This window comes from Eschrichtius robustus, chromosome 15 (assembly GCF_028021215.1).
Source record: "Eschrichtius robustus isolate mEscRob2 chromosome 15, mEscRob2.pri, whole genome shotgun sequence".
Taxonomy (NCBI): domain Eukaryota; kingdom Metazoa; phylum Chordata; class Mammalia; order Artiodactyla; family Eschrichtiidae; genus Eschrichtius; species Eschrichtius robustus.
This window is the reverse complement of record NC_090838.1, coordinates 77006458-77078546: the sequence shown is the minus strand read 5'-3', so window position 1 is coordinate 77078546 and position 72089 is coordinate 77006458.

The following is a 72089-nucleotide window of genomic DNA, read 5'->3' as shown; positions in this document are numbered from 1 at the left end:
TGAAAAAGTACGATTAAATAAAATGACTTTAAGGCCTTTTATACAGACTAGATTCCAATTTACTTACTAAGAGAATGTTTTAGCTTTCTTTCCACAAGGATATTTCCAAAGTGCTACCCTCCCCAACTGCTTTCTTTGTCAGTGAAGGAAAGGCCATGGTGGAATTTATCCTGAAGGGGACATTTCAAATTAGATTAGATGCCTTTTCAGAGCTTAATTCTTTTAATTTGTCTGCTTAGGCACTTCGCCTCATTTTTGAATAGGAGAAATATTTATTTTGGTATTATTGTTTTAATCAAGTGTTAGATTTAAGTTTCTACTGTTCTTATAGAATATATTAGAAGGCTTTTCATTTTTTTCAATGATACAAAATATTAAATTACTTTCCACTTCTTTCTCTCTTTAAAAGTTAAATAGAATTCAGGTGTGATTTCATGTGATTTTGATATTTTTTATTTGGTATATTTTAACCTCCTTTTCAATGTATTCTACAGTGAGAGAATACTAAGTAAACTAAAGACAACATATGCAATTGTTGAGAACATTCTATATGAGAACATAGAGGAAGTTTATCTTCTGATGATAAGTTTTCAATTTTCATGGTTTCATTTTTTCGGGATATATACCCAGGAGTGGAGTTGGTAGATCATATGGTAGTTCTCTTTTTAGTTTTTTGAGGAACCTCCATATTGTTTTTCATAGTGGCTGCACCAATTTACATTCCCATTATTAGTGTTCTAGGATTCCCTTTTTTCCACATCCTCACCAACACTTGTTATTTGTAGACTTTTGATGGTAGTCATAGTGGCAGGTTTGAGGTGACATCTCATTGTTGTTTTGATTTGCTTTTCTGTAATAATTAGTGATGTTGAGAATTTTTCATGTGCGTGTTCGCCATCTGTATATCTTCTTTGGAAAAATGTCTATTTAGTTTTTCTGCCCATTTTTGGTCTAGGTCTTTTTTTTCTTTTTTTTCTTGATATGGAGTTGTATGAGCTGTTTATATATTTTAGATATTAATCATTTGTCATTCATATCATTTGCAAATATTTTCTCCAATTCCATAGGCTGTCTTTTTGTTTTGTCAATGGTTTCCTTTGCTGTGCAAAAGTTTTTAAGCTTAATTAAGTTCCACTAGTTTATTTTTCTTTCTTTTGCCTTAGAAGACAGATCCAGAAAAAAATATTGCTATGATTTATGTTAGAGAGTGTTCTGCTTATGTTCTCTTCCAGGAGTTTTAAAATTTTTGGTCTTACATTTAGGTCTATAATCTATTTTCAGTTTATTTTTGTATATGGTGTGATGAAATGTTCTAAACTCATCCTTTTACATGTAGCTGTCTACTTTTCCTAGCACCACCTATTGAATAGACTGTCTTTTCTTCATTGTATAGTCTTTCCTCCTTTGTCATAGATTAATTGACCATAAGTATATGGGTTTATTTCTGGGCTTTCTATCCTGTTCCATTGATCTATTTCTCTGTTTTTGTGCCAGTAAGATACTGTTTTGATGACTGTAGCTTTGTAGTATAATCTGAAGTCAGGGAGGCTGCTCCTCCAGCTCTGTTTTTCTCTCTCAAGTTTGCTTTGGCTATTTGGGGTCTTTTATGTCTCCATGCAAATTTAAAAATTTTTGTTCTTGTTCTGTGAACAATGCCATTGGTAATTTAATAGGAATTGTTTACAAACAGCTCATGCAGCTCAATATCAAAAAAAAAACTAAACAAGTCAATCAAAAAATGGTCAGAAGACCTAAATAGACATCTCTCCAAAGGAGATACATAAGTGGCCAACAGGAACAGGAAAATATTCCCAACATTGCTAATTATTAGAGAAATGTAAATCAAAACTACAATGAGATATCACCTCACACCAGTCAGAGTGGCCATCATCAAAATGTCTACAAACAATAAATGCCAGAGAGGTTGTGGAGAAAAGGGAACCCTCTTGCACTGTTAGTCAGAATGTACATTGGTGCAGCCACTATGGAAAACAGTATGGAGGTTCCTCAGAATACTAAATATAGAATTACTATATGATCCAGCAATCCCACTCCTTGGCAATATATGGAGAAGGACATGGTTCAAAAGGATGCATGCACCCCAATGTTCAGTGCAGTGCTGTTTACAATAGCCAAGACATGGAAGCAACCTAAATGTCCATCTATAGATGAATGGATAAAGAAGATGTGGAAAATTGGAAAATATATACAATGGAATATTACTCAGCCATTAAAAAAAGAATGAAATAATGCATCCATTTGCAGCAACGTGGATGAACCTGGAGGTTATCATACTCAGTGAAGTAAGTCACACAGAGAGACAGGTATTATGTGATATCACTTATATGCAGAATCTACAAAAAATGATAGAAATGAACTTATTTACAAAACAAAAGCAGCCTCACAAGCTTAGAGAATGAACTTATGGTTACTGGGGAGAATGGTGGAGGGACGGATTGATTGGTAGTTTGAGACTGACACGTATACACTGATATACTTAAAGTAGATAACCTCCAAGGACCTACTATATAGCACAGGGAACTCTGCTCAATATTCTGTAATAACCTAAATAAGAAAAGAATTTGAAAAATAATGGATATATGTATATGTATAACTGAATCACTTTGCTCTACACCTGAAACTAACACAACATTTTTAATCAATGATACTACAGTGTAAAATATTTCTTTTTAAATCTGATGATAACTTAGAGAGAACAGTATCATATTAACTTGAAGTTAATAAAAGAAGAAGAAAGGATGATCTGATATACACATATTTGTAATATAGACTTAAGCCAGCTATAAAAATATAAGAATGATTACACAGTAGAATAAATTTAATCTTAAATATATAAAAGTAGAGGGATGACATATTGGTTTAACTGGAAAATATAATGACAGGTGCTTTCTATGCACTTATACACTCCAGTTTATTTGTTAGACTAATTTTAGTTTGTAAATTATGAAACATAAAAATGCTAGCCTCCCCAAGTCAACATACAGTATAAATTGCAGAATTTATTATATCCAAATTCAGATTTGTTAACTGCAATTCGAATTCTTATGCTTTTCTACTCCACCTTAAAGAAAATTATTTTTAAAAGTTATTGACCAGAGAAAAGAAATTGAGAACAAACCCACCATTCAGAGGAAATTTGTAAATGTGTAAAGGACGCAAATAACAGTGACAGAGAGAAAAATCCCTCCGTTATCCCACAGAGATATTACAAGAAGAAGACTGTGGCATCAAACAGTGATTTTGAATGGCCCCAAGTCTCTAAGCCAAAGAGATTTGAACACTAACTTTAGAATTTTGATCTCTGATCCATTATTGGAAACTAATGGGTAGAAGATGAACAAGACTGAAAGAAAATAGCAGATGTGCCAATGACAGTCATATCTGAAAAAGGGAAATCATTCACATTTAAGCCTGATAATGATGTGTGAGGCTGAAAATAAATGATGAGGTCACAACATGAAAATCTCAAATATTATTGTAAAGAATGTGAGCTCATCCTATATACAAAGGAGAAAATGTAGATCTTTGGCCAGCAGAATTAATAGATTAAAAATGCATTTTAGGACAAACATTTCAGTGCAGGTAAGGAAGTAGGATTATATAAAATTTAAAGGTCTACTTTGTCCCAAAAATGTTGAGAGATTTGGACAAGGAATAAAAATAATATATATTCAGTGCTCATAATGTATCAAACATACTATGTGCATTACCCTTTTTTTAAATTGAAGTATAGTTGATTTACAATGGTGTGTTAGTTTCAGGTGAACAGCAAAGTGATTCAGATATATACATCTTTTTCATATTATTTTCCATTATAGGTTATTACAAGTTATGGAATATATTTATATGGTAAATCCTTATTTCTTATGTATTTTATGTATAGTAGTTTGAATCTGTTAATCCCATACTCTTTATTTGTCTCTCCCCACCTCCCTTTCCCCTTTGGTAACAATTAAGTTTGTTTTTGATGTGAGCCTGTTTCTATTTTTTATATAGATTTTTTTGTATTATTTTTAGATTTCACGTATAAGTGATATCATGTAATATTTGTCTTTTCTGCCTGACTTTTTCCACTTAATATAATATTATCTAGGTCCATCCATGTTGCTGCAAATGGCAATATTTCTTTCCTTTTTATGGCTGAGTAATATTCCATTATATTACCACATCTTCTTAAGCCAGTCATCTGTTGATGGGAACTTAAGTTGTTTCCATGTCTTGGCTATTGTAAATAGTGCTGCTTTTAACATTGGGGTGCATGAATCTTTTTGAATTAGAATTTGCATATTTCCTGAATATATGCCCAGAAATAGGATTGCTGGATCATATAGTAGCTCTGTGTTTAGTTTTTTAACACAGCAAAGGAAACCATCAACAAAACAAAAACGTAACCTATGGAATGGGAGAAAATATTTGCAAGCGATGCAACCAACAAGAGGTTAATATCCAAAATGTACAAATAGCTCATATGACTCACTATCAGAAAAACAAACAACTCAATCAAAACATGGGCAGAAGACCTAAATAGACATTCCTCCAAAGAAGACATACAGATGGCCAACAGGCAAGTGAAAAGATGCTCAACATTGCTAATTATTAGAGAAATGCAAATCAAAACCACAATGAAGTATTACCTCACATTGGTCAGAGTGGCCATCATCAAAAAATCTACAAACAATAAATGCTGGAGAGGGTGTGAAGAAAAGGGAAGCCTCCTACACTGTTGGTGGGAATGTAAATTGGTGCAGCCACTGTGGAGAACAGTATGGAGGTTCCTTAAAAACTAAAAATAGAGCTACCATATGATCCAGCAATCCCACTCCTGGGCATATATATGGAAAAGATGAAAAATATATGCATTATCTTGAATTTCATTACAACCATGTCATATGGAAATTCTTTATTCCATTTCATATATGAGAAAACCAACCTTCCCAGAGTCTAGATAAACTGGACAATCTCTTAAAGCCAGTAAGTGGCAGAATCAGGATTTGAAACTAATTTGACTCTTTACTATCCAACTTGCACCTCATTTCTATCAACAGGTTACTTGACATTTCCAATAATTAGAATAATTAAATGGCAGTAGGATTTTTAGAGTAGTTAATGAAACTTGTTTTTATGTTGATCAAATACATTTTGCCCAGTGTCATCGGAAAGATGCTTATAAGCTGAGGCATAAAATCAACTATTTATTGCTAACAAGGAAAGACTGGTCTCCTGTACTCAATTTGAATTACAATGAAGGTAGCAAGATTTCTGTACCTGGAACTTATCCATTTCTGGTTATTTATCAACACAGTAATGAGATTATTAGCAAATTGCTTTTCTTTCTTTCTGTCTTTTTTTGTTTTCTTACCAACTTGATCCATTTGACTTCTTCCATTTGCTTGAATTGTAAGGAAAATAATGTAATACATGCTGATGAATTCTAAATTTACATAAATCATTTCCCTAAGTGATTTATAATCCTGAGTTAAATATATCTGAAAATACCCACATGCAAAAATGTCTATTGTATGTGTTGGCATAATTCTAATAATCATGCAATTTATAAGCAAAAAAAGGAAAAGATTAGATGACCTCAAGCCACTCAGAAATGAGCCTTTTCCCTAATTTTTCACCTTTTTATCAGTCTGTCAATTAGAGAAATTAAGTTTGTTCCCATCTGGTATTACTTTTAGCAAGCATTAATGTTGGATGAGTAATTAAATTCTTGCAAAAAATTGGTTTGATATTTTACACTAAGAAAAGCATACATAAATATGAATTCACTATTATTTATTTATATTCTACAGTATATTTTATGACAGCTTAATAAATTCCAAGCTCTATTTTAAGGGGTGGAAGTAAGACAGTGAATAAGAAAGAAAGTGTATACACTTGCTCTTACAGAACTTATATCTATGAAAGGAGAAGAGATGGGATAAACAACCAAATAATTTAACAAACAGGGTAATTTTGGCTGTATTAAGGGAAAAAAATCTCTTGATAGAAAGACTTGAGGATGTATGTTTTGTTTTTGTTTTTGTTTTTAATGGTGTGATTAGAAAAGTGATCTTTGAAGCAGTGATATTTAAGCTGTAAAAGCAGGAGGAGCCAGCCCTTCAAAGATGTGAGCAAGGAGTTCTGGCATAGGAAAGTTAAGTGTAAAAGAAAGGAGGAAGGCTCAGCTCATCTCAGGAAGATCAAGGGCGGTGCCACTGATTTGGGTGAATAAACAGTAGATGCAGGCAAGGGTCATATCACCTCAGACCTTACAGACCATGGTAAGGAGTTTGGACTTCACCTGGGTAGGATGGGAAACCAAGGCAGGCATTAACCAAATGGAAGACTTAAACTTCTTAGTTTAAGCTCCATGAGAACAAGGATCTGCTTTGTTTACTGATATTTCCCAAGCCTCTCAAACATTGTCTGATATGGAATATGTTCTCAATTAATGTGTATGGACTGAAAAAACACATAAAGTTCTGTCTGCCAGTTCTTGGGTAGGGCGAAAGTTGAGACAATGCTTTCTAGGTGAATGAATAAATGAATCATCTGATTCTTCCTGCCAGTGATTCTTATTATTAATAGTAATGGTAATCATGATAAGCATCATATAATTTCATTTGCTATTGAGGTCTTGTAGATTCTTGGTTTTGTTTGTACTCTCTAAGATCTCAATTCTAAAAATCTACCAAAGAAAACAAACTCTCATCATAGGAGGGTAGATATAATACACTAGATTTATTTATATCCATCTAACGATAAAAATATTAATAATTATTTGATCACTGCAGTAAATACTTTGTCAATTCAGAAAAGAAATGCATTATGTAACAGTCAGTTCATTCAAGGTCATTGAATTGATGAAATATACATATAAGAGCATCCAGTTGAGAAGCCTGAGGTAGGTACTTCTTTGTGTGAAGTAGGAATCACTGCATTTTCTATGAAATTGGGTCCAGTGAGGTCAACGATTCTTTGTCCATATCTTGTCTTGGAAAACAAATGGGCTACAGCTGATAGACTCTGTATTTCTTGCCAGTTGTTACAACCCACTGCTCTATTCATTGTGAAGACGAATGAAATGAGTGAATTCAGTGAGGTACATCCACATAACCATACATTGGCTGTAACAGAGAGTTATTGTTCATTGACTAGGGACATATTCATTCTTAGTCATTGTGTTATTAATAGTGCTTTCTAAGTGTTCAATATTCTATCTCTTGCTTTCTTCACATATCTGTTATGAAAAATGCATTCCTTAGGCAGCTTCTGATGATTGCATAGATGAGTAGTTAGTTTATACAATATTGATTAGGAACTGGACTCTTAATATCTTTACCAGTGATAGAATAAGAATGGAACAGCGACTTGTCTTTAACTGTTAAATAACAAAAACAAAGAGTCAGTAGATAAAATATCTGGGGAACTAGGGGTCCTGGAACTCAGTTAAGGGTAAGTCATTGTGTTACCCTGGAAGATTTCCTTTACCCTCTTAGGTCTCAGTTTCTCCATTTATAAAATAAGAGGCCTGAGCTTAATTAACATCAAGGTCTTATTACAATTGGGTTCATTTAGCTTCAGGGGTTAGAAACCCATTCAAACTTGATTTAATTAGTAAAGGGGAATTTGTTTGAAGGATGCAAGTTTCTCATGAGGGACTAAAAGTAGGAAGTGAAAACTCACCTATAGCTCCTTTCATCTTCTTTTTCCTCACATATGCTTTCTCTCCTTGTGTATTCCTCCACATTTCTGCTGGGCTTCTATCAAGTATCTCTGGTTCTAGTTCTGTGTAATCTTCCAGTTGAAATATCTATAGAAACCACCTAGAATCTTTGTATTCTAAGTACAAATTCTCAGGAAAGAAATAAGCTTTGACTCAGTTCCGACCCAGATGTCTAGCCTTGGTCCAATCAAGTGTGACCTGGTCAATCAATCTAAGGTCCAGGGGCTATGTGGACTGATACACACAGAGCAGCATAAACCAAGGGAATAACAGGTTCACCACAGTTCTCTTATAACTCTATGACTATGAATAAACTGCTATTTTTCTTCTTGAATTGTACAAATTTGTACTTTGTGTCAGGGAAAAGTCCTGAAATAACCAAGGTTTCTTAGGCAACAAAGCAGCAAGGATTTGGACTGAAAACACACATGATGGCAGTCTGGTGAGTAGAAATTCTCAGCAGAAATTATATTTTCCTTCCACTGCCTGCAAGAGTCAAGAGAAACATGCTTTCTTGGAAAAGGGGTGCATTCTTTAGGTTCCTAGGGATTTTTTCTGGAGTCTTCCTTTGTGTTTCCGCTTTGACAAACTGTGGGAGGCATCTCTTGTTCCTCACGCCTCATGCAGTTGAGAAAACATAAACTCAGGATATACAGAGAAATTCACAGGCTTAGAGGTGACTGTCCTTCACTTACCTCTGAAAATTACTAGTTTCACTAAGTTTGGGAGCTCTGCAGTTTCCTTACTTGTCTAATTGTTTCCACTTAGAAGTTTGTTCAGGGTCTTCAATCTGTCAAACTAGTAGAAAAAGAAATTTCAGGCCATGGATTTAACTCTAAACTAGAAACCATTTAATGTAATTTTTAAAAGAGCATCTCATATTACCATAGTAGCTTCATAGGAAGTACATGGCATCATCATTTACTGTAGATACTATGAGCTGGGCATTACTTTGGACATGTCAGACAAAAAGAAGATTTAGTCTTGTAAAGGTTTTCAAAAAATGAGGTCAATTTCCTAATACATGGTGTACTTTCTTGGTTCTCTCCAGGGAGAAGCATAATTATACAGCAGTGTTGGTTGTTTATTTACTTATCATGAGAAAATAAAAAAGGAAGCATCTAGATGTGGTAAACATACTGTTTCTATATAATTTATGTCATCAGGCTTGGCACCCCTGTTTGCTTTCATGGCTCCTTCTGCTTGTCTGTTTTAAGCATGACATTGGCTTCTGAAAACATGACTAATGATAGCTGTACATGCAATTTTCAGGCTCTAAACTGACTAATGTGGACATACTTCATCAGACCTCTTTTTAATATTTGGATTAAAGTCATGAAAATGAAAGAGAAGGCAATGGTGAGAGAAATTTACAGGCTGTAAAATCAGAACTACCAAATGCTAATCAGTTGTATAAGTTAATTGGATTTTGAAAAGAACCAAAATGAGAATGACGAAAGTAGATTAAGTTCAGACTTAATCAGGCTAATATTAATTCTGATCAATTTGCCTAATAATTTAGCCCCTCTCTTCCTCTAGAATTGGCATTCCTGCTTATATCTGGAAGATCTTCAGAATGGTAGCATGTGGTGCAGGCATTTGTAGGTTGCTGCTGTAAATTAGAGCTGCCACTTTGTGGTTTGGGCAAGACCACAGTTTAAATAACTATTTCTGGAGCCCTTACATAATGGTAAACAGTACAGTGGCTAAACTTGAATGTAGAAAGCCCTAAGCACAGGACCAACTCTCCACATAACTGAAAACTCAGAATGTTTAAATATGATGTCTTCCTACAGCTTTTGTCAGATTTCCCAACCCCTTATGCTCACAGTGACCTCTAGGAGCCCTTTGGCTCTACTGGCCCGTCTCTCCATCCCAGTCCATGCACATCCAACCTTAGACACGGTCATTCTTTATAAATTCTTCGTCCACTCTAACATCAGATCTTTCTCTCCTATGTTCCATGATCTTGGAATTTCACCTCTTGAGCTAAACAACTGGATGACTGAAAAGCTTCAAAGTGTTTTTCTCTTAAATAATGAGGCTACTGTCCATTAAAACTCTTGCATTATCATTATTATTTTTTACTCTGAACATCAAACGAAAGAATATCATAAAGGGGTTTCATGACACAAAGAAGCCACTAGATTTGCTCACCATAAATTCTATTTTGAATAATCATCAATTCATACTCATCAAATGAAATTTGTACATAAAGTCATAGCTTTTCCCTTGAAACGGAAAGGACCTGCTTAATTATGTGCATTTCATTTTATACACAAATATGATATATTTCATAAAAATTATTAAAATGGTAGAAATTTTGGCTCTTGAGAGAACACTCCAATAAAATAGGAAAATCACTGTGCAAGATTCAGACCTCAATGATGCTACATACTTAGAAATCACCATGTATCCATAGGAGAGGATGTGAGTAGAAGATAGAGACTGAGGCCCTAGAGTTATAGTTAAAAAGAAAAGTTGTATTTTCCTATTCTCATGGTTGGGGACAAGTCTTCATGCATGAGTCTGTCAATGGAATAATAAATTTGGGGTTAATATTCAGTTTCATTCTTAATTAATTAAACCAGATTTTCTTCCTGTTAAAGATTATTCAGTCTATCTGTTTAATTTTGAAAGATTAAAATTACAGTGAATGATTTCATCTGAAAAACTAAATTTAAAATAATGTTGAAAAATATTGAGATTTCTGGTGTCGTATAATTTCTGGGTATGGGATAATGTAAACCCGAGTTAGAAAAAGACCCACAATATAATCTCATACATGTTGCATGTGATTGCTTCCTGCCATGGAATATTAAGACCAAGCCTTCCACCATTATAATCTTTTCTGATTAAAATTATGAGAAGGCTTAACTTTGGACAAGTGGTAGGTAAAGGGGAATTTTGAATTAAGAAAATTCTCTAGTTATTTAACATTTTAAATACTCATTTTTCTCAACTTTAGCTTACTCCAGAGTTATTCAATCAATAGTCAATTTGTTAAGCTCTGAATTAGTGCCAATGTGTGAAAGAAATAATCTAAAACTAGTAACATACTAGAACAGTCAGTAACGTACAGCTAAATGGTTTACTTCACATGGTAAGTATTAGAGGAGGTCAGAGAGGAAAAATACAAAAGCTAGAAAGGACAGACAGGCTTTATTCATGGAGTGAGTATTGTAATTGGCCATAATTTAGGTTGTTTTAAGAGAGAGAAAAGATATTTCAGCTAAGAGAGCTGTTTCTCAACAGAAGTGAATTGGGTATGATTACAACCAGATAGCTTACCAAAATCGGAAGTTGCAAAGCTGGCATTATATTTTGGAGGTCTCCAGTCAAATGTCTTATTTCCTGGTGGCCAAGAGCACAGATTCAAATTTACATACAAATTATAGCTCTATCAATTTGTAGTTGTGTGAGCTAGTGATTTTATTAATTTCCCTATCACACAGCTTCCCAGTCTGGAAATTGAAGAAAATCAGTATTTTCCACATAGGAGGCTAAAAAGAGATAATCTAAAAACAAATCTAAAAAACAACAAAAATAAAAACAAATCCAAAGCAACAAAAATAAAAACAAACAGAATATATTTGCACTGTTCTTGTTATGTAGTAAAACTTTTCTTCCACTACTCTTGTTTCAGAAGTTTGCTGATGATCTTATAGGCAGAGGATATATGTTCCTATAGCATATCTATTCTGACATCATAAATTCTACAGTTAAAAATGTATCACCATGGATTATACCTAGACCACTCTTTAAAATGTGTATATGGCAAAACACATAATGGAAAATACTATTCCCTCCCTTATATGTTTTATCAATTCCTTTCTTGATCAAACATGTTCCACTCCTACCATTCTCCATGACACCTTTTGCATGGTTAGTGAGTATAAAATGGTTGAACCATAAAATAGCTTTGCTGCTGTTGTTGGGGGACATGCTTGGTAGCATTACCCGAGGGTGCGATTGCATCTGTGTTTTAGCCACATATACCGCATTTGTGTGTTTTTTGAAAACCACACAGCCATTTCCCACTGTAGATGTCATTTAGCAATATGGTTTTCAATGAGCTCCTGAACTTACTCCTGCCTGGCACCCACAGTCCTCTCCAATTTTATTGGGATTGCCATCCATCCAGTTGCTCAGATGATTAAAACCTGGGATAATTTTTAACTATCCTCCTTTAAATGCATCCAAATCTGAACTGTCAAAAAAATCTAGCTGATTGTGTCTCCTACAGCTACAGTATCTGTTCATTTTTCCCCCATCTCCACTGTAGTCACCATGGTCTTGGCCATCATTGTCTCTCATCTGGATTAATACAATAGCCTCAAAATACATTGCCCTGTTCTTATCGTTGACTTCTGATGGTCTATTCCAATAGCTAGTAAATAGATCCATTTAAACACAAGGTTACATAGATATTCTTTTTAAACTCCACAAATGGCACCTTTTTTCACTCAGTAAAAACAGAAGTACTTTAAGACCTTATTTGATCTCGTCCAGCATTACAACTTTGATTGCTATTGTAAATCAAAGTTATATATCCTGTGTATGGCTTACTCCATTCCAGCCCTGAAGGCTTCCTTACTGTCCTTTAAACATAGTAATCATGTCCACACCTTATAGCAAGTTTTCAAATTTTCTTCTTTACCTGATGGCTCTTTTTATAGATATGTATGGGATATTTTCACCTCCTTTAAGCTAAATTCTCATTTTTTAAGTGAGGCCTAACTTTAAAACCCCTTGCCACTTTATTTAACTCTACAACCTGTGGTCCAAGTCACTTTATCCAACTCAGCATTACTGATATAAAACACGCTGTACTTTTTTAATCTCAATGCATTTATTATATACATATAATATATATAGTTATATATATATATATATGTATAATTTATAATTTTGCTGTTTCCTTCTAGAACAGTTCCCAGTACATAATAAGCACTCAAAAATATTTTGTGAGTGAATGAAAGAATGAATTGCAATTATAATTATGTGATGATTGTTGCTGAGTGAAAGTGTAAAATGCTCTGTGAGAATCTAATAGGAAAATCTCACTAACTATATTAAGTCAGGAAAGGCTTACTAAGAAAAATAGTATTTAATCAGAAGTCTGAAGGGAGAGTAAGAATTAGCTACATGTGGGGGTGGAGGGTACAAAACAATGAAAACAGAGAACTTGTTTCTTGGTCCTAAGGCAGGAAGAAGCATGACCTGTTTGAGGAATTTAAGGAAGGGCATAATGGTTGATGCTAATAGAGAGTAACTGGTGATGTCCCTGAAAATTTAGCTCAGTACTTCCCCAGGGATTCTCCTATTATGAGCAGATGCACCTTTTACTTAGCATTATCAGTTAAAAGACACTAGGAATCAGCCAACTGTGATGTTCTGGAGGCTTCCAATTAGTTTCATGTTACTGAATAATTAGGTGCAAATATCAGGGTCTCTGAATCTGTATTGCCTACAGGGGTTGTGGAACATGAAAAACTTCTTCATGAGACCGTTCAGTGAATCATGTGAAACAAGAGAATGACCTGGACAAAGGTAGGGATTATAGAGATAGAGATAAAGGAGTAGATGACAGATATTTGGAAATAGAAACTACAGGATTTAGAAACTGATTGGATTGTGCCAGTTGGTCTCATTTATGGAATGTTGAGTGTTAGAGATTCCATTCCCACAATGATTTTCTCAGCTTCACTCATGGATTAGTTTGTTGCTCTGTCCTCCTAGGAAAGACACAACCTAAATTGTATAACAGGGAGTTTAAAAGTACAGGTTTTGGTAAAGCTGGGCCCTAGTACTGAATTTGCCACTCACAGATGACTTTGATAACGTTTTTTCTCCTCTATTAGTTTCTGTTTCATTATCAGTGAAATGAAGAAGATAACACCCTCATGGGATTGATATGACTATTAATTTAGATGATGTTTATTAATTACACAACTTCATGTAAGCCACTTAATAAATGCAGAAGACATACAAACTATTGCTGTTATTAAGAATTTGCACAGTTTCCTTAACATTGTCATAAATTTCCAGGATACATGAAGGCCATCTTATTTATTTAAACCTAGCATGATATCAAAACACTGCCTTGCCTATAAGAGGATTAAATTTGTGTGGAGTAGAACGAAATATAAATGAATGAACACTGGTGATCATGAGCAGAATTATGCAGGAAATCTCAGCTTACTACCATCCACTCTTAGTTCACTACTCTTTCTGACCTCAGGGAGCTTTCCATCAGTGACCAGTAATTTTATGTCTGGCTGTTTCCTACATATAAATCCTCAGTTATATTTAACAAAACTCTGTCTTCAGAATACCCATGCCAAATCTTTAATAACTAACAGTGTTCATTTGAAATTTATTGGGCAGATAATTTAAGTAAATATGCTTTAAGTAAGGTGCCTACCTTATGTTGGATATTTTGGAGAATGAGCTTTCTGTAACTGGTCTCAAATGAAATGTGGAGGTAGCAATCTCTCTCCTACTCCTAAGGATCTCTTATATTAGCTGACTCCTCATTTAATATAAACTCAGATATGAGTCTTGGAATGGATTTCAAAAGGTTGAGTTCCCTGCTTTCAGGAATATAGGATAAATTATGCTCCTTTTTAAAAATTTTAAATAACTTGAGTCCCAACAATATTGAGTAACCTGCCCATAGTCACACAGGTGGTAAGGGACTGGATGATTTGTACCATGTCTTTTGCCTTCTGTTTACTGTACAACATAGAGCTCTGTACCTGATGCTGAGGCCAAATAAACCCAAGGATGGACCCCTCTGTAATATTAGGAAAATGTGTCAATGGTATTCAGAGCCAATCTAATAATGAAAGTTACTAAGCAGAGAGACTTGCCCATATCAATATGGATCTCTCTGAATAAAAAGCCTGACATGGATTTCTCACAGGTGCCAATGCAGTCTCAAAAGCCATTTGGCTTTTCTTTCTTTTTAATGCCTGACTATAAAACTTTTAAATATAAAGCTTCAGCATGAAGACCCTGACATAACCTTAACTACTGTAAAACTAGCAGGCAAACCTATAAAAAATTCAGCTTTATAATATAATCTGAAATTGAATTACTCTCATTTCACGGCAAAGTCAATATTGCTAATGGATTAGAAACATGGATGATAAAAGTGTTTTGAGTTCATATTTGAAGAATCATGTGGAAAATAATGTCTCTTGTGGTATATGGCACTTGAAACTTGGCTTTGATCTGAAAAGAAGCTTCATGGTGTGGACCACTTTAGTGAGTAAATGCTTCAAGGTCAAGATGAATGAGGCTCAAAGTGTGTCTGATAAAGCAGTTGCAAATCTTTTCCAGCATTCCCCATTCTGTCACTAAACTACCATTGGAACACCGGTGACCAACTGTGAAAGGCCTAATCTACCAAAGTGACAGACATGGCAAGAGGTTATCCATGAAATAGAAATTCTGTGATTTCTGCAAGCATATTCGAAGAATCTGTCAGTTAGACAATGAATTGAGAATCCTAGATAAGAGATTAATATAAATCACTTTCTAGCTCTGTAAACTTGGGCAAATCATCCTCTCTCTGTGTTTACTTTATCTACTAAATAAGAGGGTGGTCTACAAGAAAGTAACTACTATATGTCTCGCTGATTCTACAATATCCAATAGAGATACCTTGTTCATCTCATTTTAAATGGCAGATGTTGATTATTAGCTTATTGAGTATTAGCTATATTCAATATATTAAAGCTATATTAAAGCTTATTGCTTTAATACTGAATATAGCCTCTGTTCCAAAGATAAAAGTTCTACAGTTTCACCTGTCAAAACCATGAATACATTAAAGATTAAAACTGAATTTCTGAGACGTTACAGTTTCCCTATATCTGCAATTAACTAGAGATTAGTGTTAAATATTTTGTATAGGAAACCAGTTCTAGCTATATCATACTTAAATCTATCTTTTAAAAGCATAGTTCAAACCTTCTATCTGACACATCTAATTTGTAATAATTTCACATTGATCAAAAAAATCTCAGACTATAAATAAGCCATCCATAGAATCTATAGTTAGTGGTAAGAGCCTTGCATTAGGATTAAGAACAATCTTCATTTCGATTCCAAGTTCTAAATATCTTCTGTGCTACACTTCATCTCTCGATATTAATGTTTTCCATCTTTCAAAACTTGTAAAAATGTCCCCTGACAGAATGTGATAATCTTGCCCAAAATGTATAACTTGAATATAATCATGATGAAATAGTCCTAGTCACACACATAAACACACAGGGATGTGCACATACACACAAGTCTGTACTCTTAAAAAATGACAATCTATTAAAGACCAAAAACATTTTGAGAATTGTTCCAAATTAAAAGAGACTATAAAGACATAAAAACTGAATGAAATGCATGGTCCTTGATTGGGTCCTTGATTTAATCCTGTTCTATTAAAGGCAGAGTGGGAACAATTTGTGAAGGTTGAAAACTAGCTATATATTAGATAATAGTATTAAATTAAAGCTAAATTTTATGAATTTAATATCTGTACTGTGTTCATGTAAGAGTATGTCCTGTTTTTAGTAGATATGGGCTCAAGTACTTAAGTTGAAGGGTTGTGATGGCTACAACTTACTCTCAAAAGTTCAGCAAAATGAAAAGAACTGTAAGAAGAAAAAGAATATGTCAATTAACAAATGGTGAACCTAGGTGAAATATATTCAGGAGATCATTATACTGTTTTGAAAAATATTTGCAGATAGGATACTTTTTTCTAAATAAAATATTTTAAAACACCCAGTTTACAACTGTTCTTTGTTTAAATCTCTCTCATTAGAATAAGAATGTTTCTTTCTTTAAAAACCATGGCCTTTTTAATGTATAGCAGCTTCACATTTGAACTTACATAAAATATATTTGTGTTTAGGTTATGTGCTCATTAATAGAATGTAGGGGCCTTAAGGACAAAGCCAGTACTTTAATCATTGTTGTGAGCTTTTCGGTATCAGATGGAGTACTTGCATATAACATGTACTCAAATCAATAATAAATTGGTCAAATACTTCCTGCATTTCAAATATATTGGAGTGTATTATATACTAGACACAGGCCTAAATTGGGGGATTACATCAACGTCCTGCATGCACTTTCCAAAGATTTCCATGACACTCTAAAATTGTTTCAAATATCTTCCACCCATATTTTTATTTTTATCGTCTCCAAGTTTGTTATACCTCTCTCCCCATCACTCACTATACCTCAGCTACATGTGTCATGTATCTATTTATGAACAAATACATTCTTGAACACATTATTCTCCTTGACCTTTAAGTAGTTTGAGGAAGAGCCCAGACAGCACATCCAGATATACCTGAGTGTCAGAAAGAGGGTGGGTATTGATCAGAGAATTCATTCTTGAGAAGCCAGTACCAAAAGTTGTCCTTCAAGAACAGTGGGAAAGGGTATGCACAAAATCAAGGGCATCTTGTTTTCAGGGACTTAAACTGGTCAAATGTGGCATAAACATACACAGCAAGCATGGAAACTACAGAGTGGACATAGATGAGATAAACACATATCAGTTCAGGAAGAATGTTAAATATCATGCTAAACGATTTTTATTTTGTCTTGAATGTTATGAGGATAGTTTGAAAGAACTTAAGCAGCGGAATGATGCAATGAGAATTGAACTTTAAGACAAACATTCTGAATGACAGGGTAAAAATAAAATAAAGGAAGTAACAAAAATCAAGACAAGGTTATCATTTACAAGGTTGTATTTTTAATACAGTTGAGAAATTAAGGGTAGCTAGCCAGTGGCCATGAGGGTAACAAGGGGTGGGGATCAGTGGATGGAATTCAAAGATATCAAAGTAATGAATTTAAAAGAATTTATTGATTTATTGGAAAGATAAAGTGCAAGGCAAAGCAAATATAAACATAATTCTTAATTATTCTGGTTTGGGGAAATAAGGTCAGTGCTGTGCCATTTATTGAGAGAAATAATAAAGAGGAAGGACGCTCTGCTTCTGTTGGTTTAAAATGAATAGTTATTTTGAACCAATCCACCTGCTGAGAACAAATGGAAAATCTAATATTTAAAGGTATCACAAAGTGATCAAGGAAACTAGGATTTGCAGTGTTAAGATCAGAAACAGTAGAAAATTCTGAGGAATGAGACTAATTGCTTGGTGTTGATTTGCTCTTGTTTTACTGGAAAGGAGTGGCTGAACTATGAAGAAGATGAGGGAAGAAAAGCTAGAGCTGAGAATCACAGAAATGAAGCTGAACTCTCAGTGGACTTATGGATATTGATAAATAAGAAATGAATTCAGGACCTACCAGAGAAGTTCTCTGATGAAAACCTCAGGCATTCAACAAATACTCCAAAGAGCTGCAGCCTAGGAATAAATATGAACTGAAAACAGACCACACAAGGCCTAAATCCCAATTTTGAATTATTTCAACCTTAATTATAAAGGAGATTCATCTTTAATCAAGGAGAAAAAAAACAAATTATACCATCCTCTCCATCATCCAGAGCCTTCACTAATCTCTACATTTTTCTGTAATATTAACCAATCGTTTAATAATAACCAAGATTAAGAATGGATAAGAACAGACCAAAAAAGAATGAAAGGATAGAAGACTCACATGTAACTGATATCAACTTTTTAAAATGCTGAGTGAAATATTAAAGGAAGGAAAGAATGCAAAATTATTGGAAGGAGTTGGATATGACACAAATCACTGAAAAATTCTAGTACTACAAGAAAACTAAGTGACAGAAATGAACTCAATAGATGTTTCACATCAGATTAAAAATAAAGAGAATTAGCGGATTGAATGACATGGAAAAATTGCTGACTGAAGTACTACAATACAAAAATAATGGAAAATACAGAAGAGTATAAAAGTATAGATATATATGTATATTCCATATATATATGATATATATATCTGGAATCCCAGAAGAATAAGAGAGTGAGCACAAGTTACATACTACAATAAATAATGAAAGAAAATATCACCAAAGAGAAAAATACATCAAGTCACAGATTCAAGCAGTGTAACATATTTAAACATAATAAATATAAAGAAAACCACAAAATCTTAAAGGTAGCTGAAATAAGGAAAAGTATAATCTTCAAAAGAACACAAATATTCACTGCTAAATTTTCAACACAAATACGGAAACTAGACAATTTTTTATTCTGAAAAGAAAACATTTTAATATGAGGGTTACATAAAAAGCTTTTCAGATAAACAATCCTATGAAATTTTAAAGATGAGGTGTACACATACATGCACACACACACACACACATGCACACACATACCTACCTAAAATGTATTTCAAGCAGAAGGAATATGACTCCTGAGAGTAAAATTAAAATTACAGGGTGGAAACAAGAGTTGAGAAATGTATATGGATGTGGGTACACCTAATATAATATTCACAGTATAAAACAAAATAATTATTTATTATAGGGTACTAAACATATAGAGAATCAAGATGCATGGTGATAATGGAGCATAGAGCAAAAGGGGAATAAACAATTTAAAATTCTCTCAGAATTTATATTTTTGAAAAGTGGATAAAAGACTGATTTATGTTAACCTTGAATAAAGAATATATTGTGTATAGCTAGGGCAAAGGCTTCAAGAAAATAAATGAGGGAAGACTTTCAAGATGGCAGAGGAGTAAGATGTAAAGATCACATTCCTCCCCACAGAAACATCAAAAATACATCTACATGTGGAACAACTCCTACAGACCTACTGAACGTTGGCAGAAGACCTCAGATGTCCCAAAAGGCAAGAACATCCCCACATACCTGGGTAGGGCAAAAGAAAAAAGAAAAAACAGAGACAAAAGAATAGGGACAGGACCTGCACCTCTGGGAGGGAGCTGTGAAGGAGGAAATCTTTCCACACACTAGGAAGCCCCTTCACTGGTGGAAACGGGGGGGTTGGTGGGGGGAAGCTTAATAGCCATGGAGGAGAGCTCAGCAACAAGGGTGCAAAGGGAAAAGTGGAGAGAATCCTGCACAGAGGATCGGTGCCCACCAGCACTCACCAGCATGAGAGGCTTGTCTGCTCACCTGCCAGGGCTGGTGGGGGCTGGGAGCTGAGACTTGGGTTTTAAAGGTCAGATCCCAGGGAGAGGACTGGGGTTGGCTACGTGAACACAGCCTGAAGAGGGCAAGTGTGCCACAGCTAACATGGAGGGAGCCCAGGAAAAAGTCTGGAACTGCCTAAGAGTCAAGAGACCATTGTTTCATAATATTCGAGGAGAGGAGATTTCAAACACCCCCTAAATGAGCTTCAGAGATGGAGTCAAGCCACGGCTATCAGCGTGGGCACCAGAGATGGGCATGAAACACTAAGGCTGCTGCTGCAGCCAGCAAGAATCCTGTGTGCAAGCACAGGTCACTATCCACACCTCCCTCCTGGGAGCCCATGCAGCACCCCACTGCCAGGGTCCCATGATCCACGGACAACTTCCCCAGGAGAACACACAGCATGCCTCAGTCTTTTGCAATGTCACTCTGGCCTCTGCCACCAAAGGCTCATGCCACTTTCGGTACCACTCCCTCCCCCTGGCCAGAGTGAGCCAGAGCCACCTAATCAGCTGCTTCTTTAACCCCCTCCATTCTGGGTGAAAAAAAGATGCCAGAGGGCAACATACATGCAGAGGTGGGGCCAAATCCAAAGTTGAACCCCAGGAGCTGTGCAAACAAAGAAGAGAAAGGGAAATATCTCTGAGCAACCTCAGAAGCAGCAGATTAAATCTCCACAATCAACTTGATGGACCCTGCATCTGTGGAATACATGAATAGACAACGATTCATCCCAAAATTGAGGCAGTGGACTATGGGAGCAACTGTAAACTTGGGGTTTGTGGTATGCGACAGACTAGTTACTGATTTTTATGTTTACCTTAATAGAGTTTTTGTGTTTGTTATCATTGGTGGATTTGTTTATTGGATGGTTGCTCTCTTCATTTTTGTATTATTTTTATTTTAATAATATTTTTTTAAATTTTTATATTACTAACTTTATTTTATTTTATTTTTCTTTCTTTTTTTTCTCCTTTCTCTTCTGAGCCATGTGGCTCACAGGGTCTCAGTGCTGTGGTCAGGTGTCAGGTCTGAGACTCTGAAGTGGGAGAGCCGAGTACAAGACATTGGACCACCAGAGACCTCCTGGACTCACATAATATCAATCAGCAAGAGATCTCCCAGAGACCACTGTCACAACACTAAGACTCAGCTCCACTCAATGACCAGAAGTTCCAGTGCTGGACTCCCCATGCTAAACAACTACCAAGACAGGAACACAACGCCACCCATTAGCAGAGAGGCTGCCTAAAATCATACTAAGTTAACAGACACCCCAAAACACACCACTGGATGTGGTATTGCCCACCAGAAAGAGAGGATCCAGCCTCATCTACCAGAACACAGACACCATTCTCCTCCACCAGGAAGGCTACACAACCCACTGAACCAACCTAACCCACCGTGAGCAGACACCAAAAACAACAGGAACTGCGAATGTGCAGGGTGCGAAAAGGAGACCCCAAACACAGTAAGTTAAGCAAAATGAGAAGACAGAGAAATAAACAGCAGATGAAGGAGCAAAGTAAAAACCCACCAGACCAAACAAATGAACAGGAAATAGGCAATCTACTTGAAAAAAATGCAGAGAGTAATGACAGTAAAGATGACCCAAATCTTAGAAACAGAATGGAGAAAATACAAGAAACGTTTAACAAGGACATAGAAGAATTAAACAGCACACAAGCAATGATGAACAACACAATAAATGAAATTGAACATTCTCTGGAATGAATCAATAGCAGAATAGATGAGGCAGAAGAACGAATAAGTGACCTGGAAGATAAAATAGTGGAAATAACTATCACAGAGCAGAATAAAGAAAAGAGAATGAAAACAACTGAGGACAGTCTCAGAGACTCTTGGGACAACATTAAACGCACCATAATTTGAATTATAGGGGTCCCAGAAGAAGAAGAGAAAAAGAAAGGGACTGAGAAAATATTTGAAGAGATTATAGTTGAAAACTTCCCTAATGTGGGAAAGGAAATAGTCAATCAAGTCCAGGAAGCACAGAGAGTCCCATACAGGATAAATCCAAGGAGAAACACACCAAGGCACATATTAATTAAACTATCAAAAATTAAGTACAAAGAAAAAATATGAAAAGCAGCAGGGGAAAAGCAACTAATAACATACAAGGGAATCTCCATAAGGTTAAGGACTGATATTTCAGCAAAACCAGTAACACAGTCATAGTAGGGGACTTTAACACCCCACTTTCACCAATGGACAGATCATCCAAAATGAAAATAAATAAGGAAACACAAGCTTTAAATGATACATTAAACAAGATGGACTTACTTGATATTTATAGGACATTCCACCTAAAAACAACAGAATACATATTCTTCTCAAGTGCTCATGAACATTCTGCAGGACAGATCATATCTTGGGTCACAAATCAAGCCTTGGTAAATTTAAGAAATTGAAATCATTTCAAGCATCTTTTCCGACCACAACATTATGAGCCTAGATATCAGTTACAGGAAAAAATCTGTAAGAAATGCAAACACATGGAGGCTAAGCAACACACTACTTAATAACCAAGAGATCACTGAAGAAATCAAAGAGGAAATCAACAAATATCTAGAAACAAATGACAGTGAAAACATGACGACCCAAAACCTATGGGATGCAGCAAAAGCAGTTCTAAGAGGGAAGTTTATAGCAATACAATCCTATTTCAAGAAACAAGAAACATCTCAAATAAACAACCTAACCTTACACCTAAAGCAATTAGAGAAAGGAGAACAAAAAAGCATCAAAGTTAGCGGAAGGAAAGAAATCATAAAAATCAGATCAGAAATAAATGAAAAAGAAATGAAGGAAACAATAGCAGAGACCAATAAAACTAAAAGCTGGTTCTTTGAGAAGATAAACGAAATTGATAAACAACTAGCCAGACTCATCAAGGAAAAAAGGGAGAAGACTCAAATCAATATAATTAGAAATGAAAAAGGAGAAGTAACATCTGACACTGCAGAAATACAAAGGATCATGAGAGATTAGTGCAAGCAACTATATGCCAATAAAATGGACAACCTGGAAGACCTGGACAAACACTTAGAAAGGCACAACCATCCGAGACTGAACCAGGAAGAAATAGAAAATATAAACACCAATCACAAGCACTGAAATTGAAATTGTGATTTAAAATATTCCAAAAAACAAAAGCCCAGGACTAGATGGATTCACAGGTGAATTCTATCAAATATTTAGAGAAGAGCTAACAGCTATCATTCTCAAAATTTTCCAAAATATAGCGGAAGGAGGAACACTACCAAACTTATTCTACGAGGTCACCATCACCTTGATAACAAAACCACACAAAGATGTCACACACACACGAAAAAAACAGGCCAATATCACTGATGAACATAGATGGAAAAATCCTCAACAAAATACTAGCAAACAGAATCCACAGCACATTAAAAGTATCATACACCATGATCAAGTGGGGTTTATCTCAGGAATGCAAGGATTCTTCAATATACACAACTCAATCAATGTGACACACCATATTAACCAACTGAAGGAGAAAAACCATATGATCATCTCAATAGATGCAGAAAAAGCTTTCGACTAAATTCAGCAGACATTTCTGTTAAAAACTCTCCAGAGTGTAGGCATAGAGGGAACTTACTTCAACATAATAAAGGCCATATATGACAAACCCACGGCCAACGTCATTCTCAATGGTGAAAAACTGAAACCATTTCCACTAAGATCAGGAACAAGATCAGGTTGCCCATTCTGACCACTATTATTAAACACAGATTTGGAAGTTTTAGGCACAGCAATCAGAGAAGAAAAAGAAATACAAGGAATCCAAATCGGAAAAGAAGAAGTAAAGCTGTAATTGTTTGCATATGACATGATACTATACATAGAGAATCCTAAAGATGCTACCAGAAAACTACTAGAGCTAATCAACGAATTTGGTAAAGTAGCAGGATACAAAATTAATGTACAGAAATCTCTTGTTTTCCTATACACTAATGATGAAAAATCTGAAAGAGAAATTCAGGTAACACTCCCATTTACCACTGAAACAAAAAGACTAAGATACCTTGGAATAAACCTACCTTAGGAGACAAAAGACCTGTATGCAGAAAACTATAAGACACTGATGAAAGAAATTAAAGATGATACAAACAGATGGAGAAATATACCATGTTCTTTGATTGGAAGAATAAACACTGTGAAAATGACTACACTACGCAAAGCAATCTACAGATTCAATGCAATCCCTATCAAACTACCAATGACATTTTTCTCAGAACTAGAACAAAAAATTTCACAATTTGTTTGGAAATACAAAAAGCCCCAAATAACCAAAGCAATCTTGAGAAAGAAAAATGAAACTGGAGGAATCAGGCACCCTGACTTCAGACTATACTACAAAGCTACAGTAATCAACAGAGTATGTTACTGGCACAAAAACATAAATATAGATCAATGGAACAGGATAGAAAGTCCAGAGATAAATCCATGCACATATGGTCACCTTATCTTTGATAAAGATAGGCAAGAATATACAATGGAGAAAGGACAGCCTTTTCAATAAGTGGTGATGGGAAAACTGGGTATCTACATGTAAAAGAATGAAATTAGAACACTCCATAACTCCATACACAAAAATAAACTCAAAATGGGTTAAAGACCTAAATGTAAGGCCCGATGCTATAAATCTCTTAGAGGAACACATAGGCAGAACACTCTATGACATAAATCACAGCAAGATCTTTTTTGACCCACCTCCTAGAGAAATGGAAATAAAAACAAAAATAAACAAATGGGACCCAATGAAACTTAAAAGCTTTTGCACAACAAAGGAAACCATAAACAATATGAAAAGACAACCCTCAGAATGGGAGAAAATATTTGCAAATGAAGCAACTGACAAGGGATTAATCTTCAAAATATACAAGCAGCTCATGCAGCTCAATATGAAAAAACAAGCAACCCAATCGAAAAATGGGCAGAAGACCTAAATAAACGTTTCTCCAAAGAAGACATACTGATTGCCAACAAACACATGAAAGGATGCTGAACATCACTAATCATCAGAGAAATGCAAATCAAAACCACAATGAAGTATCACCTCACACCATTCGGAATGGCCATCATCAAAAAATCTACAAACAATAAATGCTGGAGAGGGTGTGGAGAAAAGGGAACCCTCCTGCACTGTTGGTGGGAATGTAAATTGATACAGCCAATATGGAGAACAGTATGGAGGTTCTTTAAAAAACTAAAAATAGAACTACCATATGATCCAGCAATCCTACTCCTGGGCATATACCCTGAGAAAACCATAATTCAAAAAGAGTCATGTACCACAATGTTCATTGCAGCTCTATTTACAATATCTAGGACATGGAAGCAACCTAAGTGTCCATTGACAGATGAATGGATAAGGAAGTTGTGGCAAATATATATAATGGAATATCACTCTGCCATAAAAAGAAACAAAATTGAGTTATTTTTAGAGAAATGGATGGACATGGAGTCTGTCATAGAGAGTGAAGTAAGTCAGAAAGAGAAAAACAAATACTGTATGCTAACACATATATATGGAATCTGAAAAAAAAAAGAAAAAAGAAAAGGTTCTGAAGAACCTAGGGCAGTACAGAAATAAATACGCAGATGAAGAGAATGGACTTGCAGACACAGGGAGGGTGAAGGGTAATCTGGGACGAAGTGAGAGAGTGGCGTTTACATATATACACTACCAAATGTAAAATAGATAACTAATGGGAAGCAGTCTCATAGCACAGGGAAATCAGCTCGATGCTTTGTGACCACCTAGAAGGGTGGGATAGGGAGGGTGAGAGGGAGATACAAGATGGAGAGGATATGGGGATATATGTGTACATATAGCTGATTCACTTTGTTATACAGCAGAAACTAACACAACATTGTAAAGCAATTATATTCCAATAATGATGTTAAAAAAAAGAAAAAAAATGAGGATGTATAAATAGTAAATTAATTGAGAGAGAAAATGGAACAACACATTAATAATTAATATACCTAAGACAAGTTAAGAAAAGAGAAATTTGTGAATTAGAACATGAGACAAATACAAAAACAATATTAGTAATAGATTTAATAGATTATCAAGTAAGAGATTAGTAGTAAGATATTAGATTTAAACCTGAATATATCGGGATTTAGATTAAAGGCAAATTAACTGATTTCAACTATAAACGTGGTCTTCTTAAAGCAGCACCACCTTAAGTAGATAGATAACTAGCTAAATATATAGATAAATCATAGAGGAATCTATCAATACAACTACAGTGATTGATACATTTTACCCCTTTTTATCCTATTGCCAAGCCCTGTGATGATTAGATTAGCATGTTATTAGCATTTTACAACACTTTTAATTTAACTAATAGTTAGATATTTAGTGTCTATTAGTGTCACCATAACTCTGATACTACAAGGACCTCAACTTATGCCAACGATTATGCCAATATCATACCAGGGCTCTATTCAGAGTTTGTGAAGCCAGTTAACCGTACTGTGTATCACATTCTGTCATCCTTGTTTTTGCTCAAATTCAAGTTTTAGAGTTATGTCTTCTCTGGACACTCAATCCTAGACTGTTCTGAATTTCCTTTCCCCATGTCCCAAGTGTCTGCTGCTCCCGTTGTTGTCTGGACCTCTATTGTACAACATATAAATTTCCATATATCTTCAAACTGTTTATAAGTTGTCCCTTTATCTTTCAACAGCAATCATTTTAATAGAATACTGTCCATTCCTCTGGTACCACTGGATCAGAACAATAGTCAGCATGTTTATTACTTTCAAAATGCTAGAAATATGTATATGCTGGAAGTTAATTTTTCCATTCAACTATAAGACTGACTATGACTACTCATCATTTCATCATTACCATCTACCAGCCTTCTGTTCTCCCCCATATATTTGTTGAATATATTGACAACAAACTCACAATTTTGTAAAATATCTAGTTCCATCCTGATCCTGCAATGGTTTCAATACTTTTGGATGTGAACTATCCAAAATTCTAGTCTCTCAGTTCTTTAACATGTGGAATTTTTTTTGACTATTCTATAACATACCTTGGATTTGTTATCATCTGGAATCACTGTGCTTCTGTAATATCTAATTACTATATCACATTCTGACTGTAGTCTTTCAAGCACATGCTCTCTTATTCTTTGCTTCCCATAATAACACATTTTCTGACTGTATCCTTCTATTTTCTTATTTCCTTTATCCTATCTCACTAATTGCTTTACTTACAGTGTCTAACTCCCTTCCTTTCTTTGCTTTCAGTCCAGCAAATCCTCTTTTCTTAATATCTTTCATTATTCCATATAGAATTTTTAGTCCATAATTTTAAATTCACATTTACAGGCAACTTCAATCTCCTTGCCCACTTACAATTCCATTGCCCTTCCTGCCCTTGGACCAATATAAATATTTGCCTTATTCTATTTTTTATTTAGGTAATTAAAAAAAAATCATCCAATCATACCCTCTTCCACAACTCCCAAGTATCCTCAGGGAGCTTTTGACTGTTTTTCTTTTTTTTTTACCACAGGGAAAATAAAGCAACTCAATAAGGACTTTCTAAACTACTTACCCCTTGTATAAACTTAACTGTAGCTATATCTATCTCCATTTCTTCTTTATGTAGTATAACAGTTTTTCCATTCTGTCTAAATTTATCCCCTTTCACGATTCTCTGGATTCCATAATATTGTGCCTCTTTAGAGACAATATTCCATCATCATACTCTATCCCATTATTCAACTTTTTCCACTTTTCTCTGCCTCTTTGGTACAGTATAATGAGGTCTCTTTACATACCATTACACCACTGAAACCGTGCTCAAAAACTTCACTAAAGACTACTTTGTGGCTAAATTTTAAAATATAATTTTATTCCATATATCTGCAGCACTGGACAATTGTCACACTTTAGGTTCCTTGGGAAATAGACTCTGAGATGTAGATTAGCTTGCAGAAGGTTCTTGGGGATCTGTTGGGAGAAGGAAGCAGGGTTGGGCAGAAGGAAAAGTTGAGCTGGTCTGAGCCAGCCCTATGGGGAGTTCTGAAGCTGAGATGACTCTTCAGGCTTGTCCTGAGTTAGGGCATGAGGACTGGAGCTTTACACTGATCAGTCAATGTATGCAGATGTTTGGAAGGAGATGTGAACTTGGTTGAGACAGTTCTCTTTAACTAGGGAAATCCTTGTAGAGGGTTAAATCTCAAGGCTGTCTGCCTATAGCACTGCCAGCTACTAGAGAAGAAAGTTCTTCACTTTTGAAGGGTATCTAGGTAGTACCTCACAGCATCCAACAGAGCAATGTTTACCTATCCCAGCTTCCTCAAAATTTCTTTCCATATGTTCTACAAGTACATTACAAGACTTGTCAACAAGAGTTAATCATTGAGGTGCATGTATCTTTTTGAACTATGGTTTTCTCGGGATATATTGCCAGGAGTGGACATGGAAGCAACCTAACTGTCCATCGACAGATGAACAGAGAAAGATGTGGTATATATATACAGTATATATATATATATATATATACAGTGGAATACTTAGCCATAAAAAAGAATGAAATACTGCCATTTGCAGCAACATGGATGGACCTAGAGATTATCATAGTAAGTGAAGTAAGTCAGACAGAGAAAACAAATATCATATACTATCACTTATATGTGGAATCTAAAAAAATGATACAAATGAACTTACTTAAAAAACAGAAACAGACTCACAGACATAGAAAACAAACTTATGGTTACCAAAGGGGAAATGTAGGGGGGAGGGATAAATTAGGAATTTGGGCATAACATAAACACAATGCTATATATAAGTAGATAAACAACAAGGAAATACTGTATAACACAGGGAAGTATATTCAATATTCTGTAACAACCTAAATCGGAAAAGAATTTGAAAAAGAATGGATACATGTATATGTCTAACTGAATCACTTTGCTGTGCATCTGAACCTAAAACAGCATTGTAAATCAACTACACTTCAATTAAAAAAAAAAAGTTAATCATTGAAAATTGATGTTAAGATGTTACTCTCAACTGGCTGAATTTTGTGCCTGACTACTCATCTTGCCTTCTCATGATTCTAGGAGATGCAAGGCAGATAGTTCCAAACAAAAGACTCTTTTTTACTAATTGCATGTCTGATTGCATTCCAAGGCTTTGTTCTGGCCATGCTTCCTAATCATAAATTCTTAACCATTTTATCAGTTCTAATGGAACTTCATCTTGATAACTCTAAAAATCTTGATCTCGATACCAGTATATTTCCCTGAGCCACAAGGATATATATCTAATTATTTACTGGGCTTCTTTAAGAATGGCATTTCAACTTCAGCATTTTTAAAACTGAACTCATCATCTTTCACCTGAAAAATGCATATTTCTCTATATCCTCTTTGAAAATAAAATGTAAATATTAAATTCATTAGAGAAAAGTTCACAAATAATGACTGTGCAGATAAATTATCATTAAGTAAACAACCCATTAAGTGCCACCTATGTCAAGAAATAAAGTATTATCCAGACAATAAAGATCTTTTTCATGCCCCCTTCTTTTTCTCCAAAGATTAGCATTATCATGATTTCTGGCTTTTTTTTTTTCCTTTCCTTGTGATGCCTTATTTTTCTTTTTCCATCCTTATTAAGAGTTAATTGGGGCTTCCCTGGTGGCGCAGTGGTTGAGAATCTGCCTGCCAATGCAGGGGACACGGGTTCGAGCCTTGGTCTGGGAAGATCCCACATGCCGCAGAGCAACTAGGCCCGTGAGCCACAATTACTGAGCCTGCGCATCTGGAGCCTGTGCTCCGCAACAAGAGAGGCCGCGATAGTGAGAGGCCCACGCACGGCGATGAAGAGTGGCCCCCACTTGCCGCAACAAGAGAAAGCCCTCGCACAGAAACAAAGACCCAACACAGCCAAAAATAAATAAATTAAAAAAAAAAAGAGTTAATTGGCACATAAGATTGTGTAAGCTTTAGGTGTACAATGTGTTAATTTGTTATACATATGTATTGTGAAACGATCACTACAATAAGTTTTAGTTAACACATACATCATACCTCACATACTTACTGCTTGTGTTTTTTGTGGCGAGGAATACTGAAAATCTACTCTTAACAATTTTCAGTTATATAATACAGTTTTGTTAACTATAGTCATCACATTGTATATGCCTAGAACTTATTCTTTTTATAACTGGAATTTGTACCGTTAGACAAACATCTCCTTTTATTTCTGCCACCTCTCAACCCCTGACAGTCATCATTCTTCTCTCTGTTTTTATGAGTTCAGTTTTTTTGTTTTTGTTTCTGTTTTTGTTTTTTTCTTAGATTCTACATACAAGTGAGATCACAGAGGATTTTTCTTTCTTTGTCTGACATTTCTCTTAGCATAATGCCTACCCAATGTTCTACCCATGTTGTTGCAATGGCAGAGTTTCCTTATTTTTTATGGCTGAATAATATTTGATTTTATGTATATCACATTTTCTTTATCCATTCATCTATTCATGGACTTAGGTTTTTTTTCTTTAATTTTATTTATGCCACCAAAAATTCACCCTAATAAACAATATGAACATATGATCCCCTTGTCTGATGACGCTTTCATCTCTACTTAGTGAAAATGAATGAATATTAACTCATGTTTTAAAGTTTGTTGTTTGCATGGAGGAATATTAAAAAATTCCTAGCTAGAGAGTTTGCTCAACACAATAGGCAATGGTAGGTATTAATGCCAAACCCATAGCATTCTTAAAGAATCCTGTTAAAAAATATTTCCTTACTTGTATCTCTTGATATTTACTCCCTCAGTGTAAAGAAGTATTCCATGTAGTTGGGATCATTAGTCACTTCCCACTTTCCTCTTTTAAATTTCCTCCTCATCATTTCGATATTAACATAAAAAGACATCAATTCATTATTCTTTCAACAAATACTTTTGAGACTCCTACTGCATAAAAGGAACTTGATAAGACATCATGTCTATAAAGAAAACATTACTGTTCTTGTAAAGTTCAGACTAGCAGTAGTGAAGAAGTAGAATATATTCTCATAAAAGTGATTTAATTGATTTAATTAAATTGAAAAGTTCAATGAACCTGAATATGTGATAACAATATCAAGATTGCCTGGGGAGCACTAAAAATGCCAGTACCGGTCACTAATTGGTTTTCAATATATATCTGTTGAATTGACTAGCATGTTTTGCATTTTGTGTAGTGCTTTTTACTATAAAAGGTGATAGGAGAAAGATAAATGTACACTCTTGTATCTCAATAATGAAGACATCTTGAAGTATTGCACTGATGCACACATGATTGATTAGAATAGTTCAAGGTATTTCTTCTCTGTAGAAGTGAAAATAAAATAATAGGAAAATTTCCCTATTGCAATGGAAACTTTTGCCATTAGAATTAATGTTAAATGATTATTCATGCCTGTCCTCTCCATTTTAGACTTTGGTAGAATTTTAATAATGTAGATGCTAACATGCATTATCTTGATAAGATTCTATCAGTAGGTTGTATAGGTGGTGAATTTGTGCCCTTTAATTTGAAATGTGAATTTAGGAAAAGAAAATCTAACTAATTGGATAGATTGTCCAACTTGTAAGATTTATTATTTCATTTTGAATTTATTACTTCTATCAAAATGCATGAATTTATTTGATATAATTAAACAACCAGGTTATTTGCTGTTATTTGATAATCCTGGCATATTTTCAGGGTGCAGTGGATGAATTGATCTACCAAACACAATTACACCTGTTCATTGGGCATATAAAAGAATGCTAAGAAATTCCAATAAGTAATTTCACTCGGTTCTAATAAATGGAAACTAAATCTGAAAAGCTGTTGGAACTGAGACAGGCAAAGAATGGAAGTTTATTTTGTTTTGCAACTTTGTTCTTTGATAGCTGTTACATTTATCTAGTGAAGATAACAAAACACACATCAGTCCGGCATAAAAGAGAGTAGAATATGGATAATTTTTTCCACATTGCAGAATAGTATTATTCAAATAGGTGCCGAGTTTTCAGATGTTGTGCAATTTTGCTCTCCGTGCTTTCAACATAGTGAAAAAAGTAAAGCAAGTCAATTTTAAAACAAGAAAGACTACACTGTGACGTAAGGAAGGACTTCTTGAATTTCAGTGACATGGTCAGGGTCACCTAGTCCAAAGTATCCTGTAATGGCAATATAGACTCAAATTACTTGTCTGGGTCATCATTGGTGTGAAGACAGCTGTCAGGAGTCCAGGAGCAAGTAAATAGTGAGATAAATATTTATATGTTTATTGTCTTATTTAGTAACACATATTATATGTATAAAATTAGTTTGAAATGCTTTCAGTTACAAAATAGAAAACAAAACAAATTGAAACAAAAACAACTAAGTCATTTAATCATTGTTTGTTTGTTTGTTTGTTTGTTATTTAGGGGTTTTTTTTTTTTTTGCACTCAATAAGACATCTGGAAGAAGGTAGTCCACATCCAAGGCTGCTACTGAAGTTCAATAATGCCTTTGGAATCAGAGCTATTTTAATAGTTTTACTATACCGTCTTTAGTGCATAAACCTTCATCCTTATGCTTACCATTTTTATTACTTAGACTAAAGTAGAAGGTGGTGTGATATTGACAAATGCCTGTGCCACAGGGGTTCAACACAATCAAAGTGTATTTTGCTCATGCAAAGCCCACTGTGTATCCAAGTGAATTTTCCTTGGCAGGTCTCCTCCAGGTAATGACAAAACAATCCAAGCCACTTGACCTGGTGGTTCAGCCATATCAGCACGGTGTTTCCATGGTCCCCAACCATGAGGGACCCAATGAAGAAAGAGACAAGAAAGTAGCACAGAGGTTTTTCACTTCCTCAGCCTGGAAATGACACCTGTCATTCCCATCCATATTCAATCACATGGGACAAAGAGTATAGTTTTGCATGTACCCATAACAAGAGGGAATTGAACATTGAGAGTAATAGTAATGTGTATATCATCACCGTATGGTTATAACATGGCAATTGTGCCTTGAGGTGCCATTCATGTTTTCCAAAGATAAAAAAATGGAAAGAGAGATAAATATGAAATGAGAAAGGAAGAAACCAAAAATACTTTTACCTAGTTATACTCACTTTTTTTGGGAGAAACACATTACTACTAAGACAGGCTTTACATAATAGAAAAGCTGAGTTGTGCTATTTTGCACAAATATTTTGTAAGAATATTTTGCCTCAGAGAATATTATGGAGTGTTGTCCAGACAGTAGTGAATAGGCTATTTGAACTGCAAACACTAAGGATGAATTTTTGTTTATTTTTGAGCTTTGGGAAAAAGTGGTCCCTACCACACCATCACACTGAGGTACTATGTATTAATGTTGGCAACATGAGGCTCTTATATAATGTAATTTACAAAGCTTGCAAGTGAGTCTTCTTCCCATGTATCACCAGAGGCCAAAGTTACAGAATCCATATAGATCTCAGTAATGAGATATTAGAGGTGAAGGAATCATGTAAATCATAGAGGATTTACAGTTTGGAATAGAGCTAGAGAAATTGTCAACAATGAAGCTTGAAAGGTAAATGCTGCAGAACGATGAAGAGACCTGTCTAAACAGCAGCCTAAAGAAGATCATGGGAATAATTGATCTGAAGGGTGCATAAGAGCCTCTACTGACTTTTAAGCTGGAACACTTTGGCTTTACTTCTAGAACCTACAGAATGACCAGGCTCTGCCACAGTGTGTTTCTGGCTAACACATGAGTGCAACAACAAATGCTTCCACAATATCGGATGGTGTATTTTGGGGGAGAGAAAGCACTGGTGGAAAGATAAAAACTTTGTGGGATTTACTGGGATAAGAAATTCCCATTCCTCCCCATCAATTTTTTAAAATGTCAAAGCTGAGAAAAGAGCAATTGTCACAAGTTACTATCGTGACTCTTCATAACTTTTCTAAATCCAAGGCCTCGGAATGATAATAATGTCAAATAGTTTTCAGTTTACATCATGGAGATCAACAAACCCGGTTGTGGAAGTATTAAAAATTAGGAATTTTTTATCATAACTGGAAGTTTACATCTTTTGACCACCTTCATCTAATTGCCCCTCCCCCACGCCACTTCTGGTAACCACAAATCTGATCTCTTTTTCTATGAGTTTGTTTGTTTGTTTGTGGTTTTTTGAAGTATAACTGACCTACAACACTATGATAGCTCCTGGTGCACAGCATAGTGATTTGATATTTCTATACATTACAAACTGATCACCACAATAACTCTAGTTACCATTTGTCACCAAACAAAGATATTATATTATTATTGACTATATTCTCCACTCTGTGCATTGCATCCCCATGACAATTATTTTGTAACTAGAAGTTTGTACCTCTTAATCTCCCTCACCTATTTCACTTATCCCCCAACCCTACACTCTGGCAACCACCTGTTTGTTCTCTGTATCTATGATTCTCTTTCTGTTTTGTACTAGAGATGTAATGTAAAACATGATTAATATAATTAACACTGCTCTATGTTATATATAAAAGTTGTTAAGAGGGTAAATCATAAGAGTTCTCATCACAGGGAAAAATATTTTTTCTTTTTCTTTTATTTTATATCTCTATCACATGATAAATGTTCACTAAACTTATTGTGGTAATCATTTCATGATGCATGTAAGTCAAGTCATTATGCTGTACACCTTAAACTTACACAGTGCTATGCTGAATATATCTCAATAAAACCAGAAGAAAATTAAATTAAATTAATAAAAAGTAAAAATTAGGGATTTTCAAACAGAGATATATCCCTACCATACCATACAATAACATGTTTAATATGAATGTCCCCTCAGTTCTGCTTTGATTTTTTTTTTCTATTTAACATTTACTCAAATGATACAGTCCTTTGCTGATATCCATTAGCTAGCAGGGCGATTGTACATAAATGTTCTGTAAGCACACTTCCTGGGTCTGATTACTCGTTCTGCTACTTTGTGATTTTGATCAACTTAATTAAATTCTTGATTTGGGGGTTTCTTCTCATGGAATATGATAAAAACATACCTATATAATTGAGTTATTGTGAGGTTACAATAAAAATGCATTTAAAACTATTTATTATATTGTCATTATTATTACTATTACTATTATGTGGAACTCAGAAATACTTTACCTGTAAAGGGGATTTCCAGTACCAATAACAATTCTTGCCCACAAATTATTGCTTATGACACTAGGAAAATTTAAAATAAACAAAAGGGCATAAGAGGTAGATCTTCTGCTGTTCTTTACAATAGTAGGTCTGATACATACACTAGTTCAAGAAAGATGTATTATTACAATCCGTATATAAATTACTTCTAATCAAACTTTTAAAAATGTAGAAATTTTTTGAAATTGCGTGCATTCCTCAGCTTTGAACTTTTCCAAAGTGTCTTAGGGTTCTAAGGAAACTGAGGAGGCCCTCTTTTCCCATGCCTTAAATGCTACTTTGAGAATGGAATTATTAAAATAATTTACCTTTCTTTACCTTGCAATATTGAGGTTCCGATGATCTTCTACTCAGTTCATCAAACTCAGATATCAATCTATGTTGTGTTTCAATGGGCTGGGTCCATATCATCCATGTTATATGTGTGGACACCTGCTGACTACCTGGGCAAATTAAAGATCCCATCATTAAAGATATTGTGTATAGCCAGGAAAATAATGTTCACTTTAAACATTTTATTTACTATGATGTTCTGAGTCATTTTTTACCTTGTACTGTGCTTCTTACAGAGACCTTGCTAAGGTAGCAAATATTTTTGAAATCTATTAAAAATTACACAAAACTTTGGTATTATCATTAATTGAAATAAATATGTCCCCCTGGTTGAGCCCTATGTCAGACTCTTCACTAACCCCTGCATTTACTATCTTGTTTAAATCTCATATCTACTCTATGAGGTCAGTGTCATCTTGAATTTCTAGAGAAGTTGAGTGATTCTCAAATCATATCTCTCAACTCCACTGCCTGTACTCCTAGCACTTGTGCTCTTTGAAACAATCTCTCTCTCTCTAATCTGATGCCTACTAGGTATATAATGATATTTTGTTTTGAATTAGTGAAAGGAGCTAACAAACAGAATGATTAGAGTCTTATTATGAAGGTTTATCAAACCGAAATAAAAGTAAGATTTATACAATGAACAGTACATTAGATGTGTGCAATTTTAGAAAAGTCAATTAAAAAACAGATCATCTAGGCTACAGACTGAAAAAGAATAAGTATTTAACATAATGCAAATAAACAAAAGAGTGACCACTTTTTCATTTAGTTGTGAATGTTAGTAAGTAATGACATGTCATTAAAAATTTCTTCCATAAAATAAAATAGTGTATTTCAACACTTTCTACACCATCCTCATTTTGATAAACAAAAATAAAATCAATGGCCCCCTGTAACATTACTTAAAATTTCAAATTAAATTATTATCAACAAATGGAGCTGGGAAAATTGTGTATCTGTATACAAAAAAGAACATTGACTCTTCCTTTTCTCCATGTACAAAAATAAAATTAAAATAGATGATAGACCTAAATGTTACACTTAAAAGTATACATTTATAGAGGAAAATGTAAAGAAAAACTTCATATATGTAGGTTAGACAAAGATTTCTTAGGTAGACACAAAGTACATGAATTCTAAAAGAACACACTGATAAGTTGGACTTAAAATTTAAAACATCTACTCTTAGAAAGATATTGTTAAGAGAATGAAAATAAAAGCCATAGACTTGGAGAAATCATTTGAAAATCACATAGAAGTGAAAGAATTTGAATCCAGCGTATATAAAGAAATCCCAAATGTAATAATAAGAAATAATTAACCCAATAAAGAACTGCACAAAATATTTAAACAGACACTTCACCAAAGAAGATATTTGGATGGTAAATACACACATGAAAATTGATTATTATTATTGATTATTATTATTGATTATTAGGGAAATGAAACTTTTAAAACTAAAACCACAATGAGGTATAACTACATGACCATTAGAATGACTAAAATTTTAAAAACTGACCATAATAAGTGCTAGTGAGGAGGTAGAACTCTTACATACTCCTGTTGGGGAATGTAAAATGGTACAATTATTTGGCAAACAATTTGTCAGTGTCTTAAAAAATTAAACATATACCTACCCTATGATCTGGTCTTTCCAGTCCTAGATAGTTACCAAAGATAAAAGAAAGTATATGTCCCTAGAAAACTTGTATATATAGAGCAGCTTTATTTGTAATAACTAAACTGTAGAACAACTCAAATTCTCCATCAACAGATAAATGGATAAACAAATTGTCGGAGAGGCAGGATCAAGATGTCAGAGTAGGAGGATGCTGAGCTCACCTCCCCTCATAAACACATCAGAACTACAACAAAATATAGACTATCTATTACTGAAATTGACCTGAAGACTAGCAGGACACTCTTCTACAACCAAGGCTGTAAAGAAAGATACACACAGGGTCTGGTAAGAAGGGAGAAGTGATCCAGTCAGGACCCACACCCCTAGTGGGGGACACAGAAGAGGAGGGGGATATCACAGGCTCAAGGATCCCCCTGGGGAGCAAGGGGTTCGAGCCACACATTAGCCATTACAGCCCTGTGTTAATACTAGTAATAAGTCTGTTCAGATTGTCTATTGCTTCTTGATTCTGTCTTGGAAGATTGTGTGTTTCTAAGAAGGAGTTTATAGCCATACCGGCCTATTTCAAGAATCAAGAAAAATCTCATATAAACAATCTAACTTACCATCTAAAGGAATTAGAAAAAGAAGAAAAAATAAAGCCCAAAGTTAGCAGAAGGAAGGAAATAATAAAAATTAGAGAGGAAATAAATAAAATAGAAAACAAAATGTCAATAGAAAAGATCAGTGAAACCAAGAGCTAGTTTTTTAAAAGATAAACAAAATTGATAAGCCTTTAGCAAGGCTCACTTGGAAAAAAATGAGAGGGTACCCAAATAAGCAAAATGAGAAATGTAAGAGGAGAAATTACAGCTGATATCAAAGAGACACACACACACGCAAAAAAAAATCACGAGAGACTAGAAACCATAAAACTACTAGAAGAATAGGCAGTATACTCTTTGACATAAACTTAGCAATATTTTTTTCGATATTTCTGCTCAGACAAAGGAAACTGAAACAAAAATGAACAAATGGGACCTAATCAAACTTAAAAGCTTTTACACATCAAAGGAAAACATCAACAAAACAAAAAGACAACTTATTGAATGAGGTAAGATATTTGCAAATATTATGTTTGATAAGGGGTTAATATCCAAAATATAGAGAGAGCTCATAAAATCAATATTAAAATAAAAAACTACAATCCAATTTTAAAAATGGACAGAAGACATGAATTTTTCAAAGAAGACATACAGATGGTCAATAGGCACATGAAAAGATGCTCATCACCACTAATTATCAGTGAAATGCAAATCAAAACAAAATGAGGTATCATCACACACCTATCAGAATGGCTCTGTCAAAAAGACAACAAATAAAATAAATGTTGTGAGGATATGGATAAAAGGGAACTCTAGTACACTGTTGGTGGGAATGTAAGTTGGTACAGCCATATTGGAAACCAGTATGGATGTCCCTAAAAATATTAAAAATAGAATAACAATATTGTCCAGCAATATAGTCCAGCATATCATATAGTCCAGTCCAGTGTATACCATATAGTCCAGTGTATCCAAAGAAAATGAAAACTCTAATTAGAAAAGATGTGCACCCCAATGTTCATAGTAGCAATAGGCAAGTTATGGAAGGAATCTAAGGGTCCATCAACAGATGAATTGTGATCTATATACCACATCTTCTTTATCAATTTAATTACTTTTATGGCTGAGTGATACATGAAATATTACTCAGTCATAAAAATAATTAAAATTTTCCTTTTGCAACAACATGGATGGGCCCAGAGGGTATTATGCATAATGAAGTAAGTCAGACAGAGAAAGACAAATACTATATATTTTCACTTATATATGGAATCAGAAAATAAAACAAATGGATGATTGTAACAAAACTGAAAAAGATGCACAGATACAGAGAACAAACTAGTGGTTTTCAGTAAAGAGAGGACTGGGAGGATGGGCAAGATAGGGGAAAGGGATTAAGAGGTACAGACTACTAGATATAAAATAAATAAGATACAAAGACGTAATGCACAGCACAGGGAATATAGCCCATATTTTATAATAATGTCAAATGGAGTATAATCTCTAAAAATATTGAATCAGTATGGTATGCACCTGAAACTAATATAATATTGTAAATCAATTATACTTAAATTAATAAAAGGAAAGAAAGCAATGTATTTCCCTTCCTTGGGGGTGGGGGATTGTGATATAGTCATACAACGGAATACTACTCAGCAATATAAAATAAATAACTGTTAATACATAAAACAACACAGATAAATCTCAAAATAATTATGCTGAGAGAAATACATGAGACAAGATAAGCAGTCATACTGTATGACTTCATCTATATAAAATCTGAAAAATGCAAACTAATATCTATTGAAAGAAAACACGTCAGTGGTTGTCTGGGGGCGAAGGGAGACAAAGAGAGGAAGAGATTATAGGAGGCACCAGGAAACATTTAGAAGTAGTAAATATGCTCTGTATCTTATTGTAGTGATGATTTTATGGGTATATATATATATATATATATGTAAAAACATAAAACTGTACACTTTAAATATATGCAGTTATTGTATGTTATATTTACCTCAGTGATGCTGTTTGTAAGAGCTCATCAAACCCTAAAAAAGATCATAATATTTACTGACATTGGAATTATTCTAAAATAATAATAAAATGACCTTTATAAATAATATAAATAAATAAATAATAACATAGAATAGACTCTCTCAAACTGCACCTTCTACTTCGCTGGAGGTTCTGATACATGTCCGGCCCTTGAGAATTTCAGTCTAGAGGACAAAGCCTACTTACAGTACTTAGCTTGCTGACTTCAAAGCACTATCACAGACTATTTTTGCTCTCTTTAAAAATCATTCCTCAGATTTATAAATGTCTTTACAGTCACAAAGCTCCAAGAAGCTCATGTATATATGGGCACTACAAGAGGGTCAGCTTCCTGAATAATGGCGTACTTATACAGGCCACTATATTGTCAAAGGGCTTCTATGTACATGATCTCGTTTGATCCTCATAAATATCCTCATTCAGTCCCCAAACATCCTCTTCACAGACAAATGACTCCTCAGCATTCTGGCATGTGCTCCAGTGCAACCACCATCATAGATCTGCATGGCTTCTGAGCAGGGCCAGAGTGTCTACCCAGCTCAGGTTGAGATGTGTGGCAAGGTGCTCACTGGTAACCTGGCAACTACTAAAGCATACCTCTCTCTATCCTGACTCAGAGCCAGTGGACATGTACTCCACATGAGTGGAGTCCAGGCTTCCCACAGCCATTCTATTTGTCCCAGCAGTCCTCCAACCAACAGAGGGGGCTTGTCGCCTCCACATAGGATCCAGTATGTAATTATTCTTCCTTTCTGCAACTAAAGGTATTTTCATAATTTTTGTTCAGTAGATGTTTACATTTTTAATGTAAACATAATAAAAAATGTTGACATGAAAGCTGATCAGACTCAGTAGGGGTCTCTGGCCATGTCCTTCTTACATCAGACTCACAGTAGATACAGTCACATCTAATAAATATAATGGTTTAAGTTCAGTATTAAAGTGGCCCTGTACCAAAATTTGCAGCGTCCAAGATAACTGAGAAGCCTTTAGTGAATAGGTGAAATATCATAGGCTCTGAACATTGGGATATATTTTATTAATAGACAGAAAAAAACCCACAAATGACATCAACTGATAAGGTGACCTCACCTCTTCCCCCTCATTATTGTAGGCCTGTCTTGTGCAGTGTAGAGTACCTGCCAACCTTCCTTTGGGGATCCTGCCCATTTTATTTAATGAAGGGAACCACTGTAGCAGGAAAATCTTCTCTCCCACAATGTACATTTCTTTTTCTCTCTCTTTCCAACATGGATTATTAATATTTCCAAGGCTCCCTTTCACTTTTCTCTCTCCAGGTGTTAATCATGCTTTCTAGAGACAAACCTAGAATCTCAGGGGCTCTGGGATCTCCAGATGATGAAATAAGTTATATTCCTTACATGACTGATGTGGTAAATCTGCAAAACAAATTCTCTTCAGAGAAGGATGCCAGTATCTAGACTTGTGGAGGTAGAAGGAGGTTCCATATTGGCTTCATCACATTATTAAAATCTCTATAAATCTATCTATCATCTATCACATCTCTACGATATTTAATTTGCCTCAATTGACTTTTTTTCAATTTATCATAATCATACATAGAATTAGGATGGAAAGAGGGATGGAATTTCACACTCCACCAAAAAATACTCCTGTAATTGTAACAGCAATAACTTTGAAAATTATTGAATATAAGCTGAGTTAATTATTTTTCTTTAGATATCTTCATATGCTTACTCAGATTTTTAAGAAATTCTTTTAAAACTCTTCTTATTTTTCAACCAGATCATCTCTTGTCCCCAGAGCAGAAATATCATGACCCCCACCTGTATATCCAGCCTCAATGCACGTAAATCTATCCATGGTCAAGAGAAATTAAGTTAATTTTACCCATCAGACGAATATGTATCTCACTAATACCTTAATGATAGGATTTGAATTTCTGTATAGTTCCCATGAATGTAATCCCTTATTCTGTACTAGACACTGTGCCATCTCATTGAAACCATAATGCATGAGCATTTGGGATTATTTTTTTCTAAGAAATCAGAACAATGTGATAGTGATTGTCTTTTAGTGTAACATCTGAATCCTAAAGTTATTAAATGGAATTGGATTTCAGTGGAGAAGGATTGTGATTTGCAAAACAAAGTCAGCCTTGATAATGTGAAATCTGGGGTATTGCTCTGACAGTTGAAGGCTCAGAGACTAATGGGAAGGAGTTCCATACATTAGTTATTGGAAAATATTCATCCCAATATTTTTTAAAGTATGGACTGAAGAGAGAAATATGGTCATATCCCCTGTGGTACAAGATTACTTAAATCCCAGGGCTCAGAAAACACACACACATAGTTAAACATATAACACAATAAAATGTATGCATATTAAAAATTTTTTTAAAAAGATTACACTATAATCTTCTATTGCTGTACCCAAGCTACACAGTGTTTTAGCTATGATATCTGAAGTTACCCTGAAGATGGGATGAGATTTCCTATTAATACAATTTCTTGGTTCAGGATAAATAAATGTCTAGGGGAAACAGAATCAGTTATCTTTTTCTGATTGTCCTGCAGAATTTGATTTTTCCTTCCTTGATTTCTTGGGGAAAATAATTATTGGACTCTACCTGATATTGTGTGCCTGTAAGTTTGGAATAAAGCTGAATTTGTCAGGTAGTTGTATGTACAATGTTCTTTGTGACAATAAGATGGACCATTCTTCAAAAACAAAGGGGCTGATATGTTAATTCCTGTTATTTTCCAGACATAATCACCTTCCTCAAATGCATAAATATTTTGGTTTAATATTCATTTATTAATTTTTGCATTCACCAAGCAAAATTCATATATTCACAAATATTATATGCAATGACAGGGATCATAACACATTGATGGATGACAATGCATGACCCTTGGAAAAGTGATAGTTATTAAATTTCAAGTTTAAAAGAATGACCATATAGAGAATTTCATAGCTGTGATATATTTCCATATGACCAGGACATGACAATGACTGCCATACTTGCAATCCCCTTTTGCGGGAAACAAAAGATGATTGTGTTTACTTAAGTAAGTAGGGACAGGGCTTGACATGAACGAGGCCCTGTTGGTTTCACAGAAGTTCAGAAAATGGCCTTTTTTCAGGGACAATCTGTAACGGACAGTGACTGTGCAACCAATCAGAAGCTCTTTCTGTGAGTGTCTGGATATGTGAGGGCATGCAGAACCAAGTATGTAGTAGTATAAGAGTAAGCAGAGGCAGGGATAGGTTTGGAGCTTGCAGTAGAAGAAATCAAGAGTAGGAACAATCAATCCTGGACACTGAAGGGATGCTGAGTTCACTGGGTCCCCAGACCTGCACAACATCCTGAGTCACATTGCATTTCTCCCAGATTTTGGAGGCTGCTAAGACATTTGTTGGTAATTCACATGTATTCTTAAAATAAGTTCCCATTAACTAAGGTGAAATAATTCTAACTAAATTCTTACCTCAAAAGAGTGCTTAATCCTTGTTTGTATAAGGATTGATATAAGGTTTCTACATATCCTAAGATTTTAGCAATTATTTTTAATAATTGCCTTTACAAAATATTAAAATTGACAAATGTATGTTTACTAAATATTTGCAAGAAATAAAAGGAACAATTTCAATGAAACACATTTATCAAAACATAGTCTAAAAAATACATTTTTACGTTTAGTGTGTGCTTCCTTCTGTAATACTGTTCACTCCATCCTCACACAGAAGCAGCTATAGGTCTTTAATATGTGATTTTTATTCTCTCTCTCTCTCTCTCTCTCTCTCTCTCTCTATATATATATATATATATATATATATATAAATATATATACACTTTTATTTTTAAATAATATATTACAGTTCTGAAAATTTTAAGAACTTGTATAAATGGAATTATATTCTATTCTCCTATAATTTGCATTTTCAGTAAATATTGTATTCCTGATATTTATTAATAATGTTGCATGTAACTTTATTTAATGCATTTTCAGTGCAGAATGGGATTCCATTTTATAAATACTATTTATCTGTTATGTAAATACCATTATACAACTTTATTATAAAACTCCATTACCCATTTATTTTTTACTGCATCCTGCAGAGTTTTTCCAAACTAGACATGAGAACCAAAAATGGTTAAATGGTTTTGGGATGGTCATGTTGCTGTGTTAATTCACACTGAGTTTACTGTTCCTAAAAATCTGTAGTGATTTTTATACGTGTCTCAGCTAAGTTATATCTGCTCTAGTTTTATAGTAGTTGGCTTTAACAGATCAAATGAATTTATTTTTGTTAAATTACATATTATTGGAATTATCTCTTGACTCAGTCTTTCAGGAACTTTGGGGATCCTCATTCTGTCATCTAACATATTTGTCTGTTCTTTTGACACAATCCTATATGGTCATCTAAGTCACTGATGTGGAAAGGACTGTATGGAGGTTGCCGGTCTGAGGCAAATGTTCAGAAACATTACTCAGATTGACAGTGATCTGGTAACCAGTACAATATGAGTGATTATTGGACTGGATTCTATCCTACCTAAATAACATTCAGTCCCTGTAATAGACTAGACTATCACGAAGGACTGTGACAACTGCTTCACTGGAATTCAGCTCTATCTATTGAATCTTGATCATAGCAGTACATTAAGTCTGTCAGAGAAGAAATTGAGATTGGTTAAAAATTACTTGTTCTTTGTGATCCCTGCTGGGTTTAATTTCAATTGTGTCATTTCTAACTATCGTGCACCACTGGCAGATGTAATGGGGCAGATGGGCCCGTATTTTGGAACTGAGAAGTCTTCTCTTGTAGCTTTTTTGAAGCATACTGAATATTATTCTGCTCAGTTGCAAGACTTCACCCAAGCTCATGTGTGCTTCAACATATTCCTCTGTGTGTTAGTAATCGTCCATTAGCCATAAAGTAATTATTGGTGCAAGACAAGGCTGTACAGATTGTTGAACTCGGTGGTTTGTGTTTTCAACTGTGTTCCTCATAGATCAGTGAGTCTCTGGGTCTACCAGGATGTGTAAGAGAGAGTTGACCCACAGAGTTTCAAACATGTCCATCTGCACTTAGATCAAGATGTTTCAGGTTTCTTATTTTCTAGTCTAGATCTCTACTGAGACTTTTTTAAGCTTCTGTTACAAAAATATTTCTAAATTCCACCAATTTAGTCTCCTGCCCTTTTCTTCCCGCCCCATTTTTAGTATGAAATTGTCTCCCCAGCATGGTGCTACTATACTTGTTTCTCAACCAGATTGCTAGCATTTGGGGGGAGTGCTCAATCCCATATGAAATCTATAGCTTATCTTTGCCTTTTTTGGGTAGGATATAGTGTATGTAATAGAGGTAGTCATCAGAATGATAGAGTAAAAAAGCAGAGAGAATGGCATATATATATATATATATATATATATATATATATATATATGTGCCATATATATGTGTGCATATATATGTGCATACAAAGTTTAGCTGGACAGAAATTGTATTTTAAAATAAATAGATAAAGTTAAACAATGGATTGCTATTTATACCATTCCAATGAACACTGAAGATTTTTAAAATGTTTTCAAGATTGCTGAGGAAGCTAGAGTCCTCTAGAAGTTAAATCCCCAGCTTCCTTCTTTCTTTCTTGTTGGTTTCTTGTCACCCTGTTATTTCTTCTCTTAACCTCTGCTTCTTGTCGTCTAAAATTGCTCCCACTGATTTTCATTCTTAAGTTGCTGGCTATCAAGGGACTACTTCTGTTGTAAACATAAAATCTCTTTTCATTTGGAAGGGTGTGCACTGATGATTGCAAAGAAAGAAATAAGGCAAGGTGCTCAAGATACTATTGATATATTACAATAAACAGCAAACCAAAAAAAGTGTAAAACAATCATTTTATGATATTCATGAAATCTATGAAACTCCCAGAAACTGGGAGAGGAAGAACAGTATAGATGGCCTGCTCCTGTTTCAGCGTCTGCGAGCTCATCTGGGAAAATTCAAAGGCTGGTTGATGACTCAGCCTTTATTGGAATCATCTGGAGATATCTTCATTCATATGACTGGCAGTTGATGCTAGATGTTACCTGAGGTCTAAGGTGAGTTGTTGGACAGACTTCTGTATTTGGCCTATGAGTGTTGCCACATTGTAAATGAACATTTCTCCCATGGGCTATTTGGGCTTCTTTGTACGATAGTAGCTGGTTTTCAACAATGAGCATCCCCAAAGCAAAAGGCAAAAGTTTATGGCATATTTATAACCTAGCCTCAGAATTTAGGTAGCCTCACTTCCTCCATATTGTGCAGGTTATGAGCATCAAAAATATCCACCAAAGACATGGATGACCAATCTTGGGAAAAGGCAGTCTGCCACTGTCCAACCTTTAGCAACAATTTATATTTCTTCCACATACAAACTACTTTCAACTCTACATCAGTTTTCTCAAGTCACATGCCATTATGGCATCAGCTCCAAGTCTACATCTAGTTGTCTAAATCAGGTTCAGTTTCCTCTCAATCTGAAGATATAATGAAACAAGTTCTTTTCCCCATAAATGCAACATACAGTGGTGAAAAAGGCCTAGGGTAATTGCTATGGACACTGTCACTCAAAAATGTAGACAATAAGAGAAAGAGAACAATTATGGTTTCATAGCAATTCTGAAATCCAGCCGGTCCCTGCTGTCAGTGACTTGATTAGACCTCAACTGTTCTCCCAAGAGGTTGTTTCCCATGTCTATAGGCTCCACCTTCTGGGATTTTAGTTGTAAGACAAGCTTCCTTTTCCACAAAAAGTGACCCATGCTTATAACTGAGTAGTTTTCCACTCTGCTTCCTACCTGTATAAGTTTAGGATTGAAAGGTACTTTTCGTTTTGTACAATTTCTATCCTTTAGGTCCATGTGATATAATTTTATAAAATACATTATGGTCTTCTAATATGATAATTTATAATCCACTCCATTACACAACTGCCACACCCATAAATATCTTCAAGATAAGCTCTTCTCTTTCTGGGACTCTGTGTGAGACTGCCTTGGAACAATATCATTAAAACTTTTAGAAATCCTATTATTTCATCAAGAAATTCTGTAAGGCATGCCCTTAATCTCCTTACAGGGCATTTTTTGTATTTGAACAGTCCTAAGAGGCAACACCATAGATCATTCCAAGGCTGTAACACATAGAATAGAACATTTTCTCCATGGATATGCTTTTCACCTGAGGCCCTTTCTTAATCTCAGAATAATGTTCAGGAGAGGTTAGGGATGAGAAATAATTTATTTTCAAATCCAGGAGGTCTTGATTTAGATATTTAGCAGAGTATCCTTTGTGTTGTTCTGTCCTGTTCTTTTGTTATTGGCAGTACAAGCAGCAAAAAGAAGCCAGATGATATTTTCAATATTCTGACTTAAAATCCTTTTAGCTTAATTATCTAGTCTGAAGGATACATTTTGCATTTTTTACATTATTGCAGGAAACAGTTTTGACAAATTTTCATGACTATAACAAGGGTCTCTCTTATTCCAGCTTCAAAAACCTCTTTTCCTTACTTTCTCTTAAGCCCTCATTGGCACACTCCTCCAGAACTAACAAAGTCCGCTAAGCCCTTCCAGCTTCCCCCCGCCTCATCTGCAAGATAAAGCTACATATCTTGGCTCTTTTTTTTTTTTTTTTTTTTTCCTCACAGCAATGCCTTTCTTCCAGATACCAAAATCTCTTGGCTGTTTATTTTTGTGTAGCAAACAATCCCAAAACTAGGTGTCTTAAAATAACAACAATAATTACTCACAAATCATCAATTTGACATGGACTCTACAAAAATAAACTTTGCTATTTAACTGGGGCCTGGAGATCCACTTTTGAGATGGCTGCCTCACTTGATGTGCATGTTAGTGCTGGCTGTCAGCTGGAAGTTCAGCCAGAGCTATGAGCAAGATCACTAGTTCTTCTTTATGTGGGCCTCTCCATGGGCTGCTTGAGCTTCTTTATGCATAGTGGCTGGATTCCAAGAGTGAACATCCTAAAAGAACAAAGCAGAAATGCCTGGTACTTACATCCCCTAGTTTCCCAAATCACATACCATCACTTCCACTATTCAAAATTCAGAGTATATAAACATTCACCACGAACAGTAGGGTGAATATATTTATAGGTGTATATATGTTTAATTTTAAAACTATCTGCAAGAGTAACATAAATTTATTGAAAGAAAGGTTATTTACCTAAAACAATCACATAAAATAAAACAAAACATGCACACAAACAAAAAAAGAAAATTTTCACCTATACCAAAACGTAAAACCTTCTCAAAGTAGTTATCAGGTGTATATATGTTTAATTTTAAAACTATCTGCAAGAGTAACATAAATTTATTGAAAGAAAGGTTATTTACCTAAAACAATCACATAAAATAAAACAAAACATGCACACAAACAAAAAAAGAAAATTTTCACCTATACCAAAACGTAAAACCTTCTCAAAGTAGTTATCACATCTATGATCATGTTCTTTAGGATTTAGGATGACTATGACCTCACAGCAACTTTAATGTCCTCACAATATTGTGTTATGTGAATATGCTATATTGAACAGAATTTAGGGATGGCTCAGAGGCTTTTAATTCATTGTGTACTTCTGGGAATAACAACCTAATTTCTCTCCATAATCTAGTAATGTAAAATAACAATACATTGAGATGTAGGAGAAGCTTCTTTGTTAAAGAAGGCTAGATTGAGAACCCTAAAGTCTTCCTTGTGAGGTTTAAATGTAACTCTATTACATTTAAAGGACTGGAGTGATTCCGACAGAGGTTATTTAACAGAAAGAATAATAAGGGCTTCTTCCATGAAAAATAAATTGGTATTGCACTGCTCATCTTAACTCTGGGGAAAAGACTACAACTGTGAAAGCAGAAAGGACTGAACTATTAAGATTTGTAACAATTTTAGCCAAGGAAAAATTTTTGAACTATATCTAAACTAAAACTGATAATAAATAAAATTTACTTTGATACCTCACAGAAGATTGGGGACTAAGTGAATCATCAGAAACCTGGAAAGGTGACCATGGAAGCAGTGAGGACAACACCAAAAGTAGTGAAGCAGAGACTTCAGTGGCCACATAGTACAAAGAATATAGATTTTAAATAATTAGTTCAGAAGAGTTACTAAACCAACAAGTAAAAACAACTATTAACAACAACAACAACAAAGCCACAGGTGAGGGGGAATAATCTGAACTCCAGAGTTGCCATACTATATTATTTAAAATGTCCAGTTTTCAACAACAAAAACATATTATGAGACATTCAAAAAACCAATGAAGTATGTCCCATACAATCGGGAAAAAGGCAATCAGTAAACAGTGCCCCTTAAGAAGCCAAGATGCTGGATTTACTGGACAAAAAATAAAAACAAAATAGCTACTTTAAGTACGTTAAAAGAGATAAAGAAAACCATTCCCAAAGATTAAAGGAAAGTATGAGAATTATGTCTCATAAAATAGGGAACATAAAGAATGAAATAGAAATAATACAAAGATCCTAATAGAAATTCTAGAGTTAAGAAGTATAATAACTGAAATTTAAAAATGTATTAGAAGCCTGGACAGCACATATGAGCCAGAAGAAAAAAGAATGAGCAAAATTAAAGAAGAGTCAATTGAAATTATCCAGTCTGAGGAAGCAAAAACAAAATGGATGGGAAATAAAAAAGGAACAGAGTTTAGAGTTTCAGAGACCTGTAGGGCACCATCAAACATATCAACATATCATAATGGGAGCCCCAGAGGGAAATGAGAGAGATAAAGGGAAAAAAGAAGAAGTATTTGAAGAAATCCTGACTGAAACTTCCCAAATTTGATAAACAGTGACTTACATCTCCTAGAAGCTTAATGATTTACAAGTAGTATAAATTTCAAAGTGATCAGCTAATATAGCAGATAGGATAAAATGAACAAACCACAAGTACAGCTTAAAATTTAAACACTACTCTTTTTGTAATTGATCAAGTAGAGAGGAAATTAGTATCTAGAAGACTTGAACAACACTAACATACAACCTTACTTAATTGCCATTCAAAGATAATCATAGCACAATGCACATTATTTTTTTTAGGGCACATGGAAAAACATAGTCTAGGCTGTAAGATTGTCTCAATAATTTTAAAAGTATTAACTAAAAAGAGCATATTCCTTTACTACAATGGATTAAACTAGAAATAAATAATAGAAAGATACTGGTAAAAATCCCCAATATTTAAAAATTAACAACAAACTGATACATAATCTATGAATCAAAGACAAATTTATGAGAAAAAACAGAAAATAATTTGAAGTAAAAAAAACCAAAATGAGAACAAAATATATGAAAATTATAGAATGAAACTAAAGCAATGCCTAGAGAAAATTTATAAATTTTAGATATATTTAAAATGTTTACATAAGAAAATAATAAAAGTATAAAAGCAATTATCTAAGATTTTAACTTTAGAACCTAGAAAAAGAAAAATAAATTCAACCCAAATGAAGCAGAAAGAATATATTGAAGATTAAAAGTAGAAATCAATTAAATAGAGAACAGAATAATAACATGGAATATCTATGAAATCAATGGGCAGTTGTTTGAAAAGCTCAAGGAAAGTATAAAAATCTCTAGGTAAATTGAAATTCCAAAAAATGAAGAAACATAAATTATTGATATTGAGAATGAAATAGAAGACTTTACTACAGAGCTTACTGGAACAAAGCAAGATATTTCCTTCTCACCATTTCTATTCAAGATTGTGTAGGAGTTTTTATCAGTGTATAAGGCCAGAAAAAGGAGAAGGAGAGGAATGGGGTAAAGGGGAGAGTGGGGAGGGGGGTTGGAAGAGGAATAAAAACAGTACAAAATAAACAGGAAGTAAAACCTTTTTTATTTTGGAAAAATAAATAGAAAACCCTAAAGCATTTATAACAAAGCTACCAGAACTAATAAGACCTTAGCATAATTGCAAGATTCAAGATCAATATGTAATAATAATGTTTCTATATATTAGCAAGGAAATTATAAACTAAAATTTCAAAGTATCTTTCACATTTTCATGAAAACCATGAAATACATGGAGATAAATTACAAAAATACAAAAAAACAAATCTTTGCTGAGAAAAATTAAAGCCCAACCTATGTTAAAATAGCAATTCTCCTCAAATTGATAATATATTATGCTGTAATCTTAAACTCCAGTAGCATTTTGAAGAAATTGAGAAGCTAAATAGCAAATGCATATGAAAATGCAAATAGATTTTAGGTTTTGGTATAGGTGAAATATTTGTGTGTGTGTGTGTGTGCAAATAGCCACATCAATTTTGAAAAACAACAAATTTTGTCTCCCTGATTTCAAGGTTTACTATAAAATCACAATAATCAATTCAGGGTGGCATTGACATAAGGAAAAATAAGGAAAAATCAGAGAAACAGAAATATACCCACAATTGTGTGAACAATTGATTTTTAAAATTTTATTCATTTATTTAGTTTTTTATACAGTAGGTTCTTATTAGTTATCTATTTTATACATAATAGTGCATATATCTGTCAATCCCAATCTCCCAATTCATCCCACCATCACCCCCCCCCCAACTTTCCCCCCTTGGGGTCCATATGTTTGTTCTCTACGTTTGTATCTGTATTTCTGCCTTGCAAACCAGTTCATCTGTACCATTTTTCTAGATTCCACATATATGCATTAATACACAATACTTGTTTATCCCTTTCTGACTTACTTCACTCTGTATGACAGTCTCTAGGTCCAACTACGTCTCTACAAATTGAACAATTGATTTTAACCAAAGTACCAAGGTAATTCAAGAAAGAAAATATACTCTTTTCAATAAATGTTGCTGGAATAATTGAATATGTATATCAGGGGGAAAATGAACCTCAAGTGTTATCTCACATGATATACAAAAAATTAACCTAAAATGATCCATAGACTTAAACATAAGAGGGCTAACTATAAAACTTTTAGAAGAAAATATAGGAAAAATATAGTGACATCAGATTTGGCAAAGGTTTCTTAGAATGCACACAAAAAAATATTTCACTGTTTGAAAGACACTGTTTAACTGTTACAAAAATGTAAAATCAAGCCATAGGACAAAATAGTTGCAAAATATATATTATTCAAAGAATTAATATCTACATGCATTTTTAGAAAAAAATTCTTCAACTATAATTATACAAACAACCCAATTTTTAAAATGGGCAAACAATTTGAAAAGATATTTACCAAGGAATGTATACCATATGAAAAGAAGCTTTTCTTTGAACAACTGCCCAAGTTAGTGAAAATTATTTCACTATACTTAGCATGTCATCTGTACTTAGTAAACCAGCAAATACAGGCACAATTTCTTAGAATGGATTAAAATTAACTGTCCTTTTTGAAGATTTTAGGAAATTGTAGGATCAACAACCTCAACTTCACCCCTCCATCAGTACCCTACGGTTGCATCTTGCCCCAAATTCCCACCTAAGATGTTGATAGCTATCTTCTGTTGGATTTGCTTATAGTTGTTTCTTGATTTATTTATTTATTTTTCCCTCATATATGTTTATTCACTAATTGGTCATTTCTCTTCTCAAACTAGCTTTGCCTGCAGTATATCTGGCACCCAGATTTCTAGTTATGGAACCTACTTACTTTGGTTTCAAAATTGTTATACAATTTACTTATTTACCTGTGGAAATTAGTAAAACTTTAAGGAGTAAATGTGTGGGTGTGAAGCACCATATTCAGAAAAGATTTTGAAAATTTTAAAGAGAAATTGAGATAATGAAAGTAACACTGTTTTTCTTACTCCACCAAGTCTAAGATCCCAGGAGTATATATTTTTTGAAAATTATTTCTTATCCAAATATTTTTTAAATATTTTCTTATGTGGACCATTTTTTAAAAATGCTTTTTTGATTTTTTTACAATACTGCTTCTGTTTTATGTTTTGGTTTTTTTGGCCAGGGGGCATGTAGGACCTTAGCTCCCTGACCAGGAAGCAAACCTGCACACCTTGCATTCGAAGGTTAAGTCTTAACCATTGGACCACCAGGGAAGTCCCCAAATGTTTTGTAATCAGGAGATGATGGCAATTATGCATTTGATATGGTTCAGTTGTTTTGATAGAGATGAAATCAGTCAAACTCTGTATTGACTTGAGTATACTGTTCTGTCAAAAATTAAAACCAGTTGTACATAAGGACAAAACTTCTATCCTGCTGATCCAAAACATGGAAATATATAGATTCTTCAAACTGTGTATTAACATAAGAACTGATGGAAACTATTAAAATAACTAATTTCTGGATTTTAGTACTTATTATTTTTCCTTGATTGTTGCCATTAGGATGGATCATAAGGAAGATTGGTAAAATCTTTAGTTCTATAGATATTTAAGTCAAAGACTCATAGTTATACTGCTACAGTTGGTGTGAAGCTCCACTCAAAAGGGGAGGAGTTGAGCTACAAATTCTTAATAATTTCTACTAAAAGGCCACAAACATTCTCTTTTATTACATATTTCCTTAATTGCCAAGAGGTAAGTCTTTTTTTTTTTTAACATCTTTATTGAAGTATAATTGCTTTACAATGGTGTGTTAGTTTCTGCTTTATAACAAAGTGAATCAGTTATACATATACATATGTTCCCATATCTCTTCCCTCTTGCATCTGCCTCCCTCCCACCCTCCCCATCCCACCCCTCGAGGTGGTCACAAAGCACCGAACTGATCTCCCTATGCTATGCGGCTGCTTCCCACTAGCTATCTATTTTACATTTGGTAGTGTATATATGTCCATGACGCTTTCTCACCCTGTCAAATCTCACCCCTCCCCCTCCCCATATCCTCAAGTCCATTCTTTAGTAAGTCTGTGAATTTATTCCCGTCTTGCCACTAGGTTCTTCATGGCCTTTTTTTCCCCCTTAGATTCCATATATATGTGTTAGCATACTGTATTTGTTTTTCTCTTTCTGACTTACTTCACTCTGTATGACAGACTCTAACTCCATCCACCTCATTACAAACACCTCCAATTCATTTCTTTTTATGGCTGAGTAATATTCCATTGTATATATGTGCCACATCTTCTTTATCCATTCATCCGATGATGGACACTTAGGTTGTTTCCATGTCCTGGCTATTGTAAATAGAGCTGCAATGAACATTTTGGTACATGACTCTTCTTGAACTATGGCTTTCTCAGGGTATATGCCCAGTAGTGGGATTGCTGGGTCGTATGGTAGTTCTATTTTTAGTTTTTTAAGGAACCTCCATACTGTTCTCCATAGTGGCTGTATCAATTTACATTCCCACCAACAGTGCAAGAGTGTTCCTTTTCCTCCACACCCTCTCCAGCATTTATTGTTTGTAGATTTTTTGATGATGGCCGTTCTGACCGGTGTGAGATGATATCTCATTGTAGTTTTGATATGCATTTCTCTAATGATTAACGATGTTGAGCATTCTTTCATGTGTCTGTTGGCCATCTGTATATCTTCTTTGGAGAAATGTCTATTTAGGTCTTCTGCCCATTTTTGGATTGGGTTGTTCGTTTTTTTGTTATTGAGCTGCATGAGCTGCTTGTAAATCTTGGACATTAGTCCTTTGTCAGTTGCTTCATTTGCAAATATTTTCTCCCATTCTGATGGTTGTCTTTTGGTCTTGTTTATGGTTTCCTTTGCTGTGCAAAAGCTTTTAAGTTTCATTAGGTCCCATTTGTTTATTTGTGTTCTTATTTCCGTTTCTCTAGGAGCTGGGTCAAAAAGAATCTTGCTGTGATGTATGTCATAGAGTGTTCTGCCTATGTTTTCCTCTAAGAGTTTGATAGTGTCTGGCTTTACACTTAGGTCTTTAATCCATTTTGAGTTTATTTTTGTGCATGGTGTCAGGGAGTGTTCTAATTTCATACTTTAACATGTATCTGTCCAATTTTCCCAGCACCACTTATTGAAGAGGCTGTCTATTCTCCACTGTATATGTTTGTCTCCTTTACCAAAGATAAGGTGACCATATGTGCTTGGGTTTATCTCTGGGCTTTCTATCCTGTTCCACTGATCTATATTTCTGTTTTTGTGCCAGTACCAAACTGTCTTGATTACTGTAGCTTTGTAATATAGTCTGAAGTCAGGGAGCCTGATTCCTCCAGCTCCATTTTTCCTTCTCAAGATTGCTTTGGCTATTTGGGTTTTTTTGTGTTTCCATACAAATTGTGAAAATTTTTGTTCTAGTTCTGTGAAAAATGCCAGTGGTAGTTTGATAGGGATTGCATTGAGTCTGTAGATTGCTTTGGGTACTAGAGTCATTTTCACAATGTTGATTCTTCCAATCCAAGAACATGGTATATCTCTCCATCTATTTGTATCATCTTTAATTTCTTTCATCAGTGTCTTATAATTTTCTGCATACAGGTCTTTTGTCTACTTAGGTAGGTTTATTCCTAGATATTTTGTTCTTTTTGTTACAATGGTAAGTGGGAGTGTTTTCTTAATTTCACTTTCAGATTTTTCGTCATTAGTGTATAGAAATGCAAGAGATTTCTGTGCATTAATTTTGTATCCTGCTACTTTACCAAATTCATTGATTAGCTCTAGGAGTTTTCTGGTAGCATCCTTAGGATTCTCTATGTATAGTATCATGTCATCTGCAAACAGTGACAGCTTAACTTCTTCTTTTCCGATTTGGATTCCTTTTATTTCTTTTCTTCTCTGATTGCTGTGGCTAACACTTCCAAAACTATGTTGAATAATAATGGTGAGAGTGGGCAACCTTCTCTTGGTCCTGATCTTAGTGGAAATGCTTTCAGTTTTTCACCATTGAGGACAATGTTGGCTGTGGGTTTGTCATATATGGCCTTTATTATGTTGAGGAAAGTTCCCTCTATGCCTACTTTCTGCAGGGCTTTTATCACAAATGGGTGTTGAATTTTTTCAATAGCTTTCTCTGTATCTATTGAGATGATCATATGGTTTTTCTCCTTCAATTTGTTAATATGGTGTATCACATTGATTGATTTGCGTATATTGAAGAATCCTTGCATTCCTGGGATAAACCCCACTTGATCATGGTGTACGATCCTTTTAATGTGCTGTTGGATTCTGTTTGCTAGTATTTTGTTGAGGATTTTTGTATCTATGTTCATCAGTGATATTGGCCTGTAGTTTTCTTTCTTTGTGACATCTTTGTCTGGTTTTGGTATCAGGGTGATGGTGGCCTCGTAGAATGAGTTGGGGAGTGTTCCTCCCTCTGCAATATTTTGGAAGAGTTTGAGAAGGATAGGTGTTAGCTCTTCTCTAAATGTTTGATAGAATTCACCTGTGAAGCCATCTGGTCCTGGGCTTTTGTTCGTTGGAAGATTTTTAATCACAGTTTCAATTTCAGTGCTTGTGATTGGTCTGTTCATATTTTCCATTTCTTCCTGGTTCAGTCTCGGCAGGTTGTGCATTTCTAAGAATCTGTCCATTTCCTCCAGGTTGTCCATTTTATTGGCATAGAGTTGCTTGTAGTAATCTCTCATGATCTTTTGTATTTCTGCAGTGTCAGCGGTTACTTCTCCTTTTTCATTTCTAATTCTATTGATTTGAGTCTTCTCCCTTTTTCTCTTGATGAGTCTGGCTAATGGTTTATCAATTTTGTTTATCTTCTCAAAGAACCAGCTTTTAGTTTCATTGATTTTTGCTATTGTTTCCTTCATTTCTTTTTCATTTACTTCTGATCTGATCTTTATGATTTCTTTCCTTCTGCTAGCTTTTGGGTTTTTTTGTTCTTCTTTCTCTAATTGCTTCAGGTGCAAGGTTAGGTTGTTTATTCGAGATGTTTCCTGTTTCTTGAGGTAGGCTTGTATTGCTATAAACTTCCCTCTTAGCACTGCTTTTGCTGCATCCCATAGGTTTTGGGTCGTCGTGTCTCCATTGTCATTTATTTCTAGGTATTTTTTGATTTCCCCTTTGATTTCTTAAGTGATCACTTCGTTATTAAGTAGAGTATTGTATAGCCTCCATGTCTTTGTATTTTTTACAGATTTTTCCTGTAATTGATATCTAGTCTCATAGCGTTGTGGTAGGAAAAGATACTTGATACGATTTCAATTTTCTTAAATTTACCAAGGCTTGATTTGTGACCCAAGATATGATCTATCCTGAAGACTGTTCCATGGGCACTTGAGAAAAATGTGTATTCTGTTGTTTTTGGGTGGAAAGTCCTATAAATATCAATTAAGTCCATCTTGTTTAATGTATCATTTAAAGCTTGTGTTTCCTTATTTATTTTCATTTTGGATGATCTGTCCATTGGTGAAAGTGGGGTGTTAAAGTCCCCTACTATGATTGTGCTGCTGTCGATTTCCCCTTTTATGGCTGTTAGTATTGGCCTTGTGTATTGTGGTGCTCCTATGTTGGGTGCATAAATATTTACAATTGTTATACCTTCCTCTTGGATTGATCCCTTGATCATTATGTAGTGTCCTTCTTTGTCTCTTGTAATAGTCTTTATTTTAAAGTCTATTTTGTCTGATATGAGAATTGCTACTCCAGCTTTCTTTTGATTTCCATTTGCATGGAATATCTTTTTCCATCCCCTCACTTTCAGTCTGTATGTGTCTCTAGGTCTGAAGTGGGTCTCTTGTAGACAGCATATATATGAGTCTTGTTTTTGTATCCATTCAGCCAGTCTGTGTCTTTTGGTGGGAACATTTAATCCATTTACATTCAAGGTAATTATCGATATGTATGTTCCTATTCCCATTTTCTTAAATGTTTTGGGTTTGTTATTGTAGGTGTTTTCCTTCTCTTGTGCTTCTTGCCTAGAGAAGTTCCTTTAGCTTTTGTTGTAAAGCTGGTTTGGTGGTGCTGAACTCTCTCAGCTTTTGCTTGTCTGTAAAGGTTTTAATTTCTCCATCAAATCTGAATGAGATCCTTGCTGGGTAGAGTAATCTTGGTTGTAGGTTTTTCTCCTTCATCACTTTAAGTATATCCTGCCACTCCCTTCTGGCTTGCAGGGTTTCTGCTGAAAGATCAGCTGTTAACCTTATGGGGATTCCCTTGTGTGTTATTTGTTGTTTTTCCCTTGCTGCTTTTAATATGTTTTCTTTATATTTAATTTTTGATAGTTTGATTAATATGTGTCTTGGCGTGTTTCTCCTTGGATTTATCCTGTATGGGACTCTCTGTGCTTCCAGGACTTGATTAACTATTTCCTTTCCCATATTAGCGAAGTTTTCAACTATAATCTCTTCAAATATTTTCTCAGTCCCTTTCTTTTTCTCTTCTTTTTCTGGGACCCCTATAATTCGAATGTTGGTGTGTTTAATGTTGTCCCAGAGGTCTCTGAGACTGTCCTCAGTTCTTTTCATTCTTTTTTCTTTATCCTGCTCTGCAGTAGTTATTTCCACTATTTTATCTTCCAGGTCACTTATCCATTCTTCTGCCTCAGTTATTCTGCTATTGATCCCATCTAGAGTATTTTTAATTTCCTTTATTGTGTTTTTCATCATTGCTTGGTTCCTCTTTAGTTCTTCTACATCCTTGTTAAATGTTTCTTGCATTTTGTCTATTCTATTTCCAAGATTTTGGATCATCCTTACTATCATTATTCTGAATTCTTTTTCAGGTAGACTACCTATTTCCTCTTCATTTGTTAGGTCTGGTGTGTTCTGACCCTGCTCCTTCATCTGCTGTGTGTTTTTCTGTCTTCTCATTTTGCTTATCTTACTGTGTTTGGGGTCTCCTTTTCACAGGCTGCAGGTTCGTAGTTCCTGTTGTTTTTGGTATCTGTCCCCGGTGGCTAAGGTTGGTTCAGTGGGTTGTGTAGGCTTCCTGGTGGAGAGAACTAGTGCCTGAGTTCCGGTGGATGAGGCTGGATCTTGTCTTTCTGGTGGGCACGTCCACGTCTGGTGGTGTATTTTGGGGTGTCTGTGGCCTTAGTATGATCTTAGGCAGCCTCTCTGCTAATGGATGGGGCTGTGTTCCTGTCTTGCTAGTTGTTTGGCATAGGGTGTCCAGCACTGTAGCTTGCTGGTCGTTGAGTGAAGCTGGGTGTTGATGTTGAGATGGAGATCTCTGAGAGATTTTTGCCATTTGGTATTACGTGGAGCTGGGAGGTCTCTTGTGGACCAGTGTCCTGAAGTTGTCTCTCCCACCTCAGAGGCATGGCCCTGATGCTTGGCTGGAGCACCAAGAGCCTTTCATCCACATGGCTCAGAGTAAAAGGGAGAAAAAATAGAAAGAAAGAAAGAAAGAAAGAAAGAAAGAAAGAAAGAAAGAAAGAAAGAGGATATAATATAGTGAAGTAAAATAAAGCTATTATAAAGCAAAGCTATACAGACAAAATCTCACCCAGAAGCATATACATATACACTCACAAAAAAAGGAAAAGGGGAAAAATTTATATATCCTGCTCCCAAAGTCCACCTCCTGAATTTGGGATGATTCGTTGTCTATTCATGTATTCAACAGATGCAGGCACATCAAGTTGTTTGTGGACTTTTAATCCGCTGCTTCTGAGGCTGCTGGGAGAGATTTCCCTTTCTCTTCTTTGTTCGCACAGCTCCCAGGGTTCAGCTTTGGATTTGGACCCGCCTCTGCTTGTAGGTCGCCTGAAGGCGTCTGTTCCCCGCCCAGACAGAACGGGGTTAAAGTAGCAGCTGCTTCGGGAGCTCTGGCTCACTCAGGCTGGGGGGAGGGACGGGTACAGAGGAGGCGGGGCGAGCCTGCAGTGGCAGAGGCCTGCGTGACGTTGCACCAGCCTGAGGCGCACCGTGCGTTCTCCCGGGAAAGTTGTCCCTGGATCACGGGACCCTGGCAGTGGCGGGCTGCACCGGCTCCCAGGAGGGGCGGTGTGGAGAATGACCTGTGCTCGCACACAGGCTTTTTGCTGGCGGCAGCAGCAGCCTTAGCGTCTCACGGCCGTCTCTGGGGCCCACGCTGATAGCTGCGGCTCGTGCCCGTCTCTGGGTTTCGTTTAGGCGGCGCTCTGAATCCTCTCTCCTTGCGCGCCGTGAAACAAAGAGGCAAGAAAAAGTCTCTTGCCTCTTTGGCAGCTGCAGACATTTTCCCGGTGTCCCTCACAGCCAGCTGTGGTGCGCTAACCCCTTCAGGCTGTGTTCACGCCGCCAACCCCAGTCCTCTCCCTGCGATCCGACCGAAGCCCGAGCCTCAGCTCCCAGCCCCGCCCACCCCGGCGGGTGAGCAGACAAGCCTCTCTCGGGCTGCTGAGTGCTGCTCGGCACCGAGCCTCTGTGCGGGAGTCTCTCTGCTTTGCCCTCCGCACCCCTGTGGCTGTGCTCTCCTCCGTGGCTCCGAAGCTTCCCCCCTCTGCCACCCGTAGTCTCCACCCACGTAGGGGCTTCCTAGTGCGTGGAAACCTTTCCTCCTTCACGGCTCCCTCCCACTGGTGCAGGTCCCGTCCCTATTCTTTTGTCTCTGTTATTTCTTTTTTCTTTTGCCCTACCGAAGTATGTGTGGAGTTTCTTGCCTTTTGGGAGGTCTGACGTTTTCTGCCAGCGTTCAGTGGGTGTTCTCTAGGAGGAGTTCCACGTGTAGTTGTATTTCTACTGTATCTGTCGGAAGGAAGGTGATCTCCACATCTTACTCTTCCACCATCTTCTCTCCAAGAGTCTTTTGTTTTGTTGTTTTTTTACTTTCTTTTATTTCCAAAATACCTATTTTGGAGTTATGTTCAATTTGAAGAATGGGTGGGAAATGATTAAACTGTTTGTAGCCAAGTTTTTGCTGTGAACAAATATGCATGCCACAAAATGTAATTATACAAGATAAGTGCTTGCCTGTAACAATTTTTTAAGTGAGAGGGCATAGACACAACCATTGCTTGACTTGTAATTTTACAACATAAGAAGGTTTAAAAATGTGATGAGAGAAAAGAGAAAACAGTATACATTTGGGGAGAAAATAATATTATATTAACAAATGAACACATTTGGAAAGAATCCGCAGTAGTAACGTGTAAGGGAGTTGACAAGTACAGCCTAACTGAGAAGCACATGTGACATCAGGAACAGAAAAAGGAAGAATGTAATGTTTAGTTCGCAACAGAGAATAAATTTACAATTAAACAGTATGAAGAAACTGGCAAACTCTAAGAAACAAGATGAAATTTTTCTCTAGGCTGAGAAATAATTGCTAATAGTTAGGAAATCCTCATTTATTATTTACTAAAACATCACAGTTTGAAACTAGGATACTTCTCAGACCTTTAAATATTCACAGGTCTCCTTTCAAGGTAAGTAAAACACAAAGTAGAACCATTCATTTTTTTAAAGAGGGGTCAAATACACCAGAATCATAGAGTTCATGTTAGCAGACGCAGGTATGAAATTCAGAAACTGAAAGCAAACTTAGGTTACTCTATGGGCCTCAGGTCAAATGCAACAGGCTAGAGTTGGTGCAAACTTTCTCTTTTCTCTTCTCCTTGGGATTTAACCAAACAATTGCCCATATTTCTGGGAGAGAAACAGCCTTGAAAAATCGGTGATGAATAACAAATTTTGTCTCATGCTAATGCATTAATTTTACTGGTGTCCCTAGTTTCCTTCCAGGAATCTGTTTTCTAAACTCCAATTTTATGAGGACTTGTTCCAAGATACCTGTTAACCATTAAGTTTTTATACATCAGAACCTTACTTACTTATTTTAATATAAGACTCTCAGGCCACACCTTGTAGTCAGATTCCTGGTTCTCTGCCAGTGAGATCAGCTTAGACAATTGACACCAGAGTTCAATTTCAGTAGCTGCAGTTGTGTGATCATAGTGGTAGTAGTATGAAAAACATAATGATGAGACCCATCTGGTCAGGTGCAACCTGAGCCAAGAAAATACCCAAGGTCTGGTTTTTCACTGTCTTTCTTCACCAACTGATTTTTCTCCAAAAGCTATGGGCCCAGGACCTCTAAAATTATTAACGACCTATTTCTTAGATAAGGTCTTACACATTCAGAACTTGCCACTTCATTAAGCTTCTTGAGGGCAGAAACATGCCTTAACATTAGCTACCATGAACCTGAAGGATAATATGTGCTATATATATATTTGAAATATAATACTTTGGATCTTTTCTAGGTGACCAGTTCACAAGGATAGTAATGGTCAGCATATGTGCATAATTCCACTAATAACTATTTATATTGAAAAAAAGAACCCTAGAGAAATTATGATGTATGCACTTGAGCAATTATAATCGTTATCAGTATTCATTAGATGAGTCAACTAAAGCTCAGTAAGATTAGGTATCATGCACAAAGTTACACTGCTAAGACACTATAGAAGAGCTATTTCTGGAGGCAAGATATGTTCAGATGGCCTTATTAATGAAGTTTTAAAAAGTAAAGCTCTGAAGATCTATGAAAAGGGTTGCCAAATAAAGTATAGTATGCTCAATTGAATTTAAATTTCAGAAAAACAAAATATTTTATTATAAGTATGTTCCCAATATTGCATGGAATATACTTATGCTAAAAATTACTCTTTGTTTATCTAAATTTCAAATTTAACTTGCAGTCCTGTATTTTTATTTACTAAATCTGGCAGTCTTACACATGACCCATTCATACTTACTTACATTTTGCCTGTGCATTAGTTGATACCATAAAAATCTCTATCAGAAGAATTTTGAAAACAATTCAGCACATATTAAATAGCAAAATTTACTTTCTAAGGACTGTGCTGAAACAGCACATATATGAAAATGTTCTCTACTATCAAAAAAATTATAATCAGTTCACGCAGACAAAAATAACCCAGAGAAAGTAATAGTGAATAATAACAGACTATAAGCAAGTAAGTACTAGGCTGTGGGGTAAAAAAAATAAGGGAATCAAAACATCATCAACTAGCCAGATAAGATGTAATCAAAGGAGTGGAGAGAATGAATAGTTGGAAGGTGAACCTGTCAGTCGCTGTTAGACTGAGGAACAAGTCCTGAGAGCAGGTGAGGGGATTAAGAAGAGACGGGGTCAGGAGGGTGGTGTACAAGCACACACACTTTATTTCCCATCAAAACTCTTTTTATAGATTGCAGTAGACAGTAGATGTTTTTGTTAAAATCACAAGACAGAATCATCAGACAGTATTTCCTTAGTTTTGAAGTTATAGTACAAAACATTCTGCGAACCAGAATATAAACATGCATGAGAACAGACTGTGATTATCGAAATATGCCAAGGACAAACTATAGTTAGAGAAATCGCAAGCAACCTCACGGACCAAGACTCATATCTTCTCTAATAACTCTTTCGGGTCCTGTCAAGAATTAAGCAGGACTTTGCCGTGCTTTAAGCTGCAAGGACTGTGTCAGCTTGCAGCTGGTTCCCGATATGTCCCCCTTCCTTATTTTTTAATGTGAGGTGGTAGAGTCCGACTCGGAGTTCTGCAATTGCTCATAAGCCAGTTCGCAGGAGGACTGGAAAACAACAAATACACAACAATATTAAAACACCAATAACAATTATAGGATAAAGGAGGTTAATAAGAGAACTCGGGGCAAAAGTACGTGTAATCTGGATAAATATGTCTCGAGCAGTTTCCACTGGATTTACATCTAGGGGAGCTGCATGCTGGATATTTGTGATATCCTCATGTAAGCGAACAATATCAAGGGATAGATTGGAATGAGACCAAATTCCCAGTAAATGATTCTTAATCTGAGGCCAAGGCCATTGCGAATGATTATATGGCTTAGAGGTTACACAGATTGCAGAAAATTCTGCATGACAACGCATAGGAAAGGCAGTTTTTAAAGCAGTTAATTGGTCTCCAAGAATAAGAGAAACTTCTTCCAATGCATTAACACGACTTTCTAATTTTCTATCAATAGATTCCTGAGTTCCCAAAGCATTAGAGACATTAGTGGCTAAGTTATTCACAAATGTGGCAGTATGGATACTTTGAGTGAGTGTAGTAGCAGAAGCAGCTACAGAAGCGATAACTGCAATGAGCACTGTAATTCCAGCTATAAGTAGCCCCCAAAATCACTTGGGCTGTTGTAAAAGAAGGGGAAGTTCATGTATGACCTGCAAACATGAATTAGAATACCAAGGACCTGTAACATTTACAGGGAGCATAACAAAGGGAGGCTGATGAACAAGAAGAAATCCCCGATTGGATTCCCCCGTGGTTATACAATTTGTCAAATTACAATTATCACAACGTATGTCATAAAACCCTTTTTTTTGGAAAACGTACACAGAACCAGTAAGAATAGCATAGGGTGATGGAACACAAACCATAACAAAAGTGGTTAAATTCCGAACAGGATGTTGTCGAGTCGCATTCTCTTCGTATGGCGGGGGAGGGAATTCACCATCAGGTCCGGATCCATAATGGAAGGAAGGGAGTTCTCCATTTGGTCTGGATCCGTAGAATCTCACCAGGTGCTCAGACACCCAACGAGGATCCTCAGCGTCCCTAGGAAACACACAAACATGCCCTCATCCCCATATTAATACAGGATCTGGACCATTCCATTGATTAGTAAGAGGATCCCGCCAACGGACTTCAGCAAAAGGCAAGGCACGAGGATGCCAAAATCTTTCTGCAGCTGTCTGTCCTTGTTTACCTACGTTCAAAAATTGAAAGTATATAAAGAACGTCACAATAAATTGTGCGGGGTTGTGGTATATTTCCACTTCTTTATTTTAAACCCCAAAGAATATATATCTTCCCCCTGCTTAAAAGCTTGAAATAAAGCAGTTTGGAGTGGAGAAGAAAGACTCACAGGCAGACAGGAAGTACAAGAAACAGAAACAGACCCCTGAGCCACTGAGGGAGGCTCATCAGGAACTTTCGTTGGCAAGGAAAAACCAGAAGAATTCGCAGCAGGCACTAGGGAAGCATCTTGAGTAACATCATGTAAATGTTTCACCCAAGTTAAAGCTTGGACTAGAGTAGTAAATGAAGTTTTATCTAATATAGGGAAGTTTTCAGATCCCACAGGTGCATTCTTAAGGGCTGCAAAAATGCCATCATCAAAATCAGGATTGTGATATCGTGCAGCCTCTTCCTCCAATTCAGCCTCATCCTCTGGGGATAATTTATCATCATCCTCCAGGGACTCTGAGGATGGCATGTTCGCCAACAAGGGAGGCGCAGTAGGAGAGACAGGCTCAGGTTCCTCAGACAAATTTTGTAACTGAGGAGCAGAAGGAGAGCGGCGTAAAGACACTGCTTTGAACAACTTCTGAATCTCATGAGTGGGTCAAGATAGTCCCTTATCAAATTCCAAAGTGAAAAAGTATCTACAGGAACCTTAGAAAGTCCATGAAGTGAATAGAAAGTTTTCCATTGCTGACCTATTTTTTCCCATGTTTGAATATTAACAGTTCCTCCTTCCGGGAGCCATGGACAAATTTCCTGCACAAAATGAAGAAAATGATCAAGCTGTTTATGCATAACCTTAACGCCCCGAGTGGATAACATAGAGTACAGTAGCTGAACGAAAAGTTGTCGTTCCTTAGATCCAGTTTATCCCATTTTTACTCCTGATGAGAAGAAAACAGAAAGAAAAACTACATCTAAAACATCCCCCGGCACAATCTCATTTACCTTATGCGTGCACGCGAAGTATCTCCGGGGTCCTTCTCAACAGCCCATGTACTCAGGTCCCTGTTCGGGCGCCACTTGTCAGTCACTGTTAGACTGAGGAACAAGTCCTGAGAGCAGGTGAGGGGATTAAGAAGAGACGGGGTCAGGAGGGTGGTGTACAAGCACACACACTTTATTTCCCATCAAAACTCTTTTTATAGATTGCAGTAGGCAATACATGTTTTTGTTAAAATCACCAGACAGAATCATCAGACAGTATTTCCTTAGTTTTGAAGTTATAGTACAAAACATTCTGCGAACCAGAATATAAACATGCGTGAGAACAGACTGTGATTACCGAAATATGCCAAGGACAAACTATAGTTAGAGAAATCGCAAGCAACCTCACGGACCAAGACTCATATCTTCTCTAATAACTCTTTCGGGTCCTGTCAAGAATTAAACAGGACTTTGCCATGCTTTAAGCTGCAAGGACTGTGTCAGCTTGCAGCTGGTTCCCTACATGAACCTGCCGGAGAAAAGTATTATTCTCAACTGCATCTGATTCCTCAATGTCTGAAGCAGGGTAGATTTCAAGAAATTTTAATACCAGTTGTAGAATGCACACAATGGAAGCCAAAGCTCTCTCCCAAGCAAAGGGAGCAATAAAAACTTAGCCATTATGAAAAGAACAATAAACAGGTGTAAGAGAAGACAATGGTGTGAAAGTAAGTAGACAACTTTGAATGACATAGGGCAGTTGTTCTTAAAGTGTGGTTTCCAGGTAGCAGCATCAGTATCACCTATGCATTTGTTAGAACAGCAAATTCTCCAGCTTTACTCAAAAAATACTCAACCAGAGTCATTCATTATTTTTAAAAGTCCTCCAGTGATTCTGATATATAGCAACATTTAATAGCCATTGAAGTAGAGTTTGTAAAGGCATCTTCCTTTTTCTATCAACAAGGGCAGCTTAGGTAGAATGTATCTACAATTCAAAGGGTTAATCTCCAATATCAAGTGCAAAGCTGATAGATATAAAGAAAATATCCAGACAAATTATTTTCCAAAGTCTCTGATTTCTTCTTGAAATCATTCAAAGTCCTCGTTAGGAAGCCCTACAACCTTGATGATTAGGAGGAAAAAATCCTTGAACAGACTCTAATGTCAAAAAATCTGTACCTAAAGGCATTAACACCTACTTTCAAGAGTCCAAAGAAATCATTTTATTCTTACAACAATTACCTACTTGACCTAATATTATTAAAAGAGTACGGAATTATTTTCTTGGGTAAATTCCAGTCTATTTAACTAAAACATAAAGCAGAAGGTCTTTAGAAACTTTCTGGTAAATGCTATGATTTTCAAATAGAACTTGACAATAAAATAGCTCAAGGGGATATTTGACTGTTAATGTGAAGTTTTGGGTCAGGTAGTTGTGAATAATAATAACAGTTTGTACTTATTGAGTGATGGCTGTAAGTCAGATTCTCTTCGGAGACCCATATATGTATAGTCTCAATTAATCTTCACAAAAAACTTATGGGGTATTAATAGCCCTATTTTTATATGAGAAAACTGAAGCATCCAGAAATTACACGGTCTGCTTAAAGTCATAAAACTACTAAGAGGAAGAACAAAGTTTACAGCTCAGGCAATCTGCCTGCAGAGCCCAAGTTCTTAATTATGACAATGAAATACTTGTCGTTTTGAGCAAGAGTTCAGCATTAAGGGGGAACAACTCTATGGGATCATTTGATACATGTTAACTAGTTTATGGAAATAATTTTGCTTCTCAAAGGAAAAACATTATTGTGACATAATGTAGGCAAATGAATATCAATTGAAATTTGAGAAAATTTTGTAATTCTCTATCAAAATTAGTACTAAAGGGAGATAAGTTCTTAATGTAAATGAAGAAAAAGAGCAATATTTTGGATGGTCTACTTAACAATAACTACGCTTTTTAAAATTTTAAAACATTCTATATAAAATAATTTTCAATATATCAAAATAAGTTGGAACCATTTATGATGGTAATATTTTAAAATCAGATTACACACACATTTAAATACACATGTATGTACATATAAAAATATAGTATAAAATATAATATAAAATATAAATATAAATATATAAATTAGGCTATTTTCTTCAGAATTACCATTATAAATATTAGTTCTAGTGATGTAAGTTATTATAGAAGTTGGCAAATATGAGCCAGATCCATATATACTAGGCATTAAGTTTGGAGAAGTAGATTAAGGTCATATCAAAGGATGCTGTTATGAATGTTAAAGACTGAATTTTATTTGACACACAGTTATATTTAGAGTTTATATTTTAAATCAGGAGTTGTATAAGGGTTATTATGTAAGGTTATTAAAATCGTCCAGGTAAGAGGCAATGGATGTTTAAATTAGAGTGTTTCAAAAAGAGTTTAAAGGACAAGTCAGAAACAAGAGGTATTTCAGTTTCAGAATCAATAGCAAGTGAGAATGAGAGAGAAGGAGAAGCCAGGGGTGACTGTGAGCCTTTAAGCCTTCAAGTGATAAGTGAACAGTGGTACAGTTAAGAAGAAACACTGAAATAAGCTCTCCAGCTCACGTGGTCTCTACTAAGACAACTGTTTCCACTTCTGAAAATGGCAAGATGATATACGGTTCCTCTGAGGTCCCCTCCAGCTCTAAATTTTCATATTATAAAAGTAGATTTTAAATTAAAAGCAACAGAAGCAACTTACCAGATATATAATGAACATGTAAGCCAAGACATTGGTAATAGGTTGGAAAATGTCCCTCTGAAAAATTCTAACAGTTTAGCACAGCATTTATAACCATGCACATACAGAAAATAATCCTAAATATGACATAACCTTTTCTTCCAATTTCCTTGAAGAACAGCTAAATGAACTCTTTCCTTTGCACATCAGTTGGGTGATGTGGTCTTTAAAATCAGTGACTCAAATAATGAATATATTTCAGAGAAATGTGTCTGGCTGAAAGTCAAGATGTACCAAAGTATTGTTCACTCCTAATAATTTAGCGTCCTCCTGCTTGACTTTCTAAACTTACTTCAAAATTTACATAATAGAGAAAGTGATAACTTTGAAGAACACACACAATATATTCAGTGGTACAAAACGAAATCCCAGGTTATGAGGCCAAGCTTTACAGAGGCCACCACCTATCACCCTGGTTCTATGACTGTCATTTTCTCTCTCTCCAAACAACTCTAAGCACTCCTGCTAGAGCAACTTTTCTTATACCACATCACTCTCTTTGCCCAAGATAGGTCTGTATTCTCCTGTTTCCATACAGAGCTTTTTCAGACTCTTAGTTGGTCTTCAGTGTCCCTCAGTATCTGATCCTACTCAAAGAATGCACATTGATCTTATTTTTCTTTATTTGCTTTACTTCCCAATATATCTGTTTTTTCCACCAACACAGGCCATTCTCTACTGCCTGAACCCCTTTCAGTGTGTTCCTCCCTCTGACTAGAATGACTCCTCCCACCTCCTACCTAAATCCTATAAGTTTTTAGAAGTGCTGTTTGAGAACCACCCTTCTATGATTCCTTCTCTGGTCTACACTGATCTCCACCTTTTCTGGAATTTTACTGAATATCTGATAAACATATTCATGCTTAACTCTTCCATTTGCTTCATGATTTCAGTTTGTCATCCCAACTAGATTTTTTTTTCCCACAACGTAGGAGATATATCACCTTCTTTATTTAACAATTTCAGTCAGTACTCAGTCAAGTGATGGGGACATATTATGTTGTATTTATTGCTTTTCTTAAAAATTCCCACATTTGGTTATGATAATTGAGTGCAGTAGCATCTACCCAAAGTGTGTGTGTGTGTGTGTGTATGTGTGTTTGATTATTTGTTTAATGAGTTGATTTGAGTAAGTCATTGTGTTCATGTTCAACAAACATTTAAGTACCTACTATGTTTTAAACATTGTAATAAATATATAGTTATATATAATGCTACAAAATAAGCCACTAGAAAAATCTCAGTGATATACAAAAATAAGCATTTATTTTTTACCACATATATCTGCAGATCATCTAAGGTTCAATGGATCTAAGCCGGGCTTAACAAGGTTTGACTCCAAGCTCTGATTCTATTCTAGCCCTGTTCCAAGTATCACTCATCATCCTTGGATTAGGAGCAATGCAAGGTAGTTCTTCTGATATCAAAGACAAGAGAAGAGGGTCAACCGTACAAGCACATTTCAAGAGTCTACTCAACTCTTGTCCACTAACATTATGTTGGTCAAAGCAAGTGATATGGCTAAGTACCAAATCACAGAGACACCATGGCAAAATGTGAGGGTAAGCATTTGCATAGCTCCTATAGGAAGCTGGTAAATAGGGAACAATAATTCACTGTATCCCAAGGGAGCAGACATACAAGCCAGTCCTGCTATCCTGCAGTTTATAGTAACTTTAAGGAGACTGTTAAGATTAAAAGTAATTAAAATACAGTAATATAAGTGAAACATGTAAGATCCTTTCCACACTGGTCTAAGGTGGTATATGAAAATCTACTATTTGACAGGAAGGTATGGAATAAGTACTAGCTAATATCAAGGCTTCATGGTAATTGGATTCAGGTTAAGCATTCATGGGAAGTAAGTAGGTGATAAGTACCTGTAATTAAGAAGAAGGGTATTGAAAGAGTCAAAAAGGTATCTCAGACACTATTTTTATTTTTCCCATTTTTCTATGCATCACTGAATAGACAAGTGAGAAGGTGCCTGAATCTCAGTTGGGCATGCAGCAGGAAACTTCAGCAAAATCAGTCCACTAGATGCCTAAGTAAAGCAAATCCCTGGAAATAAATTACTTGATGTTAGAAATTATGTAATTTGCATTTTTTCCTCCCAAGAACTCTGTGCAGTAACTGTGGTATGGATGCATGAGAGACTGGTCTGTGGGTTGCTCACATCATTCCCTGTTGTGTTTATCGAAGCTTTTCCCCATGGTTTTCTACAACCAGCCCAGCCGAGGGGCCAAGTGCCCGAGTTATCACATAACATTAAATTGCTATATGGTGATCATACAAACATACCTTAAGGTAGGAAGAGTTCTGATATGGTCAATCAGTGCAAAATAGAGTCTTCAGGAATATAAAATGACAACAATGTACTGAGTAAAACTTTTAGTATTAAAAAAAAGATTTATGAATAGAAAGATAACTGTTTACCTTTAAACAATTCTTTTCATGTGTATTTTCATTCTTTGACAAACACTCAGTTGTTGGGTCTGAATTATATTCACAGCAATGGATCATGGATCAATACAGCAAAGTATTAAAGTAGAGAATAGTAATGATTCTTGTACCTGGAGTTAGAAAAGAGTAATCCTACTTTGGAGTTCCATAAGACAAGATACAATATAACTTCCTCTTCCTTAGTCCATCTCAAATCTAACACGAGTTTCCCTACCCCATCACAGCTACAGATTTCTGTTCAAAATAAATTCAGCAGAAGTGTATATGAAGCTCTTTTATATCTCACAGGAGTGAGATGCTACGAAATGGCATAAGAAAGAGGGCATTGTCTCTTCCATAAAGGACTTGAAGTTCTGTCATGACTTCCTCTTCCCAACTTATTTCCTACACAGATATTTGAGGACTTATCTGCATAAGTCCCTAACTGCAGGGGGTGGGGCAGGGGAAACACGTAGACATAATCCTAGAAGAAGAATATGACTTGGATACGTGTTAAATAACATCCATGTCAGGAATCAGCTAGGAGATGCCTGACTTATTTTCCCATGAAATTTTTGTGACAGCCACAAAGGCAAGAACTGCTGGTGTCATTGAAAATATTGAAAATCAACTTGTAGTTTGAGATGGTAATAGATGTTCACAGTTAGATAACAGATTTCAGACATATTTACACCCAGCTTGACATTAAATTAACCACCATGACAGAAAAAATGAGAAAACTCAAACAGTTCTTTAAATAAACCAATCACTTGTAAGTATCTGAGAAGAAAGGTATACTCCCTATAGCTTCTAATTGCTATTTAAGTGTCCACTTTGTCCCCTGCAGATAAAGTCAAGCTATTCTGCAGCAAGCAGGCAATCATGTATTTCCATTGTCATTTCACAGAGCAGCCAATAGAATTTCAGACTGATAGGGTGATCTTTTTGAAGTCAAATGATGTGTCAGTGGCAGCATCACTAAATGCACAACCTTTTTTATTTAGTCTAGGATTACTGTGAACTGAACTGTGTACCATTACCCACTCCCCAACTCCAATTTAAAAGTTGAGGCAATAAACACAATGAGAGAGTATTTAGAAATGGAGAACTCAGGACGTCATTAGCTTCAGATGAGGTCATGTGGGTGGGGCCTTCATGGTGGGATTGGTGCCCTTTTGAAAAGAGATAGCATAGAGCTTGCTATGACCTCTCTCTTTGCCTTGTGAGGACACAGCAAGATGATGGCCATCTGCAAGTCATGTAGAGAACCTATACCAGGAACTAAATTCCACAGCTGCCTAAAACAAAGATCTTTTCTTCTACCTACTGCCTGGCAGCAGGAAAACTGAGGGACTCCAGGCTGGGAAGAAGGGCTCTGAATACAACATTCCTAATTTCTCCCTGCCTCTCCATTCCTTTCCTTCCCCTTCATCTCAACTACTCTCTTTTCTTTCATATAAAGAGCCCCTTCCAAAAAGCTTTTTGCAGGTTGAAAGATTATGAACCACTCTCCAAAATCTTTCCCCAAACCAAAAGATGCCTCAATTGTGAAGT